Genomic DNA, 72,089 nt, shown 5'->3' on the forward strand with positions numbered 1-72,089 from the left:
ACAAACACGTGACCCATCTAGGCGTGAAACTGCAGTGGCAGACAGGATGGCAGTTTGAAAAACTAGGCCCCAAACTGTACATAATGCAAAGAAAAAAAAGAGGTGCAAGATGGAATGTCCTTGGGCCCTCCCACCCACTTATGTTGTATAAACAGGACATGCACACTTTAACAAACCAATCATTTCAGCGCCAGGGTCTGCCACACAACTGTGGCTGAAATGATTGGTTCGTTTGGGCCCCCACAAAACAAGCTGGCAATTAATCTGTCCCTGCACAAACTGGCTCTACGGAGGCAAGATGTCATCCTCATCCTCCTCATCCACCGATTCCTCACCCTTTTCAGTGTTGTGTACATCCTCATCCTCACAGAGTATTAATTCGTCCCCGCTGGAACCACAGGTCCCTCTGTACGTTCTGGAGGCTGGTCTCCCTGGAAGAGTTGATAATTCATTTTATGAACATCATCTTCTCCACATTTTGTGGAAGCAACCTCCTACGCCTTTCGCTGACAAGGTTCCCGGCTGCACTAAACACTCTTTCGGAGTACACACTGGAGGGGGGGCAACTCAGGTAAAATAGAGCCAGTTTGTACAGGGCCCTCCAAATTGCTTCTTTTTCCTGCCAGTACAGGTACGGACTGTCTGACATGCCTACTTGGATGCTGTCACCGATGTAATCCTTTAACAGACAGACGCACGCTTGTCGCTGCTGCTTTGAGGATGCAAGTGCGGCTACAGCCCACACAATTCACAAAGACAGAAAAAAAAAAAGAATATTTTTATTGTTTGTGGAGCGCACTTTGAGGGTTACACCACCCTTTAACAGACAGACGCACGCTTGTCGCTGCTGCTTTGAGGATGCAAGTGCGGCTACAGCCCACACAATTCACAAAGACAGAAAAAAGAAGAAGAATATTCTTATTGTTTGTGTAGCACACTTTGAGGGTGTCACCACCCTTTAACAGACAGACGCACGCTTGTCGCTGCTGCTTTAAGGATGCAGGTGCGGCTACAGCCCACACATTTCACAAAGACCAAAAAAAAAAGAACAATATTTGAATTGTTTGTGTAGCACACTTTGAGGGTGTCACCACCCTTTAACAGACAGATGCACGCTTGTCGCTGCTGCTTTAAGGATGCAGGTGCGGCTACAACCCACACAATTCACAAAGACAGAAAAAAGAAGAAGAATATTTTTATTGTTTGTGTAGCACACTTTGAGGATGTCACCACCCTTTAACAGACAGACGCACGCTTGTCGCTGCTGCTTTGAGGATGCAAGTGCGGCTACATCGCACACAAGTCACAAACACATTAAAAAAATAGTTTTTTATTTTTTGGAGCACTTTGAGAGTTACACCACCCTTTAACAGACAGACGCACGCTTGTCGCTGCTGCTTTGAGGATGCAAGTGCGGCTACAGCCCACACAATTCACAAAGACAGAAAAAAAAAGAACAATATTTTTATTGTTTGTGTAGCACACTTTGAGGGTGTCACCACCCTTTAACAGACAGACGCACGCTTGTCGCTGCTGCTTTAAGGATGCAGGTGCGGCTACAGCCCACACATTTCACAAAGACCGAAAAAAAAAGAACAATATTTTTATTGTTTGTGTAGCACACTTTGAGGGTGTCACCACCCTTTAACAGACAGACGCACGCTTGTCGCTGCTGCTTTGAGGACAGTATCATATGCAGTGACAGTAGACTTGTCAGAAATTGTTGGCACGTCCTTCAGTCCGGACTAGATGTCCAAACCAGCCCTTGACTTATGACACAGGCGCATGCTTGGCGCTGCTACTATGTTGATGCACGTGAGGCTACATCGCACACAAGTCACAAACACATTAAAAAAATAGTTTTTTTTTTTTTGGAGCACTTTGAGGGTTACACCACCCTTTAACAGACAGACGCACGCTTGTCGCTGCTGCTTTAAGGATGCAGGTGCGGCTACAGCCCACACATTTCACAAAGACCAAAAAAAAAAGAACAATATTTTTATTGTTTGTGTAGCACACTTTGAGGGTGTCACCACCCTTTAACAGACAGACGCATGCTTGTCGCTGCTGCTTTGAGGATGCAGGTGGAATCTAGACGGGATTTGGAACCGGGGACACACTACCTCCATCAATTGTCTAAATCCCACTGCACTAATGGCGGATACCGGACGCACGTCTAACACCAACATAGCAGTCAAGGCCTCAGTTATACGTTTTGCTTCAGGATGACTGCTGTCGTACTTCATCCTCATCGCTAGGGACTGTTGGAGGGTCAATTGTTTAGTAAAAGTAGTGATGTTCCTACTTCCTCTCTGGGATGATGAACAACTCCCAGCAGCAGCAATAGCACTAGGAGGAAGTGGTTCTTGATCTTTCCCTATTTTATTTTTATCGGAGAAAGTTTGGTCCTCCATTTATGTTATATTGATATATACGTGCGGCTAAAGCGCACACAAAAACAGAAAATATTTTTTTATTTTTGCAGGAGAATAGTGCACTTTGTGGGTTACACCACCCTTTAAGAAATGAGCCAGCCGGCTCTTTACTTATGGGACACAGGCGCACGCTTGGCGTTGCTCCTTTGTTGATGCACGTGCAGCCACAGTGCACACAAGTCACAAACACAGAAAATATTTTTTTTTTTGGTTTGGAGTGTACTTTGGGGGTTACAGCACCCTTTAACGGTCAAGCCAGCCGGCCCTTTACTTATGACACAGGCACACGCTTGGCACTACTTTGTTGATGCACGTGCGGCTACTGCGCACACAATTCACAAACACAGAAAATAATTTTTTTTTTGGTTTGGACTGGAGTGTACTTTGGGGGTTACAGCACCCTTTAACGGTCAAGCCAGCCGGCCCTTTACTTATGACACAGGCGCACGCTTGGCACTACTTTGTTGATGCACGTGCGGCTACTGCGCACACAATTCACAAACACAGAAAATAATTTTTTTTTGGGTTTGGACTGGAGTGTACTTTGGGGGTTACAGCACCCTTTAACGGTCAAGCCAGCCGGCCCTTTACTTATGACACAGGCGCACGCTTGGCACTACTTTGTTGATGCACGTGCGGCTACTGCGCACACAATTCACAAACACAGAAAATAATTTTTTTTTTGGTTTGGACTGCAGTGTACTTTGGGGGTTACAGCACCCTTTAACGGTCAAGCCAGCTGGCCCTTTACTTATGACACAGGCGCACGCTTGGCACTACTTTGTTGATGCACGTGCGGCTACTGCGGACACAATTCACAAACCCAGAAAATAATTTTTTTTCTGGTTTGGACTGGAGTGTACTTTGGGGGTTACAGCACCCTTTAACGGTCAAGCCAGCCGGCCCTTTACTTATGACACAGGCGCACACTTGGCACTACTTTGTTGATGCACGTGCGGCTACTGCGCACACCATTCACAAACACAGAAAATTATTTTTTTTTTGGTTTGGACTGGAGTGTACTTTGGGGGTTACAGCACCCTTTAATGGTCAAGCCAGCCGGCCCTTTACTTATGACACAGGCGCACGCTTGGCACTACTTTGTTGATACACGTGCGGCTACTGCGCACACAATTCACAAACACAGAAAATATATTATTTTTTTAGCACTTGGGGGAGCACCCCTGATGGACAGAGCACCCCCTGGACAACACTACAGCATCCCTTTAGGACTGGGACACTGCACAGGACTTTGGAGAACTGACTGCACAACACAGTCCAGCCAGCCCCTATGGACTTTGAAGTAGTGGACACAGCCCCTATTAACAACAGCAGCACAGCACAACACAGCCAGCCCCTATGGACTTTGAAGTAGTGGACAACAGCAGCACAGCGCAGCACACCACAGCACAACACTACTCTGCACTACACTACACTACACTACACATCCCAGCCAGCCCTAACTCCCACCCTCCCTCTTCACTGTCCACAGCCGAGTGAGAAAATGGCGCCGACGCGGGTACCTTATATAGGATCCAAAACCCGCGAGACTCGGAAGGCGGGATGATGACGTTTTGTCTCGATTTCAGATCCGAGTCAGGCGGGAAAAGTCGAGCCTGACTCGGATCTGCCTCGGATCGGGAGGCTCGGGGGGGTTCGGATTTCAGAAATCCGAACCCGCTCACCCTTAGTGCTTATGTGTGTGTATATATATATATATGTGTGTGTGTACATGTGGCCCATCATGCATGGACTTATGTGTATAATATCACACACAGACTTATATTTGAAAAGTAGCAAAATTCCCTGCAACTCATACACACAATGTTATACAGAACACAGTTAGTGATCCTTCCCAAAATCATACTGGCATGGCCACACACACACATAGATGCCCTTCCAGCTTAGTGCTGCTCGCTGAGTGCCCCACCGACCCTCAGATGCACAACGCAATTCAGTGCTGTTTTCCCCGCATACATACATTTAAAAGCAATGGTCCCGTAATGCAAAAAAGGATAATTATTACTTGGTTTAAACGTAATGTCAGTATATAAAGAAATGAATGTTTTCTGTAACTATGGCTTAGTAAATGACAATTGGACTGTGTGTGGAGCCGTACTGATCTACTCTGTTTCCACAGCGTTCCGGTGACATCAATATGTAGATCAGAACATGCGGCTATGAAATATGAATGTTAGAGAGAATAACTATCTGAAATGTTGTTTGCCATAGCAGCTTAGATTTGCATGTGGGGGATACAAAAGGAGGTTGGAGACCTTTTGTATCCATTTGGAATTGTCCAACAAATGCCCTGTAACAGATTTCTAACCTTTACCAAAAGACAATAACATGGTGTAGGCTTGTTTACATTTTTGTCCAAAGGACTGGTTATTCCAGTCTAATCAATAGAGTTAGCTAACTGGGAACAGTAGTTCAGGTAACCAAAAGGATACTCCCTTTCTGATGACCTCACAGGTAAAAGGGGGCGTGAACATAGCATGCACATCCTGAGAACACACAGCCAGCAGACACACTTGCAGATCTTTGGAAGAGAGAGGTTCGCTCCCTCACAAGACAACGGAAAAATGGGTCTCAGTTCCTCTGGGTTATAGCTAAGTATAAAATGTGCAATATTTAGCCTGTTTGGGTGTCTGTAGCTATGTTTGGTGTTAATCTGTTATTAGCTTAGCATGGTATGTGGTTTGTAGTTTTCTAAGGATATTCATGAGTCTGTGTTAGCATACAGTGGATGATATGTTATCTAATCTGTACTCTTCATCTACACTGTAGGGTACAATAGTCTGTTATCAGCATGCAGGAAAGGGATTGATTATGTAGTTTTTGTAATATTTGTAAATGATTGATGCTGGTTGATTGAGATCCCATGTGTTCTGTGTTAGGGCCTTCCCATGTGTTCTGTGTTAGGGCCTTCCCATGTGCTTGAACAATATCTCTGCTTGGGAGAGATAGGCTTGGTATGTGTTGAATACTCATGAATGTAATCATAGGGTGGTATCAGTTATATATTATGGAAGTTGAATTAATAACAGCTTTGAATGGTCATAAGTAATTGCCGTGTGGGTCAGATAGGTATATTGTCTGCAGTTTATTAGAGATGGCTACTTCCATGTGGGGTGAACAAAGGAAATTATAATTCTACCCAGTTATGGTGTTGTATGGGTCAGATAGGTATATTGTCTTTATTATAATTGTGATCATCGATGGATGGATGATTTACAGAGTTACAACTTAATGTGAGTTTTCAAATTGGAGTTTGCCTAGGGATCATGAGGCTTGCAAACAAAGGAAGAGCATGTGCTTCAGCCCTTCCCCCTCCCCACGGTCTAGTGGGTACTGGATGAGGTCTGTTGTAGGATGGTATTGTTGTATATTGGAATCAGCTTGTGTTGTACATGTTGGAATATTAAATGGTGCAGTGTTTGCCTGATGTGTTGGCATATGATATCCAGCTTGCATATTTAATTAACTATGGCATTATGGGAGATTTCAATGAGGTAGCTTCATAATGGAGTTTGTTTGTAGACCATGCGGTTTGGACAATAAGGCAGGAAGCATTCCTAAACCCCCCCCTCACACACAAACACAAACACACACACACACACACACCATCACCAGCCATCTTGAACATGTGCTCCCAGCAGACATTGATATCTCTCTCATTGTATTTTGATGTGTATCTTTTTCTCTCTCTCTGTCTCTCTGTCTCATATTGCTCATTGTATTTTGATCTTTAATAACCGTTTCATGTATTTTAACTGTACCTTATGACCTAATGTTTGTACAATTTATTTGCGCTCATTATTAGATCATAGCGTTGTAACATCTGTACTTTTACCTGAATAATAATCTTTAGCGCTTTGGACCGCTATTCAACTGTCTCAGTATTCCATTAATGGTATAATCAAACACAGCGCTAATTAGCGACATCTTGTGGTTTCAGAAGGTATAGGCAGGTTTTGTCTTAGAGGTTTTAGGCAGGTGAATCTTAGAGGTTTATAGGCAGGAATGTATTAAAAGGTTTATTGACAAATTCAACACAATGTACATCCTCTTCTACACACAATATTAATTCGTCCCCACTGGAATCCACTATAGGCGCCTCTGTAATTTTTTTATGCAATTGTTGGTAGAGGTCTTCCTCGTGGAATTTGTAATTCATTTTAATGAACATCACCTTTTTTCCACATTTTGAGGAAGTAACCTCCTACGCCGATCACTGACAAGGTTGCCAGCTGCACTGAAAACTCTTTCGGAGTAAATACTGGAGGGTGGGCAACTTAAGTAATGCAAAGCCAGTTTGTGTATGGGACTCCAAATTGCCTCTTTTTCCTGCCAGTACTGAAAGGGACTGTCTGACATGCCTATTAGGATGTTATCTCTGAAATAGTCCTCCACCATTCTGTGAATGGAGACCGTATCACACATAGTCATGGTAGAAGACATATCACTAGTAGGCAGTTCTCTCAGGACCGACCAGATGTAATTTTTTGGTGAACAATCTACATGACCAACAGGCATTCTGTAAGGAAAATTGAGTTTTTTCCTGGCAGCTGCAGAAACTGGAGGAGATGATGGCGTTTCACGTGCGGCTGCAGCTGACAATTTTTTTACCAACAGCTCTTTTGCATAGTTGGAAATAAACTAACAAGGTAGGACTTAACGATAGGATACAGAATGGTCACCAAAATACAGTATATTTTTCAGATCTCAATAGATTGATGACTCTTGGATCCTGGTGAAGTGAATCAAGGGTATGATCCACCAGTCCCACATACCTTGCGCAATCGCTCTGTTTCAGTTCCTCCTTCAGTTTCTCCAGCTGGTTTTGCAAAAGTCTGATGAAGGGAATGACCTGACTCAAGCTGTCAGTGTCTGAACTAACTTCACGTGTGGCAAGTTCAAAGGGTTTGAGAACCTTGCACAACACGGAAATTATTCTCCACTGCGCTTGAGTAAGGTGCATTCCCTCTCCACGGCCTATGTCATAGGCCATTGCAGAGCCCTGGATGGCCTTTTGCTGTTCCTCCATCTGCTGAAGCATATAGAGGGTAGAATTCCACCGAGTTACTACCTCTTACTTTAGCTGATGGCAGGGCAAATTTAAGAGTACCTGCTGGTCATGCAATCTTTGACAAGCGGTTGCCGAATGTCTAAAATGTCCGGATATTTTGCGGGCCACCGAGAGAATCTCCTGCACGCCCCTGTCATTTTTTTAAAAATGTTGCACCACCAAATTAATTGTGTGAGCAAAACATGGGACGTGATGGAATTGGCCCACATGTAATGCTCTCACAATATTGGTGGCATTGTCCAAAATCACAAATCCTGAGGAGAGTCCAAGTGAGGTAAGTCATTTAGCAATGACAGTGGACAGTGGGTACAACGGCATTTCTGAGGACATTAATAAAGTTTTTATTAATGTCCTTGTACAGACTTGGAATTGCTGTTCTAGCGAAGTGGAATCTAGAAGGGATCTGGTAGTGAGGACACAGGACCTCAATTAACTGTTGAAAACCCACTGCAGTAATGGTGGATACTGGACGCACGTTTAATACCAGCATAGCTGTTATGGCATCAGTAATCCGCTGTGCAACTGGGTGATTGCTGTCATACTTGTTTACCCTTGCAAAAGATTGTTTGACAGTTAAATGTTTTTTGGTAGGATACACTACAAGTAGTCTTCCTCCTGGTCCCTTTCTGGAATGAAGATCCACTCACAGCAACAGCAGCAGCAACAGGCATATTCATCAAGGATCCTTCTGAGGAATCACGGATAGTAGAGGAGTCATTCATGCTTTGAATAACAACATTGGATGCAGCAGGACTACTCCCGATGACGAATTAGGATATTGATGATGCAGGTGTTGGTGGTGGAGATCGAAGGCGCATGGATCCCACAGAGAGGGAGCAGGTAGATGACACTGGACTTGTTACATTTTGAGTTTTGGAACTTGGCGACATACACTTTGATATTTGATGAATGCGCTCCAAGTGACGTAACAAGGAGGAGGTTCCTAGGTGGTTTAGGTCCCTCCCTCTACTCACACTTGCTTGCAATGGTTACATATGACTTGACAACTGTTGTCCGGATTGGGGTGGAAATAATTCCACACGTGAGAAGTGGAAATTTTTGTCTTTTGCCCCGGCATGACTACAATGGGCTTTGGCTTTTTCAATCCATGGGCAACAGCTGTTGCATTACTTACACAAAGGACATCCTCTGCATCAACATCCTCATCACCAACATCTTCATCATCAACATCCTCATCATCCTTAGCGCCTTCAACTATCAAAATATCCTCCTCCTCCATGTGCAATTCCACAGAAGCATCCTCAATGACTACGTGTGCAAGATGTTGACTGCCCTTCCCCACATTTACAGAGGGCACACAAATGTTGGAACTCGGAGGATCCTCCAGTACTATAGTATTTAGGTCTGGCTCACACATGGCAACCGCGGGCACACTTGCACTCTCCTCGGGGATTTGTGATTTCGATTTCTCAGGGCACACAGTTGGTTTTTCCGGAGCTGTTTTACTCTTCTTAACAACTTTAAATTTTTTAATGGTACCACCACTACTACTACTACAAGCAGAAGGGCTATCAGAACCAGCAGTCAACATAAATAAAGGCCAAGGCCTTATCCTTTCCTTGCTACTTTGTGTAGTGAATGGCATATTGCCAATTTTTTGTTTATCTAAAGGCAACTTGCCGTTTTTTTTTTCTTTACTACAGTTAAAGTAGCTTTACCATATACATGACGTGACTTAATCCCTGGGGCATGGGCCTTCATAGAGGACAAGGAATTTGACGGCCTTGCATTATCATGATGACTGCTGGCGGCAGCTACAACATGTGGTTCTTGGCCTTGCTGTCCTGTCATGTGACAGCCCTCCATATTTTCTGTGGTCTTGTCACAAGTACCAATAGTGTAGCCAAGGTGCGGTTACAAAATTCACACACGTACAGTCATGCGCATACAGAAAACAAATATACAAAAGACACTATTTTTTTTGGGGGGGGGGTCCAGAACTTGGGCCCAGAGCACAGATTGATGACGACTGGAGTCGGGCAGCACTAGGTTGCAACTTGCGTTGCTGGTGTATCTTGCACTGCTAAGCCTAACATGTACACACACACAGAAAATAAATAGACAAAAGACATTATTTTTTTGTGGGTTTTTTTCGGGTCCAGAACTTGGGCCCAGAGCACAGATTGATGATGACTGGAGTCGGGCAGCACTAGGTTGCATTGCTGTATCTTGTACGGCTAAGCCTAACACGCACACACAGAAAAAAAATAGACAAAAGACACTATTATTATTATTTTTTTTTTTCCGGGTCCAGAACTTGGGCCCAGAGCACAGATTGATGACGACTGGAGTTGGGCAGCACTAGGTTGCGTTGCTGTATCTAGTGCGGCTAAGCCTAATACGCACACACAGGATAAAAATAAAAAAGACAATATATATAAATATATATTTTTTTTCTGGTCCAGATCTTGGGCCCAGATGGACGCAGCAGACAGCACAGCACCAGCCCTGATGGATCAGCAACAACACCAGCCCAGATGGACACAGCAGACAGCACAGCACCAGCACCTCTCCCAGCCCTACACTACCCACCTTTCCTGTTCAGTCTCCACAGCCGGAGTGAAATGGCGGCCACCACGTGGTCCCTTATATACATAGAGACGAAAGCTCGCGAGCCGCGGGATTTAGTCTCTATGGTTTTGCCTCAGTTTGAGATCCGTGGCCGGCGGGGGAACCGAACGCACGTTCGGGTCTCGCCCCGGATCTCAAAATTCGGGTGCGTTCGGATCTCTGAGATCCGAACCCGCTCATCTCTAATTTCTACTAATCACCCTCATGTAAATAGGCCAAACATATAATACACTTTAAGTATTGTTATTGAGAACCTGCAGTCGGAAAACACTGCAGAGTATATTGAGAATTTCGGGAAAGTTACGGCAAATATGGCAAATGCTTAAATGTACAATTTCTTATTTAATATTAATTATAATGTGGTCAGACTTCAATCAATGTAAAACATTGTTTGACGTTGGCTGATTAGCTAGAGGAATTAAAACTTGGAATTTTCAACAAACTGTATATTGTAAATTAACATTAACATTAATTTTTTTTCAGTTCAGAATTAATGGCTCTGATTAAATGCTTTACAAATAATTTATTATTGCCACTTAAAAAAAACCCCAAAACATATCTCTTCATCAGGTTTTTAAAGTGGGCCGGGATGGGGCAAAACTGTGTTCCGTCACCTCTAATGGTAGGCGGAACTAATTCTGCCTCCACCACATCCCTGCTGAGAAGTCCCACTGTGTCTCTCCCTCCTCGGTTTCTGGCTCCATGTTCCTACTCCTCCTCTGCTTGCAGCCCGCCTCTCCAGTCACTCACTTTGTGGTGCCGACCTGCATCTCGGTGGCTGCTTTTGCGGTATGGCGAATGTGACTTCACGGCTGCTGCATAGTGCACAAAGGAGCCACGAGGAGGAGCAGTGGCCAAGGCAGGCTTGAAGATGCAGGCACAAAGGTGAGCTGTTGCTAGAAGGACACTGGGGAGATAATCTGCTGGTAGGAAAGGAGACACAGGGGCAGGGAGCTGCTGCTAGAGGGACACAGGGGGGATAACCTGCTGGTGGGAGAGGAGACACAGAGGCAGGGAACTGCTGGTTTGGGTCACAGGGGCAGGGAGCTGATGGTGGGGATGCAGGGGCAGGGATCTGCTGGAAGGACACAAGGGGGTAGGGAATGGTTCTTGTGAGATGCAGGGGAGCTGATGCTTGTGAAACACAGCAAGATGGTGCTGAAGAGATGGAGGGAGGATGGCATTGGAGAGATGCCTTGGCGATGAAGCTGATGAGATGCAGAGCAAATGGTACTGATAAGTATATTATTCATGCCAAACAGGTGGCTACAATACCACTTGATCTCTTATGTGTATACTGAATACTGTCTCAAAACACTGGACCTCATTCAGAATCGGTCGTAAGCGCCGCTCAGTCGTACGCCTAACGATCGAGAATCAGAAAAAAAACAATCGCACGGCCGGGCGATTGCAACCAAAGTGACGCCAATACATGAACAAAGCACCTCCTCTAGCTAGTGAGTGATAGCAGCTAGAGATCGAGTCAATCATTGTCAGTCATTGTCAGTCGCTGTATGTTAATTTTCTTCTTATGGTTGCGGCTGCTTGTGTTGTGTGCAGATTACACCAAAAATTTACAAAAAAACGCATAGAATAAGCCATCCCCATGAAATGTATTTATTCTTATTATTCACTAATGCTAACGCAACTGAATCAATTACAAGCCAATTAGCAGTGTTATTAGCTTCAACAATCGATTATTAGCTGCTTGCATTGTTTGGCACAAAATAGAAACATCAAACATAACATCAGTCACATTCGATAGTATCGATTGTACTCTGGGGCTTGAGAGAGAACATACCCAAACTCAAGCTGTACGATCAGCCAGGCCTCTCACCTGCTCGCAGAGTGACGTTTTACTACTTCCGGCCTTCTATGTTGGTAGTAGCAGTAAATATATGTACGCACCTGAAACGCTCTGAAAACATTGAGAAACGCCTGCGTTTTTAGACCACCACCACCGTCAACACCCACAAACTGCCTTTCATGTCAATCAACTCTCGGAAGCCACTTCCTGCTCGTAAGCCATACGATCTACAGCATTTTGGATCGCAAGGTCTCGTATGCACATGTGCACAACTAACCGTACGCATGCATGGTTTGGAAACATTGGATGCGTACGTCCGAGCGGCCGCTTACGACCGACTCTGAATGAGGTCCACTGTCTGCCTAGGGAGGCTCAATTTCTTCAGAGGTCCCTCATTGCAGAGAAACCAGCATATACTGTAGGTAAGAAAAGTCTCAAGTGCAGGTGATACATAGGGGTTGCAAAAAAACATGGGGCACCCAAGTGACATAGACTTGTTTGTGGGGACCCTGTAAAAAAACCTCAGAGGCACGGCAGAAAAATAATTAAGAGTTACATCGATGATATAGATTTTTTTTCTTTTTAAGTGATCTAACATTGTAGTCTCAGGTGATGGCAGGAATGCTAAAAAACATGTAAAATGTATTTCCTACTGTCATAGCCACCAAATCTTCCAAAGCCCCCAGCCTTTCACTTTGAAGTTTCCTATACACAACAGTGTGTGTGTGTGTAAAGAACAGTGGGCCTGATTCAGAGCCGGATGCTCTGAACGAGCGCCCGCTCTGAATCAGGGCATTTTTTTTTTATTACTGCAGCCTCTTGGCCGCTCGCATAGCTGTGGGTTACCACCCACAGCTTATGTGAGCGGCCATGATGATGGTTGTGATGGTCAAGACCATCGTGACCATCGGGTTTGTGATGAGACCTTGTGGTAGGGTCTTGTTGCCGCAAGCCCAAGAGTGCTTTTGGCTCTAACAGAGCCAAAAGCACTCCCACTGACATCACCTGTGATGTCAGTGGGGCTGGCCCCAGACGGTAGGCATTCCCATGGGAGCGCCTCCGTCTGGGCAGCCACGCCCCCGGCCCACCCACCAAAGGGGGCGTGCTGTCACTCAACATCGACAGCATGCCCCCTTTAGCTTGGCCGTCGCTATCTGGGTCTCGCACATGCGCATGACAGAGCCGGCTCCGTCGTGCACATGTGAACTGGGCCACCATCGACCCACTTGCGAGCGCTTAGCACTCGCGAGCGGGTCTGAATCAGGCCCAGTTTTCACAGTTGTTTTGGCCTCTCAGAGTAGCTCCACCTAATGTGGGAGGAAGGGGGGAGTAGGCGGTGGGGGAGATGAATTCCACCACCTCTCTAGGACCACTTTAAGCCCTGCTCTTCACCTTTCCCTGACATGCAGAAGGCCACTGTAACATGTGTCTTTGCTTTTTGTTTGCATGTCCTTTAAATCTAAGGCTACATAAATAAACACAACCTTGATTTTTCACTTGTTTTTACTATTTTTACACACGTATAGTGCAAACTCTTGTATTAGATTCCTCATATCCATATAGCAGGAAAGCCAGGACCCACCGCGGCTCAACAGGAGGTCTTACCTCCAACATACACTAATGCACATGCGTGCCCTGTTGGCTGGTCTTTCCTCCTCAGTATTCCAGGTGCCTGGATGTGCCTTCTGAGACTCCCGGAAATAAGACCCATACAGAGCTCTACAGTACTGAAAGTACCAGGGGCATATAACACCCAAAGGGGCACATGTTCCGCGAACTCCCTCATCTGAGCAGCAGGCCGTCCCCCACCAGACATCTTAAGTTCCTCCTCCTCTGCAGTGCCATCTTTCTAGTGTTTTTTAGGAAGATGGCATATGAATCTTTGCTGTCACTGCACAGAGCCACCATCCTGAAGATGTCACGGGGAAGATGGCGCCGCAGACTGAGTAAAGTATACTTTGGGTCCAGGGTGTGTGGTGAGGGGCACCCCTGATCCATGTGCACCACACACCCTGCAGCCATTATAAATACACCTATGGCACGTACACTATACCACCACTGCTATTACTAAGTGGCATAGCACCACTAACCACTGGGGCAACCACCATTCTGCTGCCCAGCTCACTACATCACCCAGCAATACCCTCATGTTCCAGACTACTCCAGCATTATTATTGTACCTGTTCATCCCTGTGTCTCTATGCCACCTTGTTGTTCTATGTGGTTAAATAAACCTGAAAGCTAGTTAAGCTGTACCACATGTGGGCTAACCGCCACCTGCACCTCTGCTGCGCTACTCACTTATCATCCTGTACACCTTGGGCCCAGTGTATTCACAGTGTACTGTCTGTGGTTATATACATATATTTACATCATACCATCTATCAAGTTATGGACCCCATTCTCCTTCCCTGACCACTCAGCCAATAGATCACGTGCACAGGCGCACTCCACTATACTCTGTTAATACAAACATCTTTCGAGAAGACCGGACACATTGCTGATGCTATCATCATACAATTTTAAACTGCATTGTACATTAGACTTCAAGATAGAGGGGGAGATGTACTGTATCAAACCTTCTAAAGAGAGAAGTAGTGGAAAAAAAGTCACACGTAAAACATCTAGGTGTTCATTTACATATAGTAAAACATGCTTCAAAATTGTCTACGCACAAGTCTGCATAGTCCACAGTTCAATTGACATGCACTCATTTAACTTAGTCTATGTTGCCACCCACTTACACCCCATCACCCACAAATGGATAATGCAAGTGAGTTTGCATCCCCCATTGTTGCATATACTCAGCTTCGGAATATACAAGGCAAAAACATGCAAGACTCTGCACTGCATCAGTCCCTTTAATTTCAATTCACATTATTCCAACAACAGAATATAATGACTAATTATACCCACATTCACATTTGAACAAACACTTCAAAGAACAAAAACGTCTGATCAGATAGAATTTCTGCTGCTTCTGATTATTATACATCCTATCAGCAGAGTGGAGACATTTAGGAAACAATATAGCAAAAACTATAGAGAAAAAATATTTTACTTAATTTGCTCTGCATTTGATTCCCCTACTCCTGCCTCCCACTTCTAACACCAAGTTACTGTGGTGGGGTAACACCAATTCTATTTTTTTTAAATGATCAGAACAAGTTGTTTATTTATATAGAAGCATAACATAAAAAGTTAACAAAATAAATATATTGATTTTGTGACTATCAGAGTAAGTCATTACGGACCTGATTCAGAGACACACGCAATTCCAATGTTCACCTAGTTGAGTGATTTTTTGCAATTACGAATGCATGAACATTTCTAAAAACTCATACAGTGCATGGGTTACACAGAGTGTTTGCACAAAGGCTCTGTTGCGATCAAGACTGGCAATATCAAAAATGTTGTGAAAAAGTGCTGGACGTTCCAGGGCGGTGACTGGGAGGTGCCTAAAAACGCACGCAAAAATGGCCCTTTCAGTGGGCATGTTATGGGAGTGTTGCGGACATGTCAGTGAATGTAGGTGCATTCCCAGGCACACAGCCACAGGCATAGGAGGCCATAGTCAGATGGGAAACTGCACCTGCCATAGGTCTGGTGCAAGTTTATATGGTGCAACCGATGGTGGCATCCATGGACAAACCAATTGGCCTTACTGCATGTATGGATGCAAAAAGTGGGCGTCCCAGTCCTTGCACATTCGGCCGCATGGATGTACTGCAGGGAAAGTGTTTGTAGTGGCTTTCGCATAAAGTCATAGACGAGCAACAGCCAATAAACACTGCCTGCGCTTCTGCGTCTGATGCAAAATCAGGCCCTACAGTTCTGTATGTCTTTGAGATTTCTTTTCTCGGTAAAACAGTTATGTACAGAACGTATAAGTTTTACATACAATATACATAAACCAAAGCCAATCAAAACATGTACTGTATGTTATAAGTATAGTTACAGTTGAAAACATACTGTAACTAGTGTATATCTAATAAAAATAGTTGGCAAATATTTTCCTATAACACCAGCTTGTCTCTGTGAATCAAGATTCATTTTCCAACCTTATAGGATGTTCAAGAGAGATCTCTATATACACATGGCTTCAAATAAATTGACATATATGGTTACAGTCTTCATTATGCAGGCATGCAGGTGAATCAATTGCAGTACCATCAGATTAAGTGATGCATTTCTGGGCAACGGGAAACATCACTCAAGTGCATGCCTGGCGGGTGTCTTTGGAGAGATGAGGGTCAGTAATAGTAACCATAACCCTTGACGTATTTCTCTTTCACCTGGAAAGTTTCTTCAGAATGATTTTCTGAAAAAAACGTTATAGGTAAAAGAGAAACGCGTCACGCGCTCCTCATTTTCCCTGCGTATCTCTGCAAGTCTTGGAATGTTTCTAATGAGCACCACAGCTAAAGTATAGAGGTATATTCCTCATCTCTACAGACTTCCAATAGCACCTGTACATCAGTACTATATTGAGGCGTGCGACCCAGCATATGCCTGGTGTAATACTGATACTAATGCTGTTGGCTGTGGATAGAAAACATAGGGGGGTGCGACCATACACATGAAGCTGTTTGGATATTTGCATTAGAATAATGTAGTGAATCCGGATGCCCTGGTTGTCTGCACTTGCGGGCTACCTGCATGTCACTAAGAATCTGGCCCACTGTGTGCCTTTGCTTTATTCATGATGTTTCTTATATCATCTTGAGATAACTCAGTGACATTAGGTGTAATGGCTACTCAAAGATGGAATACTGGGCCTGATTCAGACCCACTCGCGAGTGCTAAGCGCTCGCAAGCGGGTCGATGGTGGCCCAGTTCGCATGCGCACGATGGAGCCGGCTCCGTTGTGCGCATGCGCAAGACCCAGATAGCATCAGCCAAGCCGTCGCTGCGGGTCTCGTACCGAAGGGGATGTGCTGTCGATGTTGAGTGACAGCACGGCCCCTTTGGTGGGCAGGCCAGGGGCATGGCTGCCCAGATGGAGGCGTTCCCATGGGAACGCCTACCGTCTGGGGCCGGCCCCACTGACATCACAGGTGATGTCAGTGGGAGTGCTTATGACTCTGTTACAGCCAAAAGCACTCTTGGGCTTGCGGCAACGAGACCCTACTGCAAGGGTCTCGTCGCAAGCCCGATGGTCACGATGGTCTTGACCATCGCGACCATCATCATGGCCGCTCGTATAAGCTGTGCGTTGTAACCCACAGCTATGCGAGCGGCCAAGAGGCCGCAACAATAAAAAAAAAAAATGCCCTGATTCAGAGCAGGCGCTCGTTCAGAGCGTCTGGCTCTGAATCAGGCCCACAGTTATAACACTCCACCTTTTTGAGGAAAGTTTTAGTTTCCAGAGAAGGTGTTTTCCACATAAGATTCTAAGTCCAGAAACTCATCTCTTCTTTGGCTGATGTTAGACAAAAACCTGAAGTTCAGGTTATTCATGTTCATGCAAAAGATCAAACGCTTTAGATCTTCTTAAGTCCTCGTGGAGACACATAGGGCATCATCAATGTATCTGACCAAATTGAGCATGTATTTCCCATATTTTGTATTGAATTGCTGAGATAAAACATCAGACTTATTGTTATAATTGCAGCACTACAAGTCTCAGCATGTAACACCTCACATTGTGCTTAGGGTGTGCAATCTAGGCCCCCCTATGTATTCTGTACTGTGTGTATGTATGTACACTGGAAGGATGAGACTCCTTCCACCTTGATTAGCACCCCACTTACCTGTTCCTGGGTGTTTTTAATTAGCAAGGAGTCCTTGCACTCCAAGACTGCACATCTAATGAGGCACACTGAGGGTAAGACCTATTATATATATGCTGTGTGTCAGTTTTGGGACTGGTATTGGGGTGCGGGGCTCTCTGGGCTGGTGTGGCTGGACTGCTTCATGGCATCATAATGTACACTTTTTCACTTCTTTAGTTTGTTTTTATATATGTAGCACTTTATACACTTTCTATTATAACCTCCTACTTATGTAGGACTTAACACATAGGCTTTCTTCTTTATTATTCTTTAACCCTCACTTTAAATCTCACACTAGTGTGATGCCATGGGGTGGTTCTGCTGGGTTGGCCTGGGGGGTCCTGTGCCCTGTATTTGTTCCATTTGAGTGTTAGGGACCTGCCTGATAGAGGTCACCTGGATATGGTGGGCAGGCCCATAATTATGGCCATTATTATGCTAAGAACCTCTTGGATGCAATTTAGCAGTTTTATTATTAGATTAAGCATGGTTAGAGTGTGCACTTGCACTTGTCTCTCTTTTTCTGCTTGCAGCACTACAAGTCTCAGCAGGTAGCACCTCACATTGTGCTTAGGGTGTGCAATCTAGGGCCCCTCCCCTATTTATTGTTATAATTGATAAGCTCTGATGACTGAGATATTCTTGTAATACATTCTCTTAGTAGCTTATTATGTTCTTGTTTTCTACTTGTATATATTCTGTGTGTTCTGTTTTCTGTATTTTGTTAACTATGTATTTATTGTTTGTTAATCTGGATATTATGTATTTACTGTTTGTTAATCTGGATACTATGTATTTACTGTATGTTAATCTGGATGTGTATCATCCAAATTAATGACATATAAAGTACCATATTTCCATTCCACACTCGCATATCAAGAGGCTCCTCTATTGTTTACATTTTCTTGTTGTATCAGGTTTACTGGGAATACATTTTTTAGTTTTTTTTTTTCCCTAGACCGGAGGCTCCCAAACTCCGCCATTACAGTCCAGGTTTTCAGAATATCCATGCTAGAGCCCAGATTTTAAATCAAAATTTCTGAGGTACTAATTAAGTCACATGTGCTCAAGCATGGATAGCCTGAAAACCTGGACTATAATGGCAGAGTTTGGGAACCTCTGCTCTAGTCCACCAGTTCATCAAAGCATACCCTTCCACCACATAACCTTGTCACCAGGTCGCTCAGCCCCAACCTCCTACCCCATTTACATGCTCACGCCTCATGTCATCTGTCTGTCTCCCCTCTCCCCTAGATTGCAAGCTCCTAGGAGCAGGGTCTTCCTCCCTTCTTCTCTAGCACTTCAATGACAGCCTTCACCTACTCTTTGGCCATGTAGCCCATTATTTCTATCGCTCATAGCCATTTGTCTCTTCCAGCTAGTCGTGCCATCAGTATTGGAGACAGATTTCACCCTTCACCGATTACTGCCTCGCTCACCTTGCTTCCCAGCTGTATTGTGTACTGAGAATTGTGGTGCTAACTGTTATTTGTGCTCAGTTTATGTTTCGTTTACTACAGTACATTGTAATTTAATGTACTGTGTACCCTGTACTGTCCTACTGTTGCCATGTGTACGGCACTGTGGTCCACTTGTGGCACCTTAGAAATAAAATGTAATAATAATAATAATAGCAAATAATTTTTCCTCCGTGGGATAGAGAGAGCTTTATCTTACACAGAAGTATTTGTGCATCAGGCATACATCAGGTATACAAAAGCGTATACGTACACCCTATGACAGTGTAGAAATGAGACTTGACAGTGTCAATAGTAATTGTGAAAGATGTATTACCCTATTTGTACATAACATAATGTAATGAAGTGTCATATATATTTTCTGTTCAATCTGTGATCTCTATGGGCACGATTCAATTGAGCGCGATGTAAATAGCGCTGGGAGATAGCTCCCGGAGCTATTCAATTCATCGCAATGTTAGGTTGGGGAAGGCTCATTCTCGCGCCTTAAACAGAGTGTTTAGGCGCGAGAACGGGCATTCCCCGAACTAACTTCCAGCGCGATGCTGTTTTCCCGGCGCTAAGGGCAAAAAACAGCCTCGTGCCGGGACTTTTGCTGGATTTCTGCTCGCATCCCCAGAGGGGTGCGAGAAGAGATCCTTAGTCATGCTTAGCAGTGCGGTGTATTGAATAGCTCCAGGAGCTCACTCCCGGTGCTATTTACATCGCGTAGAACAGAATCGTGCCCTATGTGCATTTTGTGATCCCCTGTTGTATCCATCTTTCCACTCTATGATGGCCCCATCTGTGTCTCACAATTCTGTGACCACTGCCAATTCTATTTTCACATTTTAGACATATCTAACTGCTATCCCTTTCCCTTACCTACTGTAATTAGAAGCGGAGAAATGCGTTAGTATGTTCCATCTGGATTTTCATTTTCGGTTGGATTCATTTTTGTTCTATAGTAGCAGTTATTTAACCTTTCTTGGAGCCACCACTTAGCACAATCCAGCAATACTGCACTTATGGTAAAACAACTTCTATCTCCGGATGTTAGTAGTCACTCTTATTATCTGTGACAGTGGATGTAACAATTTAGAATTTCCCTGATGGGGACTGTATATTTGTGTCTGTTCATTATATGTAAGGATGTATAATAGGTTGTCCAGCAGCCATTAACAGTCTGATGTGCGCTATACTGAATCTGAAGCTTCCTACTAATAAGCTGACTGAGTGCAAAGTTACAGTATTTACTAACAATCTGATTATGAAGCTATATACTAACAGCTGATACAGTACCTTAAAACAGTGGTTCTCAATCTTGGTCCTCAGGACCCCAAACAGGTCACGTTTTCCAGGTTACTTGGCAGGAGCACAGGTGTAGTCATTGCTCACTGACACATTTTAAAAGATCCACAGGTGGAGCTAATTATTTCACTTGTGATTCTGAGCGGAGACCTGGAAAATATGAACTTTGACTTTATTTTCCAATACTGGACAATTGTCCAAAGTTACCAATACAGATGTGTACTCGTACACCTAGCCTCAATACGCCCTGTGCCGCTACACACCTGGTGTGAGGGAAATGTGCTGAGCAGTGTAGCACCCTCTTCATGTCTTTTTCACTGGAATTTGTGTAATCTGTATACAAAGCACAGCTGAACTGGGCATGAAAAGCCGCGGCTGCTGCATCGTAGCACTTTGTATAAAGATTCAGACTCAGTCGCACACAGATATACAAGTGTCCCATAAACAAATCACCTCCGCCTGCGACCAGGGGCGGACCGACCCAAGTACAGCTGGTGAGCAGAACATCACCCAATCGCCTTTCCCCCCTGCTCCACGCCCTCCTCCGCATGCTCACCCCAATTCACAGTGATCCGTAGGGAAGGGTGGGTGGGAAAAGCTTTCAGTGCAGGGAGCACGGTGTGTATTGCTGACCGGGCGGCAGTATGGTGCATGGCGTTCTGTGCATCAGCGTATTGTATGTAATGGTCAGGCCGGGCTTGACTGCGACTAAGATGCACATTCGAGTGAAAAAGATGCAAATAAGATGCTCGGCGCAAGCTAAGTCGCACGGAACCTGGCGTGCCAAGAAGGGGTGTTCAGTGCCACTATAGCGTACGAGAACACATCTGTATGGATCTTTCTCTTTTATTAAAGTGGCTGCAACATCACTCTATGAATGTATTTTTCCAGATTTAATGAGACTATTATACATATATTTCTCCGTGGCTTTTTTTTTTGCTGCTACCTTAAGCTGGGTGCACACTGTCTGTCACTGTCCATCTATCAGACCATCGGAGTAATTGAGGATCTGACTGAGGATTGTTTAATGAGTACAATGTCCTTTTGATTGCATCTTCTAGGAAGCTCATAGGATACAGTAAATCTGGTCATGGTATTGTAATTATTTTGCAGCATGTACACGTCGACAGGTCTTCAGATAGGATGCGGTTAAGATGCCGGCGGACGGGATGCCGGACGTCGGTATACCAACGCCGAAATCCCGATGCCCGCCAGGAAGCTGACGCTGCGATTCCGAAAGGATCAAGATACCGATTTCGGCATCCTGAACGCCAGTATCCTGAAGGTAAGTATACCAGGGTTAGCATGGTGTTGGGGGGGTTAGGATTAGGGACCTCCCAGGGTGGGTTAGGGGAGAGTTAGGGTTAGACTGAGGGTAGAGGGGGTTAGGGTTAGGTACCAGCGGTGGGAGGTTAGGGTTAGGCACCACCCCGGGAGGGTTAGGTTTAGGGTGCGGGAAGGGGGTTTAAGGTAGGCACCACCGGGGGGAGGTTAGAATTAGGCACCACCAAAGGGAGGTTAGGGTTAGGCACCACCGGAGGAGGGGTAGGGGTACTTACAGGCTCCTGTCGGGACATTGAAGATTGGGATGCTGCTATCTGTCTTCTGACTGCCGGCATCCCATCCAGTGGTATATCATGCCGATTCCCTTCAGATAGTTCTGCGCATGCTTATGTAAATCTGTGCAGTGTGTTCAATGGGCCTGATTCAGACCCGCTTGCTAGAAGCGCTCGCTCACGTCCAAAAAGGGGCTGGCCATGTAAAATCCCTGATCGCAATGCAAGGCTCAAGGACGCCCTTTTTTTCTCTGCGAGCGGCGACGAAGCGACCGCAAACTAGCTTAATACCGCCCCCTCTACTCTCACAGCACACGTCATCTCCAGGAAGTGTATAAGACCATCGGTAACATCGAGAGCCATCGGAAGCCCTCGCAAGGCTTAAAGTAGCCCTAGGGGGCTGCAAGTTCTGCGAGTACTTCAGTCAAAAATCAAGCTAGGTGACGTGTACTATGACGCGTCCTTGTAATTATGGACGCCCATTAAATGCCGTTTTGATGGTCAGACACGCCTGCGTCCACACCACCACTCCCCCCATGTACAAGCACCTTCCCCTGTTACCACCCACAAACGGCACATTCTGTCAATCAAATTTCAGAAGTTACTTCCTGTTCGCAGTCCGTTCGAGCGATCGAAAAGTGATCGCAAATCTACGGAAGCACATGCAAATAACGGCCCGGTAGCAAAACATCGACAGCATACGAGCGAACGGATGCTGACGTCCGGGTCTGAATCAGGCCCAATGTGCACAGGGACACAATCTTTCTTTCCGGCTGAGAGAAGAGATAAATCAGAGGATCAGAAGAGACAATTGTATAGTGTGTACGTTTCATTATCGGAACTTTTCCTCGTAAGAACAAATAGAGAGTTTGTGGATCTGAAGAAAAAACTGTAGTGTATACCCAGCTGTAGTGCTTGTAATACCAATTGATATCAATACTATATATTGCTGTGGTGAATTGTGTTGACGGTGGCCACAGGATTATTGCACTGTATTGGTCTCAGCTTCTAAATGTCACGTTACAGGCTGTGTTTGAAAATTGACAGTTAAGCCGCGTACACACTAGACGGTAAATTGAACGATATGAATGATAACGATATCGTTACGTTCATCGTGTTCAATATCGTTAAGTGTGTATGCAAGATATCGTTAACGATGCGGGCTCCCGTGGATCGTTAATGATGTCTTTTATTGCCCGTACTTGCAGGGCAACCTGACGATATCGTCAGGTTCTGCAAGTACGGGGAGGGTGCCGACACTGAACGATATTATTAACGATATCGTTCAGTTTGTATGCTCAATGTCGTTAATGACCTTGAGCCCGACAATGCAGGGGAAACAATTAACGATATCGCTCATGGAGCATATCGTTAAGTGTGTTTGAGCCTTTAGACGCTGATTGGTTGGTACTTTATCTCTCTCCATTTTATCATTTTTTAATGTTTGATACATCTCCCCCTTAGTGTTTCCAACTTTAGAATAATACATGTATTTTATATAGTTATAGTATTAAATTGTTATTACATTTATTATCTGCTTGCTTGCCAGTACTTTTCATATTCCTATTTTTTCACAATTAGGGCAGTGCTAAGTGTAGATGATAGCGGGGAGGGTTAGGTTTAGGGACCCCCAGGGGAGATAGGCACCCCCAGGGAAGGTTAGGGTAGGGGAATGAGGGGGGTTAGGGTTAGGCACCACTGGAGGGAGGTTAGGGTTAGGCACAACCCCCGGAGGATTAGGTTTAGGGTGCAGGAAGGGGGGGGGGTTAGGGTTAGGAACCACCTCAGGAGTTTTAGAGATAGGCACCAGTAAGGGGAGGTTAGGGTAGGGGAATGGGGGGGTTAGGGTTAGGCACCACAGGAGGTGAGGTTAGGGTTAGGCACCCCCCCCGGAGGCTTAGGTTTAGGGTGTGGGAAGGGGGGTTAGGGTTAGGAACCACCTCAGGAGTTTTAGGGATAGGCACCACTAAGGGAAGGTTAGGGTAGGGGAATGGGGGGGTTAGGGTTAGGAACCACCTCAGGAGTTTTAGGGATAGGCACCACTAAGGGAAGGTTAGAGTTAGGAGAGGGAGAGGGGATGGTTAGGGTACTTACCTGCCCCAGTCGGGATCTCCATACTTTGGTCTTTCAGCGTCTGTATTTCATCTGGCGGCTATTCAGCCGCCGCCATTACATACCGATTCCTTGAGTGGACATGAGGGGAGGGTACTCGGGAGTGGGAGAAGATAATGATTTCAACTTAAGGCATGTTAAGTTCACAAATATTTGGTATATCCAGGATTAGATATCCAAATCACAACTGGAAACACGAGACATTAGGGAGACAGGCGGGAGGGAGGAGGGGAGTAGATAAACTTGTTTATCATCAGCGTACAGGTGATATTGGAGAAGAAACTGATGAGTTCACCAAGAGAGGATGTGTAGCGGGAAAAGAGTAGAGGGACAAGAACTGTTCTTTGGGGGACTCTTATAGGTAAGGGAAGAGGGGAGGGGCGGAGTCAGCAGTAGAGATGGAAAAGGAGTAGCTGGTGAGGCTGGAGATAGACCAGGAGCGGACAGTGGGCCTGATTCAGAGCCGCTCGCTCATGCTGTGCGTTCGCAAGCGGCCCGATGTTCTGCATACACGCATGCACACGCTTCGCTCTGCGCGTACGCGAACTACACACTACGTTCGCAGCCCACTCGCTCGCCCAGCAAAGGCAGCCCAGGGTAATGAGTGACAGGAGAGGCCGTTTGTGGGTGGTAACAGGGGAAGGACACTAATAACAGGGGGGTTGGAGATGCGGACAATTCCAGGAGATGACATGTGTTGGTGGGCGGCTCTGCCTGTGCGATTGGGCGTACGTTCACACAAAGCGCCCGCTCGCTAAGACATGGTGGGCGTGCTTATGCCTTGGCGAGCGATCGCTTCCCGTGGTGTCACTTTGAAAAATTTGCATACGCATCTAGCGAGCGTACGAGGATAGCGACCGGGTCTAAATCAGGCCCAGTGTCATAGAGAATGATGGATTTATGGTTTGCAAGAGAAGAGGGTGAGTAACTGTATCAAAGGAAGCAGAGAGTTGAAGACGGATAAGAACAGAGAAGTGACCCTTAGTCTTAGCAATGTGAAGATTGTTGGTTACTTTGGGCCTGTTTCAGACCCGGTCGCAAGCGCTGAGCGCTCGCAACCGGGTCGATGGTGGCCCACGGCGCATGCGCACGACGGAGCCGGCTCCATCGTGCGCATGCGCGAGACCCGGCTAGCGACGGGCACTCCGTCGCTCCGGGTCTCGCACCAAAGGGGGCGAGCTGTCGATGTTGAGTGACAGCTCACCCCTTTTGGTGGGCGGGCCAGGGGGGTGGCTGCCCAAACGGAGGCGTTCCCATGAGAACGCCTAATGTTTGGTGCGGCCCCACTGACATCACAAGTGATGTCAGTGGGAGAGCTTCCGGCTCAATTTGAGCCAGAAGCTCTCTGGGGCTTGCGGCCACGAGACCCTACCACAAGCCCGATGGTCGCGATAGTCTTGACCATTGCGACCATCATCATGGCCGCTCACTATAGCTGTGGGTGGTCACCCACAGCTATGCAAGCGGCCAAGAGGCCGCTCCAAAAAAAAAAAAACGCCCTGATTCAGAGCGAGCGCTCTTTCAGAGCGTCCGGCTCTGAATCAGGGCCTTTGTAAGCACTGATTCAGAGGAGTGGAGAGAGCATAAGACTGGCTGAAGTGGGTGAAGGATGGTATGAGAAAAGAGGAAGGAGATGAGATGGTTATAATAGCAGGGTACCTTGTACAGTAGGTGCACTCTCATCAATGTACCACAAAATCAGTATTGCAAAATCACATTAAATGCATTTAATTGGCTGAACAACAATGACATTGATAGATTTGCTAAACACACTAATAGAGGTATATTCAATTGGGGGTGAGAATAGCAAAAATCCCGCACCCGCGGGGTTTGCCTGCAGGTTCAGGATTTTTGCTATTCAATTAGGAGCAGGGTTTTTCGATTTTTTGAGCGCCGTGAGGTTTATTTTTGCGCACCTCCAGAGCACGACCAATTTTTGCTAAAATCCACAATTTTAGGTAAAATGGTCAGGAAATGCTCTAGGACCCGGCGGCACCCCCTCCCACTGACTAATTAAGCAATTGGAAGTTAATACATTGGTAACATCGCACTCATTTATTTCAATTTTTAACTATTTTTAATAAATAAATGTCCCAAATAGTTGGATCCATGTACAGTATGTTTCTGAGAGCTGAAAATGAAAATAAGAATAAACACAGCAGAGTACTGTACTGGATATAAAATGCACTAACACAGAGCTTCTCAAACAGTCTAGGTCAGTGATTCCCAACCTCGGTCCTCAAGGCACACTAACAGTCCTGGTTTTAGTGATATCCATGATTGTGCACAGATGGTTAAATCAAAATAACTGAGGCACTAATTAAGTCACTTGTGCTCAAGTATAGCTATCCCTAAAACCTGGACTGTTAAGCTGGCCACACACTAGACCAACTTACATCCAACCAGCCAATTTGTTGATTGGTTGGAATGAAAATCTGGTAAGGGATGAAAGCAAATGACAATCAGCAATTTGCTCCCAAACGCCGGAAAATGGACAAAAACTGTTTGAACAAATTGTTTAGATCAAACATTTAACAAACTTGTCTGAACAACCATTTTCACCTGTTTTCTGGCATTTAGAAGCAAATTGCTGATCATCATTTACTCCCATACGTTACCAGATTTTCATTCCAACCAATCAACTAGTTGCCTGGTTGGACAGATAACCTTTAGATGTGTGGCCAGCTTTAGTGTGCCTTGAGCACAGGTGACTTAATTAGTACCTCAGTCAATTTGATTTAACCATCTGGATCCAAGCATGGATATCATTAAAACCTGGACTATAATGGCGAAGTTTGTGAAACTCTGCAATAATATGTTCTACGCGTTCACAGATTACCCACCAGAAAAATGGTGGTCCATGTGATAGGTGTCCATTAGATATGTGCGATTCGGTACTCCAGAAATCTGAATCCACTGGAATTTCGCGAACCTGGACAGATCTGAGTCGCGGTTCTAATCTCTTGAGGAGATTAGGATAAATTTGAGTCGCGGTCTAGATCTTCCAGCGGTTCGGAATTCTGATTTCAAATTTTACATGATTTTAGCAGTATTTTAAAAAAGTTTTTATAATAATTAAAAAAAAAAAAAAAAAAACCAGATCCAAAACCAAAACACTTGAGGGTGGTTTTACAAAACCAAAACAAAAACATGAAAATGAATCCAGAGCCAAAACCAAAACACGAGGGTCAGCACACATCTCTAGTGTCCGTATGAAGTTTAGAGTGGATAACATCTGATTGATATGATTGCTCTACAGTAGCATACAGTGTACAGTATGGACATTTTCAGTGGCAGTAGCATCTAAAAAATAAAAATAGGGCATATATCAGTGGCATAACTAGAGTATTTGTGGCCCAGGGAAAATTGAAGAGTGGAGCATCCACCCTATGTGTGCGCGCCACAGGCGCATGTCGGAAAATGGGCGTGGTCACTGAGAAATGGGGCGTGTCAACATGACACACATCCCTTTCACTCTGGGAACATTCCTTTCCATTCCATATGCACCTTAATGCAGTGCCCCTTATACAGTAATCCCTATGCAGTGCCCCCAGGAGTGGTACCCCTTATGCAGGCCCCCAGTAGTGCCCCTTATACGGTACCCCCAGTAGTGGTCCCCCTTATGCATGCCCCCAGTAGTGATCCCCCCTATGCAGTGCCCCTTATACAGTGCCCCCTGTAGTGGTCCCCCTTATGCAGGCCCCCAGTAGTGCCCCTTATACAGTGCCCCCAGTAGTGGTCCCCCTTATACAGTGCTCCCAGTAGTGATACCCCCCCTATGCAATGCCCCTTATACAGTGCCCCCAGGAGTGTTCCCCCTTATGCAGGCCACCAGTAGTGCTCCTTATACAGTGCCCCCAGTAGTGGTCCCCCTTATGCAGGCCCCCAGTAGTGATCCCCCCTATGCAGTACCCCTTATACAATGCCCCCTGTAGTGGTCCTCCCTATTCAGTGCCCCCAGTAGTGGTCCCCCCGTGCAGTGCCCCTTGTGCCCCAGTAGTAAGCCCCTTATATAGTGCCCCCAGTAGTAATCCCCCCTATGCAGTGCTCCCCAGTAGTAGTCACCCCCTATGCAGTGCCCCCAGTAATGGTCCCCCCTATGCAGTGCCCCCAGTAGTGGTCTCCCTATGCAGTGCCCCCAGTAGTCCCCTTTATATAGTGCCCCCAGTAGTAGTCCCCTCCTATGCAGTGCACCCAGTAGTGGTCCCCCGATGCAGTGCCCCCAGTAGTAGTTTCCCCCCAGTAGTGGTCCTGCCCCCAGTAGTGGTCCCCCCCGATACAGTGCCCCCAGTAGTAGTCCCCACCAATACAGTGCCCCCAGTAGTAGTCCCCACCAATACAGTGCCCCCAGTAGTAGACCCCCTGATGCAGTGCCTCCAGTAGTGGTCCCCCCCAGCAGTGCAGACAAAGACACACACGTAAAAAAAAGGAAAAAAACACTTACCTGAATCCCCACTCCGGCTCCTGCTCCCGCCGCCATCCGCTCCTCCGTCCTCCCGGGCCGGCCCGCTCTGCATTATAGGAGAAACGTCATGATGTCTCTCCCATCACCCACTGTGGGAGCCAGAAGTTGGAGCTCATGAGTGAGTTCCAGCCCGGCTCCGGCAGTGGGCGCAGCAGTCAATGAGAGTCTTTCTGCCCCCCGTGCCACCGGTCCGCCTAGTTATGCCACTGGAATATATACAGTAAAACAAGAAATTACAAGGTAAATGTAATCAATGTAGTCATGGAAACAGAGGAAATGGAGGATCCTTCTCATGGGATAACTTAAAACTATTGAGAAAAGCGCAGCTGAGACAAGAGTGGAGACTGGGACAGCTGTGAGGGTGTAACCATACAAGTAGTATTGGTGGGAGTATGGTAAATTAATAGATGGGCCTCCAGAGAGTATTTAAAGATTGGAAGCTAGGGCAGAGTCTAATCATGCATTGTATGGATTCTACAAATGGCTACGTCACAGGAGAAGTCTTGTAGGCTGGAGTAAAAGATGGTTGTGAGAGAAGCAGTGAGACGTAAGTCAGAAATATTTCTAATGTGGCTTGAGGTAGAGAATTTTGAGGTGGAATGTGAGATTTATGAAGAGGTGGCACCGAGGCCTTCAGATGAGGATGAGTCATTTAAATTGGGATTTTGGTGGAAATGTGGAGCCAGTGTAAGAATTAACTTGTGTGAGTGAGGACAATCAGTATGGAGTGAAACAGGGTTAGCTGGGTCAGGTATAAGAGGCTGCAGTAGTACTGTAGATGATGCAATAATGCATAAGAGTTTTGGTGGCTTCCTGGGTAAGTAAAGTGCTTATTCTGCACAATGTTATATATCATTTAACAGCACTGCAAAATTTGAAACATAAAATTTATAACATCTAAATGATAGGAACAAAAATCTCACCTTTTAGTCTAATCCACGGTGCCTTTAGAAATAACAAGTGAATCAGAGGCAGTTTAAGTGAGGAGAGAGCCCGTGCAGACTCTGGCCCTCATCCAGAGGCGGTCGCAAGAAGCGATCACTCTCTCTGAATGAGGGCGGCCGCTTGATTTTTTAAGTGCGGCCTCCTGGTCGCTAGCTAAGCTGTGGGTTACCACCCACAGCTTTAGCGACCGACCAGGGTGATGGTCGCGATGGTCAAGACAATCGCGACCAACGGGGCTTGCGACGAGACCCTAAGGTTGGGTCTCGGCAACCGCAAGCCCCAGGATCGAGCAGGAAGCTCCCCACTGATATCACTGCTGATGTCAGTGCGGCCGCCCACAAAACAGCAAGTGTTCCTTAAGGTACGCCTCTGTTTGTGTAGCCACCCCCCCGCCCCACCTACAAAATGGGGCGAGCTGTCGATCAACATCAACAGCCGCCCCCTTCTTAGTGAGCTCCGGAGCGAGAGAGTTTCTCTCTCGCTCCGGGGCTTGCGCACGTGCAGTGCGGCCGCTGCGCATGCGCAGGGCCTAAACATCGACCCGGTTGCGAGCGCTCAGCGCTTGCGACCGGGTCTGAATGAGACCCTCTGTGTGCGCCCTCTACTCTCTGACAGTGCAGTAGACTTGTGAAATAATCTATTGCAGGTCTTCGGGAACATGGCACCCGCACCATGCTCTCAGTGATTTCTCTACTGCGCATGTGCAAATCTCCAGGAAAATGTCAGCTATACCATTTTCATCGTGATTTCTGCTGCTCTGCTGTGCCCGCCGATGCGAGACTCCAGAGAGCTATAATTATATGGGTACAGGGTGTGTTGTGTGAGGCCCCCTGAACCCAAGAGCCCATGTGCACCCTGCACACATAGATAAGCCAATAAAGAGACTCTAAACATCATAGCCTAAATCCTTACATTTTGTGTTACAATGTATCCATTATGGGTCAAATGTATCTAGCTCTTTTTTGGGTGAAAAATGTGTAAAAATTGCATTTCGCAGTTAAAATGAGAAGTTGTAGAATCGGCTATATGTAAGAATACAGTTTTTTGTGAATTTAATTTGTGATAAATATTTTTTTAATTTATTAATATTGCAAAATCTGCTGCCCTTAATAGAAAATTACCGGAAATGCAATATTTTGGAATGCATCAAGAACTAAACCCGATAAATTCAGCAAAAAACTTCCTTTGTTTATAGGCAGCTTCAGATGGCATAGATACTGTAGGGGTATTTTAGATACATAATATTGAGAGGGATAATTTCTGACCCATTATTGATGTCCCACTTTTCCCTGTGTATGCATGTTTTAAGTAGTGCTCCTTCAATTGCAAAATTTTTATCCAAATTTATTTAAAAAATATAATATGGGTTTTTTCCAATTGTCCCTAATTTTTTTCTACGATTTTTAATTGCGTAATCAGCACCATAGGTTTCATTGTAGGGTTGCTCATTTATAGGGTTGCTGTATCAATCTGTGCATGCTCCAATTCTTTACGGCATTTGCGCAATGTGCTAAATTACATGGTATGGTATAGACATTTGTGATAACTTAAAATGAAAATCCTCAGATTGGTAAACTACAACCGCATTCAACAGTGTTTTTTTACATTGCGATTTAAAGTTTGATACATTCAACTGTTAAAATTTTTACCGCCATAAGAGAAGGATTTAATCGAAAAAATTTGTGTAAATTGATACTTCGGCCACTAAATTCAAATCTTTTATTTTAGTTTGATCTAAGAGCAGGACTATCGGAGTGGGTGGACATGTCACCAAGTCCCAGCAGAATTTTCCTATACATTTTTTGCAAATTTTTGTTAAGTTAAGAATTGTATACTGGCTCATGAATCCCTTTAGGCATATCCATTTATTACCCCGTGTTAACATCTTCATACAAAATTGAAAATAACACTTACTGTAGAAGAGGCACATATGCTTTTGCCAAACGTACCACATACTAGTATTCCTAAAATTGAATTGGGGAAGATTGGTGACAACATTGAGGTCCAGCAATGTCCCTAGGAACATTTTATAATATACTGTATATATATATATAATATATATAAATATATATATATAATGTGTTGCAGAAATAATTCAACCACAGAATAAAGAAATGTCTTTATTTCTTTCACAGGACAACATAATAATACCAGAGCATAGTGTATTACAAGGGAGTAGATACATTATAGTCGCTAATTTGGATTTCTTTAAAGAATTGCAGGAGAATGCAGATGAATACTCTAAATGACACAAAGACAATTATATTTTACACATTCACACGTAAATAATATCCCTCATTTACTCACAGTGGAGGCAGCCATTTTGTGGACTGAATCAATATGCAGCCTCTCAGTTCCCTAAGATCTAGAGACGTCACTGAGGCTACATTTTCTTGAATAATGGTTTAGTGCACAAAATGGCTGCCTCTACTTGGAGTAGTTGACAGGTACACTATAAACGATGGTAAAAACTAAGCAGGCAGAATATCTGGAAGAAGGTTCATGATGAACTAAGCAGGCAGAATATCTGGGAGAAGGTTCATGATGATTCTTATTGTCATGTTTGTCAGAAGAGCCTGGCCACCCACCATGAAAGTAGGACAGCGATGCCCGTTACAATAGATGCGGAGGGCATGGCAGCTGAATTGCAGAGGTCAGTAGAACAGCAGGATGGAGTTTCTGTAACTTTCACACCGAGATATGTGCTTTCAATTGGCTGCATACAATTTGTGGGGGAAGAACATGACTTCTTGTGTAAAGTCAGTGGGCCTGCAACAAAGACACAAGATATATCAATATATTTTATTTATCTGTTAAACTACATAGGATTTGATAGACCATTGGAAAGGGTAAAAGCAAACTATTGTTCTGGCCACAGAAACACAGCTTAGGTGTCCTTATAAGGGGCCATTATCAATACATATATCAAAATATCCCAGCATATAAAAAACTCAGACAGCAGGGGGTATATTTACTACCAGCCGATTTTCAGTCTATTTTCTGTCCATTATAAAAATCATCAGGTATTCACTAAAAGGCAAAATGGACTGAAAATCACCAGAAAAATAGACTTTAAACTGAAATAGAACATCGATCATAACATCAGTACTTTAATATAGAGTTTTATACAAATCTCTTAATTACTAACAGTCTGTTTGAAAACCAACTCAATGAACCCAAAATCACTAAAATGAATAGACACATCTGAAACAGGTCTACAGTATTTAACTTCTAAATCGTGCAATTGGCTGAAACATTATGGTGCCTATAACAGTGGAGACAAGCATGTGGGACATTCTGGGTGTCCCTATCATGGCATGAAAGGCTCAGCAATGCTATTCCATTTTTGGGAATATGCAAATTAGCACTTGAATAAAGGTGTTTGTGGGTAATAGAGTGCCGCAGCATGTGACCTGTTTTTTGGCCAATAGGGATGTATTTGTATATTTAAGTGGATATTGAGTACATTTTCAGTCCAATTTTGGTTCTATTTGAGCGTGATTGGAACAAAACTTCAAACAGAAATCAATGCACCATCGAAATCAGAATGGACCAAAAAAAATAAAAAATCAACTGTTAGTAAATAATCAATTTTGATTAGAAACACAGGGGTCGGTTTTGTAGGGATGTTGGTTCTATTATGGTCGATTTTAAATAAGACCCAAATTCAACGTTTACTAAATTTTCCCACAGGTGTCCACTGAAGGCTTCCGTACATGGAAAATAAAGACAGACAGGTTATATTTCCTACTCACACTAACCACATACAGGTCACACCTGTTTCGTGTGGAGCCACTCCCTTTTTCTGACAGACCACTACTTGTATATCTTATTATTTCATTTTACTGATATGCACTCTAGGAACCTGGAGTTTCACAGTTAAGCAGTCGGGAAGCCGACGGACGGAATCCCGACCATCGGCTTCCCGACTGTCTAATCTCGGACAAGGGTTAAATGACAGGCGTCGAAATCCCAACACCTGTCATTTTACCTACGCCGGGAGCCTGACGCCTGGCATCCCGATTGGAGGTAAGCCGGGCGCCGGGCCCAGACAGCCGCGGGGGGTGGGGGGAGGGTTAGGTTAGGGGCTCCTGGGGGGGACTTAGGTTTAGGCACCCCCCCCGGGAAGGTTAGGTTTAGGCCACGAGAAGAGGGGGTTAGGGTTAGACACCCCTGGGGGGAGATTAGGGTTAGGCACTCCCCCAGGAGACTTAGGTTTAGGCAGCGGCGAAGGGGGGGTTAGGTTCAGGCCGGTGGTAAATTACACCGATCCAGTTTCACATGCATGTGCTGATTTCCATTCTACATTAATCCTAACAAAGGGGGAAAGGTGTTCAGTGATTCCAAACTTTTACCTTATATTGAATGTGTTTTTATCTCTTTAATGATCTGCACATTTATGAAAGGAACAGCAACCTACTATTCAATGTCACTGATTATAGTGAGTATTTCCTCTTATTTTGGTGTGTTTCCTATCCCTGCATTTTATTGTCTGTGTCACTTACTCTGTGCGACTTTCAGTATTCACAGTTAGCCAGATATTGCTGCACAAGTCGCACAAGTAGTGTTTAATCTAAACAGGCCTTTTTCTGTACTGACACCTGTACTGTATTTGAGTGATGATTTCATACAGCGCCCTTCAAACCCCACTGATCATTTGTAAAGCATGTCAGCGCTGTGTGAGCGCTACACATCACTGCCAAAATTGCAGCTAAGCACTTGCAGAACAATCCCCGTAGCACAAATAATCACATGGGCAGTCTTTCATAAAATAGCCTGACGTGCAGTATTACTAGTACCATACAAAGGCCCCCATTTAATAACGAGTTTTATCACCAAAACGAGTGATAAATGTCACTGTGTATGATAAATGGTGCTCCAGCCACTCACCTCCCAAATGTCACTGTGTATGATAAATGGTGCTCCAGCCACTCACCTCCCAACTGTCACTGTGTATGATAAATGGTGCTCCAGCCAATCAGCTCCCAACTGTCACTGTGTATGATAAATGGTGCTCCAGCCAATCACCTCCCAACTGTCACTGTGTATGATAAATGGTGCTCCAGCCACTCACCTCCCAACTGTCACTGTGTATGATAAATGGTGCTCCAGCCACTCACCTCCCAACTGTCACTGTGTATGATAAATGGTGCTCCAGCCAATCAGCTCCCACCTGTCACTGTGTATGATAAATGGTGCTCCAGCCAATCACCTCCCAACTGTCACTGTGTATGATAAATGGTGCTCCAGCCACTCACCTCCCAACTGTCACTGTGTATGATAAATGGTGCTCCAGCCAATCAGCTCCCAACTGTCACTGTGTATGATAAATGGTGCTCCAGCCACTCACCTCCCAACTGTCACTGTGTATGATAAATGGTGCTCCAGCCAATCACCTCCCAACTGTCACTGTGTATGATAAATGGTGCTCCAGCCAATCAGCTCCCAACTGTCACTGTGTATTATAAATGGTGCTCCAGCCAATCAGCTCCCAACTGTCACTGTGTATGATAAATGGTGCTCCAGCCAATCAGCTCCCAACTGTCACTGTGTATGATAAATGGTGCTCCAGCCACTCACCTCCCAACTGTCACTGTGTATGATAAATGGTGCTCCAGCCACTCACCTCCCAACTGTCACTGTGTATGATAAATGGTGCTCCAGCCAATCAGCTCCCACCTGTCACTGTGTATGATAAATGGTGCTCCAGCCAATCACCTCCCAACTGTCACTGTGTATGATAAATGGTGCTCCAGCCACTCACCTCCCAACTGTCACTGTGTATGATAAATGGTGCTCCAGCCAATCAGCTCCCACCTGTCACTGTGTATGATAAATGGTGCTCCAGCCAATCAGCTCCCAACTGTCACTGTGTATGATAAATGGTGCTCCAGCCAATCAGCTCCCAACTGTCACTGTGTATGATAAATGGTGCTCCAGCCAATCAGCTCCCAACTGTCACTGTGTATGATAAATGGTGCTCCAGCCACTCACCTCCCAACTGTCACTGTGTATGATAAATGGTGCTCCAGCCACTCACCTCCCAACTGTCACTGTGTATGATAAATGGTGCTCCAGCCAATCAGCTCCCAACTGTCACTGTGTATGATACATGGTGCTCCAGCCAATCAGCTCCCAACTGTCACTGTGTATGATAAATGGTGCTCCAGCCAATCAGCTCCCAACTGTCACTGTGTATGATAAATGGTGCTCCAGCCAATCAGCTCCCAACTGTCACTGTGTATGATAAATGGTGCTCCAGCCAATCAGCTCCCAACTGTCACTGTGTATGATAAATGGTGCTCCAGCCAATCAGCTCCCAACTGTCACTGTGTATGATAAATGGTGCTCCAGCCAATCAGCTCCCAACTGTCACTGTGTATGATAAATGGTGCTCCAGACAGTTGACAGTAGGGAGCTGATTGGCTGGAGCACCATTTATCATACAGTACACAGTGACACTTATCACTCGTTTTGGTGAAAAAACACATTATAAATTAGGCCTTAACTACTTTGTATTTAAATGACTGTTTACACTGTGCAGCACTGTACGTGACTGACCAGTCTGCCAGGGTTTACTATTGTACTCTGTAGTGCCATATCCATGCACTGCTGTATAATTCAGCCTTGTCATTTTCATTAGTGGACACAAGACCTTATAGATTTTTCCTTGCAGACTGTTCCACATAAAACATTATGCAAAGGAAAAGGGCTTTTAGCAGTGGCGTAACTAGGGTATTTGGAACCCAGGGCAAATTTGAAAAGGGAGCCCTCCCCTTAACATCCCGATATGTGCGCGTGCCTGAAAAAATGGGCGTGGTCACTTAAAAATGGGGCGTGTCAACATGACACACCCCTTTATTTTCACGCTGAACATTCCTATCCATATGCACCTTAACCCCAGTAGTACCCCTTATACAGTACCCCCAGTATGCAGTTGTGGTCCCTCTTATGCAGGCCCATAGTAGTGCCCCTTATACAGTATCCCCAGTAGTGGTCCCCCTTATACAGCCCCCAATTAGTTCCCCTTACTCAGTGCCCCCAGTAGTGGTCCCCCCAAATGCAGTGCCCTATGTAGTGTTCCCCCTTATGCAGTGCCTCCAGTAGCAGTCCCCACAATGCAGTGCGCCCAGTAGTGGTATCCCCTTATGCAGTGCCCTTTATATAGTGCCCCCAGTAGTAGTCCCCCCCCTATGCAGTGCCCTTTATATAGTGCCCCCAGCAGTAGTCCCCCCCATGCAGTTTTCCCAGTAGTGGCCCCCCTTATGCAGGCACCCAGTAGTGATCCCCCCCTATCTAGTGCCCCCTGTAGTGGACCCCCCAGTGCAGTGCCCCTAGCAGTAAGCCCCTTATATAGTGCCCCCAGCAGTAGCCCCCCCTCCCATGCAGTGCCCCCAGTAGTGGTCCCCCTGATGCAGGCCCCCAGTAGTGACCCCCCTATCCAGTGGTCCCTGTAGTGGTCCTTCCTGTTATTGCCCCCAGTTGTGGTCCCCCCAGTGCAGTGCCCCAAGTAGTAGGCCCATTTTATAATGTCCCCAGTAGTAGTCCCCCCCCCAAGTAGTGGTCCCCAGTTGCGGTTCCCCCTCCCGATTAAGTGCCCCCAGTAATAGCCCCCCCCTAGCAGAGGTCCTCCCAATAATGGTGCCCCCAGTAATAGCCCCCCCGAGTAGAGGTCCTCCCAATAATGGTGCCCCCAGTAGTTGCCACCCCCCCCGTTGTGCCCCCACCCCAGTAGAGGTCCCCCCAGTAGTAGCCACCCCCCTCCCCCGTTGTGCCCCCAGTAGTGCTGACAGGTTTTAAAAACATATATATAAAAATATACTTACCTGAATCAACGCTGCTGCTCCGGACCGTGACACCGCTTCCGCCGCCGCCCGCCAGTCCTCCCGGGCTGGCGCGTTCAGCATAATGGGAGGGACGTCATGATGTCATGACGTCTGTCCCATTACCCACTGCAGGAGCCGGACGGAAGTCCAGCTCTTGCAGTGGGTGCTGCAGCAGTCAATGAGAGTCTATCTGACTCTCATTGGCTGCTGTTTAACACACGCATCGCCACCAGCGCTGGCGGCGATGCGTGTGTTATGCACAGCCTGAGCCCGCCTCCTGGCGCTATTGGGCAAGCGCTCAGGGGGAGGGAACGGGCTCAGGTGTGCAGCACAGGACCGGCGCTGGAAGCCTAGCGTCGGTCCTGTGTAAATGTGTAGCGCTGACCGCAGTCACTGCGGTCGGCGCTACACTGGTGGCTAACTAGGGCATGCCGGACCGTGTCCGGCGGCGCCCCCCTGCACCACCGGTCCCACGGCGCCCAGGGCACGCACCCTGCCCGACCCCCCTTAGTTACGCCACTGGCTTTTAGACTCTGAGCACAAGCTGTATTATGTTGTCGATTTTAATGTATATACGTACTTACCTCAGTAAGTCGCCTGTTATTAAATATATGATATGATAAATCTAAATTATCATAGTGGAGGTCCAACTAAAAGCAAATACTAAGACTTGCAAAGAAAAGGGCCAAAGAGTGGCAAAGTACTCTGTATTAACAGTGGTAAAGTACTCTGTATTGGGGCACTCAATTTTATGTAAATGATTGCAATATTTAAAAATTAGCTTTCAATAACTTGCTTTTAAAATATGTATATCAATTCCAAAAGGAATATGCCAAACTTAACCTAAACTGTAACACACTTAAAAATCAGGATATAGGGACTTATTCATCATTACTAAAAATTCGATGAAGGTAATTAGGTTTGGAACTCACATGGAGTTCTACCTAATTACCGGAGTAATTCAGCATTTCTCCTCTCCATAAGTACCTATTCCGAAAAGCTGTCATTTTTGTGATGACAGTTTTTTGGGAAATGGATACTTCTCTCTCTCTGCTCTAACTTACCGCAGCTGCGCATGCGCCGTTACGTTCACAAAAGCGGCGCATGCGCAGCGCTGCCTACAGCTGCAGTAACTCTGGGCCTGATTCAGAGCCGGACGCTCTGACCAGAGCGCTCGCTCTGAATCAGTGCCCTCCTCCATGAAAATGGAGTGTCCTCCTGGACGCTCGTATAGCTGTGGGTCACCACCCACAGCATATACGAACGTCCAAAAAGATGGTCGCGATGGTCTTGACCATCGCGACCATCGGACTTGCGTCGGAGACTCTGCGGTAGGGTCTCCCAGCCACAAGCCCTGGAGTGATTTTGCCTCTATCAGAGTCAAAATCACTCCCACTGACATCACTAGTGATGTCAGTGGGGCCGGCTTCAGACGGTAGGCGTTCCCATGGGAACGCCTCCGTCTGGCAGGCACGCCCCCGGCATGCCCACCAAAGGGGGCGTGCTGTCAATCAACATCGACAGCACGCCCCCTTTGGTGCGAGACCCGGAGCGATGGGAAGCCCGTCGCTCACCGGGTCTCGCGCATGCGCACGACGGAGATCCCTCCGTCGTGCGCATGCGCAGTGGGAAACATCGACCCACTTGCGAGCGTACTGCCGCTCGCGAGTGGGTCTGAATGACCCCCTCTGTGTCCCCCACAATCCCCCTCCTTCCCTCCACTCACCTTCCTGTCCGCCAGCTACCTGGCCGCTGCTCTGACATGGTGTTCTCCCGGCAGTACACATATAAAGTTTAGAATACAAAAAAATATATATTTTTGTTTTTCTTTTTTAAACTTTACTGTGTTCTGCCGGGAGAACACGGTGTCAGAGCAGCAGCCGGAGGAGGGACTGGGGAGCGCCGGAGGAAGCCGGAGGAGGACCTGCCCAGCTGAAAGCAGGTAAGTGTAACCCGCTATTCACCACTTGAGAGTGGCGTATTGTAACACCATCAAATTCTGAAAATACATAATTTTCAGAATTTGCTGAATAGCCTAATTTCCATATCCCCATACTAATGTACTAATGTATGGGGAGTGTGGAAATTAACGCTGGGGAACTTAGCAAGGAGATATCAGTGATATCTCCTGTGTTAAGTGTGTTCATGAATACTAATAAAACGGTAAATAAGGAAAATGTCCTTAAAACCGTTATTTTAGTGTTTATGAATAGGCCCCATAGTCCTTAATTGAATTATAAAGTATCCTAAGTCAAAAAGAAAACAAATGTATAAAAGGTGTATACCAGGTGGTGGTGGTGGTGGCCCTTGTATAGATGTGTCCCTCTGCATACCTCCCAACATGACCCTCTCCAGGAGGGACACAATGCTCTTGTCCTGGACTTCCCTGGTAATGTATGATTGGTGGAGGCTCCAGAGGTCGGGCTGTAGTACAGTCCTAAATTCAAATAGGGGAGTCACACCAACTGCCAGTGAGTCCCAGCCAGTGATGTTGGGCAGTGTGTGAAATGACAGTTGGTGTGGCTCCCCTGTTTGAATTTTGAACTGCACTGCAGCCCCACCTCTTACCAGGGAAGTCCAGGACCAGAGCATTGTGTCCCTCCTGGAGAGGGTCATGTTGGGAGGTATGCCTCTGTATCTAGGAGGACCTGCAACTGAAAGCCAATGTCCTGGATTCCAAATCACTGGCCTGGCAAGCGGTAAAAATAATCTTACCTTGGCCAAACAGCTTCAAAAGAAATCCATCACCCCATTTGTTTGGGTTGTGAAAGACATCCTCTTCAAGGGACTCATACATTGAACTTTTTTGGGAACCAGCAGCGCCATAAAAGTCCAGACATCTTCTTATATATTGATATAGTGCAACACAACCTGTAATCTATGCTAACAGTTAACACTAATATATCTACCCTGCACAGAAACAATACAGAAATACTTACATCAGACAATAATAACACAGACTATCTCTAAGTGTTTACTAATTACCTGCCTACCGAGCAGGCCAGCTCCTATGTACTTCAGGGGTTATGACAGCTTTCATAGGAAAACGCAGGGGTGGGTTTCCGTCTGCCTGGAAACCCCTCTCCCCAGCACACACCATGACCACAATAGAAATAGTAATATAATAGAATGTTACTAGTGCTGCATGTTCTTCTCAGTATCACAAATGAAATGATTAGCACCAACTGTGGATCTTTTAAAATGTGTCAGCTAGTAATAGATATACTGTACCTGTGTACCAACTAGGAAATGTGGAAAACATGCACTGTTAGGGGGACACTGCTATAGACCATCAATAGGGTTAATTATTAATACTGGATAATAATACACTATCCAGGACATAAGGAGACCAATATGCACATATATATGTCCAGGGCAGTGCTAGGTTCTTCTGCCGCTCCCCCAGACTCCCGGACTTGCTCCAATGCTCTGGAATGATGCCCACATCTGAAGAAAAACATTCTGCTCAGACAGGATGGACCTTCTGCCGCATCTAATTGCTTACTGTGATCGCCGGTCCTGATATATGCTGGAATTATGTAACACAATATACTTTGTATTTAACATATTAAAGCTGGATAAGTATTAATTCTGCCCTCTTCATGGACTGGCCACACTCACTCTAAAATCAAGCATTTGGAAACCCCCCTTTAGAAATCCTGCGTTTGCCACTGGCTTTTGGTGGGAAAATGGCTATTTAAGTGTGGGCCTGACAGCCCTCCACTCAAAGGGAAAGGACTGTAAATAGAGTGTGGGAACAGCACTGCTCTACCACCTCAGCTAGAGTTTCCCATGCACTAGTCTATTACCTAGGCCTACTGCTCAAGTTTACCAAGTGGGGTACAGGCCTAATTTATACTAAGACCTAATGCCCAGATCACTTATCAGAGGGCTCAGGCCTATTGCCTATCTGTCACAAAGCAGTAACCTGGGCCTAATGCCCAGTCACTTTCTCTGACATGTACTGACTCTCATAGGCTTGTAACAGGTCTCTGGTCAGATAATCCGAATCAGCTGTTCACACTGCTAGGTAACCTGGGTCAACCCGGCTTGCTACCTAGGTTGAAATGCTGGGGCACTTGACTTGCGTTATTATCAAGGACTCTTTCACACCAACCTGGTTTGTCCCGGCAATAACCCGGATGAAAACGGCAGTGTGAAAGGGGGATTTCAGTGTTAAAACAACATTTACAATTATTTTCCGGATTCTTCAGCTTCAAAATTGTATTCATTTACCCATATGACCTTGCGTCTCCCGTGTGTCTCAATTGCAACTGCGATTCTGTCCACAAAGACTCTGGGCACATGCGCAGTGCGACAGGGCATGTGCAGAAGAAGAAAAAATATACCTGAACTGCATCTGACATCGGCAGTGCCTCCGACTCTGTACATCAGTACCACTACTTTGTCTTTGGAATGGCTTCAGCTCCGGCAATTTGGCAAAGAGCCATGGATCAAGTGTTATGAGAACAAGAACTACATTTCATGGTAATAATGAGGACGGAGTGTCACGATCCCTACTACAATAGGTTTCACCACAGGAAGCAAGAAAATATGTGACACTAGGTTACACCATAGGAAGCAAGAAAATATGTATCACCCTATTTTGGTGGAGCACCTTCCAATAATTAATGCTTTCATCAACCAGGAGACCAAAAATAATCCAGCCTTATCTAAGGACTACAGTATGATATTACAGTTAAAATTGATTGGAACATAGCAACTCATTACAGGGCCGGCTTCAGGGTTCAGAGCACCCTGTGCCAGAGCTTTAAAGTGCGCCCTCAAAAATGAGTGTGTGCCCTAATTACCATAGGCCATGCCCCCTATGTGATGTTATTTGGGGGCGTGCCCTGATGGCACGCCTCAAAATAATGTCAGGCTGGGGGGAGCCTCACTAGCTGAGCTTCCCCCAGCCCTCTCCCGTCACTGAATGGATGCCACGCGCATGCATGCAGCATCCATTTAGGCTCCGGGGTCCGGCACCACCGCACAGCTGTGGCGGTCCCCAACCTCCCGATTTCACCACCCACGGGCCACTTCGGCCTACGGGTGGAACAGCGGGACAGTACTGTATCGGGATGTTGGGGAGGGGTGCGCCCTCTATGGGTGGTGCCCCTGTTCGACCGCACTGGTCGAACACCCCTATAGCCGGCCCTGACTCATTGCATCTCAAATTCAAGAAGAGATATTTTGTCTATATGTCAAAGAAGGTTAATGTGATATTCTAGAGTACAGTAAATGTACCTGCCAAACTTCGTACTATATTTTAGGAAAACAATTACATGAAGACCATTTAGACGCAGTTAAAGTAAAAGCCGTAACTAGAAGTTATGTATGGTGGCCTGGAATAAACAGTCAGTCAATAACTAAAGAATGTGAATTATGGCAACTTCATCCTGCTCTGTTACACCCTTGGGAATGTCCCTCATCTCCATGGCATATTGGGTTGCCCAGGCCTATTCATGGATCATATGTTTTTGGTTATGGTGATTGCACATTCCAAGTCCACAAGGATCTACATTGTCTGAGATAACTACTGCTGTTTTGAGAACTATCCAGAAGTGGGTTAACCAAAAATATTTGTAGTTATAATGGACGTCAATTAATTTAGAAAGAATTCCAGAAAGGTAATGGCACAAACACTACCTGAAAATGTTGATGTTGGTCAAGAAATGGTAGCATGGGATTATGGAGATGGCATATGGCAACCAGGAAAAACAGTTTAATGGTCTGGTCTTTTGATGTATACTGTTAAAGTTGGAGGAAGCTCATGGAGTCATTGTGTAGATCATATCCTTAAGGTATGAGGGAGAAAGACAGCAAGCACAAATATAGAATCAACTCAACAGTGCTGAAATGTTGAATAAATTCATGATTCAAATGTAGGGTGAAATGTAATAGGGTACGAGTTTTTTGTATGAGACAAACTTGGACCTTCTCATACATTTAAAGGTCCGAGTTTGTCCCACAACTCGCCAAATGTAATAGCCTGCGAGTTCGAGGCTATTACACTGTGCGAGTCTATGTGAGTTTTCTCCTATGAAAACTTGGACATTGTAATGTGACTTTCATTATAAGATCTGAGTAGTACAGAAGCCTCCACAGATCAGTGAGATCCATGAATCCTTCTGTGTTACAAGAATTGTAAACCATAAAAAAAAGACATAACCCCCCCCCCCACCCCCCACAAGCCTATCCTGGTTCTTAAAAAACAGTGAAAAAAATGTGCATAGTTCCCCTGTATTTTAAGAACCAGCACCAGGCTCAGTTGAGCCAGCTCTGGTTGTCTCAATACAGAAGACAAAAAGGGTAGGGATCCCCTTTATTTTCCATAACTAGCACCGGACTCTTTCTAGTGGGGGTGTAATGCCACAGCCAGGGGAACCCTTTCACCAGGTCTCACGGCCAAAGCATTATACCTGACCTCTATTCAGACCAGGCCGAGGATCCTTGGGGCAGTGGGGACTCCCCAAAAAAAGGTTCCCCCTCTCCAGGGCTCCCAGGCCTGGGATGATAGCCTGGGGCTATGCTCAGCACCTCTGCCCAGTGGGTACCGGGTTGATTGTGTAAGAAATAGAATTAATAATATTGTCATTTACTGGAGAACTAGAGGACCCAGCAAGCTTTCCCTGCATGCTGGTACTTGGAGATTCACAAGTACAGCATACTGGGCATTAAGGTCCCGCTGGTACCTCTAGTTCACCTGCAACCCTCAGCCAATGAATGCTCAGCCAAAGCAAGGAAATAGGAGATGCAGTGGCTGAGCCCCTCATTCGCGAGATGCCATCCTTAGAGGACGGTACCTGTCTGTGGATTCGGCTAATGGCATTTTTTTTATTTTCCGAAGACAGTTTGATGCCTATAGGGACAGAAGAGGCCTGAAACAAGGGGTAGGTGAATATGGATTTTTTTTTACAGGTTAGGTGGATGCAACAGGACAAGTGGATGTGATTGGCTACAGGGATCTATGCATGTTTCTGTGTACTGTAACTCAGACCTACTCAGTCTAGACTCACTAGCCTGAAGCAGGTCTATTGTTAAGGTTTTAGACAGTAATAGTGTGCGAGTTAAACACTGCACTCTATTACACTGCCCCACTTGTATCCGCTTCTGGATGCGTATTTTGCCATTGCAGGTTGCAGGGGTGTGAGAAACATGCGAGTTTGCATCTTCTTGCACCAAATTACATAGGGTGAGTTCTAAAAATGTGCGAGTATAGGTCTATACTCGCACATTTTACAAACTCGGACCCTATTACATCTCGCCTGTAGTGTTAGTTATGCAATGCCAGGTTTCTTCTATAAAGATGTTGATTCAACAAGATGTAACGCCAGAGGCTCTAGTTATTGCATAATTTAACAAACAAGGAGCAGGATTCATTACGGAACACTATTGTGATCGCAACTGCGATTACGCACGCAGACCCACTGCGTAAATATGCTAATGTTTGAAATCGCAATGCCATCGCAGCCTAACATAAGGATGCCCACTTCCCCTTACTCACATTCGTAATACTTTGCAAGTCTGCAAATACATTGGTACCAACAAGCAACATCGGAGCCTGACACACAATTACACAGGTCTGACCTTACTGAGAACTTGCTAACCCCATCGCACTCAAGCTGCGTATGGCATCGCAGTGGCTAATTTATGCACGCCCCTGTAACAGCGTTCAAATGCACTGATACGCCTGCATTTCGCTGACCGCCCCCCTTCACCATCCCCAAATGGTCGCTTCCTGTCAATTACTCTGCAGTGGGTCTACCTGGTCACTGCAATCGTGCACTGCGATACATATGCAGTACGCAACAATCGGCCATCTGCGTGCATAATCGCAGTTGCGATCTGTAATGAATCAGGCCCAAGAATGTGAATCTTCGACCACAATTGAGAAAGTCCCTGAGTCCGCAAAGGAAGTACAACTTACCAAGCAAAAATGTTTGTGTGCATGGATTTCTATTTCACTCTTAGGGGTATATTAGTTGCCCATAGCAACCAGTCAGATTCTACAGTACTTATCAGTTATCTAGCTAAAATCTGATTGGTTTTTATGGGCAACATCTCCACTTCTAAAAACCCTCATTTTAGTAAATATACCCCTTATTCTCTGCTTTTCTCCTCACTTGTCTCTTCTATTTTCTTTAACTGGGTTCTTATACTGACATTTAGCTTCATATAGTTAGAATTCACAGGCTTCCTGTACAGGAGCACATAGCTCCATTTGTAAGGTGTCTGACTGCAAAGTGTGAGGTGATGGGGTGTAGCTTGGTGGTTCCGGTGGAGCATAAGAATGGACAGGGGTTGCCATCCAGGATATCGGAATTCATAACCTCCCCTCTGTAAACCTTCTCTATACTGTCAGATTGATTACATTCACCTCTTTGATTCCCTCCCCTCTCTACCCTGGGATAGGCTCTTTGCCCCTCCCCTCTACTTTTTTATTGGCCTCTGTCACCTCCCCTCTGTAATGGCACTTTCCTCTCCCCTCTCCTCTTTTATCCCCTCCCTCCTTCTCTCCTCATTCATTCATTGTGCTTCAATAGACTTAGAAGTGACACATCTGAGGTAAACTCCTAAACTATATGAAAACTTCAATTATTATTATTATTTTTTTATTTATATGGCAACACAAGGGTTCAGCAGCACCTCACAAAGTACCTAAACAAATGAGCAAACACACAGACAGCGACTTACAGTACAAAACAATGTAGGACAAGGACATAGTTTATAAACATTGCAATAGCGATCATAACACACAGAAAAAGCAGCAGGACGTCAGCTACCAAGTGTTAGGTGCCCTTTTGGGGAGTTTGGAGTATATGATCGTATGAGTAAGGGAAGGAGAAGCACATGAGGGAAGAGGGCCCTGCTCATGAGAGCTTACATTCTAAAGGGGAGCGGATATTATAAGGTACAGGGCATCCGGAAAGTATTCACAACGCTTCACTTTTTCCACATTTTGTTATGTTACAGCCTTATTCCAAAATGGAATAAATTAATTTTTGTCCTCAAAATTCTACACACAATATCCCATAATGACATTGTGTAAAATGTTTTTTTGGGATTTTTGCAAATTGAATTAAAAAAAAACTAAGAGATCACATGTACATAAGTATTCACAGTCTTTGCTCAGAAACTTTGTTGATGCACCTTTGGCAGCAATTACAGCCTCAAGTCTCTTTGAATATGATGCCACAAGCTTGGCACACCTATCTTTGGGCAGTTTTGCCCATTCTTCTTTGCAGCACCTCTCATGCTCCATCAGGTTGGATGGGAAGCGTTGGTGCACAGACATTTTCAGATCTCTCCAGAGATGTTCAATCGGATTCGAGTCTGGGCTCTGGCTGGGCCACTCAAGGACATTCACAGAGTTGTCCTGAAGCCACTCCTTTGATATCTTGGCTGTGTGCTTAGGGTCGTTGTCCTGCTGAAAGTTGAACCGTCACCCCAGTCTGAGGTCAAGAGCAGGTTTTCATCCAGGATGTCTCTGTACATTGCTGCATTCATCTTTCCCTCTATCCTGACTAGTCTCCCAGTTCCTGCCGCTGAAAAACATCCCCACAGCATGATGCTGCCACCACCATGCTTCACTGTAGGGATGGTATTGGCCTGGTGATGAGCGGTGCCTGGTTTCCTCCAAAAATAATGCCTGGAATTCACGCCAAAGAGTTCAAACTTTGTCTCTCATGGTCTGAGAGTCCTTTAGGTGCATTTTGGCAAACTCCAGGCAGGCTGCCATGTGCTTTTTACTAAGGAGTGGCTTCCTTCTGGCCATTCTACCATACAGCCCTGATTGATGGATTGCTGCAGAGATGGTTGTCCTTCTGGAAGGTTCTCCTCTCTCCACAGAGGAATGCTGTAGCTCTGGCGGAGTGACCATCGGGTTCTTGGTCACCTCCCTGACTAGGGCCCTTCTCCCCCGATCGCTCAGTTGAGACGGCCGGCCAACTCTAGGTAGAGTCCTGGTGGTTCCGAACTTCTTCCATTTACCATTCTTCCATAGGCCACTGTGCTCATTGGGACCTTCAAAGCAGCAGATATTTTTCTGTACCCTTCCCCAGATTTGTGCCTTGAGACAATCCTGTCTCGGAGGTCTACAGACAATTCCTTGGACTTCATGCTTGGTTTGTGCTCTGACATGCACTGTCAAGTGTGGGACCTTATATAGACAGATGTATGCCTTTCAAAATCATGTCCATTCAACTGAATTTACCACAGATGGATTCCACTTAAGCTGTAGAAACATCTCAGGGATGATCAGTGGAAACAGGATGCACCTGAGCTCGATTTTGAACTTCATGGCAAAGGCAGTGAATACTTATGTACATGTGATTTCTTAGTGTTTTTTTTTAAATTAAATTTGCAAAAATCTGAAAAAACTTTTTAGACGTTGTCATTATGGGGTATTGTGTGTAGAATTTTGAGGACAAAAATTAATTTATTCCATTTTGGAATAAGGCTGTAACATAACAAAATGTGGAAAAAGTGAAGCATTGTGAATACTTTCAGGATGCACTGTATGAGATTTAAAAAAGAGTCACTGCTTTGCTATGTAAATTAATGTCCCCAGGCATGACCACACAATGTTATTTGAAAAGTATTTTAAAAAAAATATTAGGAGACCTGAAATAATAATAATGGTGGCAGACATGACATGATTAGTAGCACTCACATTAATAGAGGTGCAATGTATATTTATGAAGTAGGAGCATAGCTGAGAATGAAGCTTCCATAAGTGTCCCCACTCCAGTGATAGCTGCTTGGGGCAGTGAGTGCAGTAATAAGCTGTGCACCCTGTGTAATCTCACTCTAGCACATGTACTCTGTCAATTTAAGTTAAATGCTCAGAATATTCAGTAATGTATATTACAATCTCCTCTATTGACTAATAAAAATGATTCAAAGGAGATAAAGGTCAGATCCTAGGTGCTATATATAAATAAAGCACTGGAATAGTTCAGTACAGGGAGTGTGTGTGTGGCGCTATGACATGCACTTTCTCTGGGCGCCAAGATTTCACGATACTCTTTTGGTCCTACAATGACAGTATTTGAAAGGTGCTTAGGTTCGGAATGGGAGGTGGCCCTGGTTATAGGGCCTCAGTGTTTAGCATAATTTAAATCTGTTATTGTCTTCTGAACAAATTGTCAACAGTGTGTGTGTCTGTGGTAAGGCGGACATTCACTATTCCTGTACCCTGGGGGCATCAGGCTGTGTTATTAGTGGGCATTGCAATTATGATTATCAGAATGCCTTGTCACTGGGTGGATAATTAATCATAACATGGGTACTGTATTATAGATTTACTACTTTCACTTACCTGGTTTTATTGTGTATGTAATGCAAGTTTGCAATGGTTCACAGGTTGTTTTTGACTGTGTAAGACATAAAGCATAATCACATTTGTAGCATTCCAGAGCATGACCTGTTGGAAATGTTAAAAAACTGAGAGTTAGCAAAAGCTTCCTCCTCACACATTACTAATCCATGACATGTATACAGTACAGCATACTTGCCTATTATTGTAAAAGCATTTCAGGGAGACTGTGAAAGGAGCACCTGCGAGCTCTGCATTGAAATGGACATGAACTGTTCTGCCTTAGAGATGTGTCATAAAGTTGACTTACATCCAAATGTAATTGAGCCCCAAATCAGCAGTTGTTGCTCAGTAAGATCCACTTGTTGATGAGGACACACTGATACATCATTTTACCTTATAACTAAATACAGGGAAATGGTACTGATTATCCCATTTGAGAATATAAATATGTATGATATCTATCTATCTATCTATCTATCTATCTATCTATCTATCTATATAAATACACACACACATATATATATATATATACACACACACACACACATTATATATATATATATATGTATATATATATACACATATATACACACATATATAGAGACGGGCGTCCAGCGGGGCGGTCAATTTATAATTTATGAATTCCCGCAGCAGATGCATTTTTTGCCCCTGACCCCTCAGAACCTCAGGGAACAAAGAAGTAACCGCGCTTCAACCTGTATAATTATATTTGTGTTCTATATGCTATATAAAACAAATGTATATAATATATAATAATAAGTACAATCAACCCAGGTGTGCAATAAAAAATTTCATAATTTAACGATCAGTAGCTAGTCATAAAAGCTCAAAAGCTCCCAGCAATGGCGATATACATGAGATAACGCGCATATAAAAGATGAAACATTGTTTCTTTTATTGAGTAGCAATCCTGGACAGATCAGTTGAAACTGAATAACTAAAAGTCTCGTAGCTGTGTGCTCTAACAGAGCCAAGTGCTCCTTATTAGAAGATATAAATGTGTGTAAATCTCAGCCGCGTCCAGCTGAAGAAATGTGCAATAAAAATAAAATAAAATAAAACTATTCCAAATTCCTCTACAATAGAGCCGGTTTGGATATATATTCTAATAAAAATACCCAAGCACAAATATACCAGTGATATCATAGGATGCCTCCGTGGAAATCCTTAAAACCTGCTGTTTATTATACACACTGCGTTAGGGCTTTTACACTGCCGACACCAGACCGCTTGTTGCTAGCGGGTAAAGAAACTCCTGTGGATTTCCTGCCACTGCTGTACACACGGATTCCAGTGCAAGTGTGGACCAATACTTACATTGCTCCTAGGGCAGAGAAACAGCTGAGCTGTCTGCCGGCATCCTGCTCACGGTAGCCTGCAGACACAGGGGTCTATTTACTAAGCAGTGTCAGGAGACAAAGTGAATTGAGATAAGGTACCAGCCAATCAGTTCCTAACTGCCATGTCACAGACTGTGTTTGAAAAAGGACAGTTAGGAGCTGATTGGCTGGTACCGTATCTCCTTTCACTTTGTCTCCTAACACTGCTTAATAAATAGACCCCATAATGTGTAAATTAGCAGCCCCATGCACAGACTTTCCGCATGGCCCACTAACATACTGACCGGCCATTATATAGGAGCTGCACGTACGAATCAAGGTACAGTGAAATTCCACCTTTGCTTGAAACCTGCAACATAGGAAAGTGACTATCCCCTATTCTCATAGTTCTAAGTGGTGCAGTGTTATACAAAGTTTTATGGGATTAATTCCCGCACAGCGTGGGATTTCCACGAAGGCATCCTATGATATCACTGGTATATTTGTGCTTGGGTATTTTTTTCAGATTATATACAGTATCCAAACTGGCTCCATTGAAGAGAAATTTGGATTGCGTTAATTTTATTATTGTCTTGTTGCATATTTCTTCAGCCAGACGCAGCTGAAATTTACACATTATATATATATATATATATATTGATACAATAGTACTGACAAGCGCTCCACCCTATAGGAATCTGTACTGACGTGACAAATACAAAGTCAATAATGAACACTATAGTCCTGTCGTCACAGGGGCCGCTGTCTGCTCTCCAAGCGTACCGTTGTTGTATGGTCCCAAGAAATTATGAAAGACAAAAGGGTGAGAACAAGCGCCTTATAGTGTAGTAGATAGTAATATAAATCTCTGTCCTGCTTGTAATAAATATAAGCGTACCGTATTAACCCAATAAGTTGTACATTGCGTTTATATGTCTTTTCCGGACAATCGACTGTGGTCCTTTGCTTACTTCATCAACGAGTTTTGTCTCGTACACAAATTGGTAGGACTTCCTCCTGAAGAAGTCCTGCCAATTTGCGTAAGAGACGAAACGCGTTGAGGGAACAGCGACCTCCGTTTTCACAACCAGCTACTTTGAGCAGATAAGCTCATTTGAATATTTTTTTATGTAATTCTCCATTTTTTTGTGTGTCAGTGTTTTGTGTATGTGATTAAATACTTTTAATACTACACCATGAGAGTGCTTTTTCTTTCTTTTCTGTTTTTAATTGGGACCGTGACATCTCATATTATGAAGTAAGCAAAGGACCACAGTCGATTGTCCGGAAAAGACATAGAAACCCAATGTGCCAGCCTTTCCCAAAAAGACTTGATACTACCTCGCAGATAAGCACTTTTATTTTAATTTATTCCTTGTGTTAACTTGTTCCAATATTGTGTTTGTAATCCCGTTCATGTAATAAAGCCCCCCTGTTTTAAGTACACCATCGCTGATGATGGGTATTTGTTTCATTTGAAGCCCATCACCGCTATATGTGGGTATCTCTGGGGCAGGAAGAAAAGGGACTTTGGATGATTAACCAAGGATACAACTATATACCTTCATACAAGAATATATTGGGTATGCATAATCATTAATACCAGGTTCCCTGTACTGGAAATGCTACACTATATTGTCTTTCTCTCCCATCTGGCTCTGCCAAGAGCCTCTTCTCATTAAGGTCCTCTCTGGCACTAGAATCCTGGGTCCAGCATTGCTCATTCCTCTCCGACAGGATTTTCAGATATATATTCCCATAAGGGGCACTTGGCTCTGTTAGAGCACACAGCTAGGGGACTTTTAGTTATTCAGTTTCAACTGATCTTTTCAGGATTGCTGCACAACAAAAGAAACAATGTTTCCTCTTTTATATGCTTGACTCAATGTGTGTTATCTGTGAGCTTTTGAGCTGTTATGACTAACTGCTGATAATTCAATTATTATATTTCTTATTGCACACCTAGGTTGATTGTACTTATTATTATATACATTTGTTTTATATGGCATATAGAACACAAATGTAATTATACTGGATACAGGTTTAAGTGCGGTTACTTCTTTGCTTCTTTTAGATATATATTGTCTTGCAACCATTTAACTGCTGCTAAGAAGTATCCAACTTTTTAATTTTTTATAATATACCACAGCTTACATTCAATTTATGTCCTGTTTCAAGTGCCTGGGGCTATACATATTTCTATTTTGTGTTCTTCTCAGAACCTCAGGGCCTGGCACGGGTGTACCCCTTGTACCCACCTGTTGCCGGGCCTGCATGACAAGTATATTATTTTGGAGAAAAATGCTGATGCAAAAAGTAACAGGTTCAATTCAGAAATAATGAAAATAATGTAGTTAGTGAAAAAAATCCAATAAAAACTATTGTTTAACAAAAATAAAATAAAGTAGTTATCAGTTACCATCCTCCATAACTCCCACCCATCCCTGCAGGTACACAATCATATTCCTTTTAAAAGAATACAACACCCGTCGATTGAAGGTTTAGATGTTTATCACGTTATTAGAATAAAAATTCTTTAAACATTTTTAAATCAAACACCTCATACAGTATTTTTCAACATTCCCAAACTCATTGCTGATCAATTCCGGTATCTATCAATGTATTGTCACCCACGCGTGTTTTCATTTTCTTACAACTAAAGTAAAAACAATCCTCATACACATAGCGTCCATACGCCGTATGGCACGAAAAGCCAGCTGCGACTGCGCCGTTCTGAGAGGGGTAGCGCATCGTATCTTTCTTTACATTTTGCATCTCATTGGAATTGCAGATGCAGTGAAACACCACCCCAAGGGGTCTATGTACCGAGCCTTAGAGAGATATAAGGTGGACGGGGATAAAGTACCAACCAATCAGCTCCTAACTGCCCTTTTTCAAACACAGCCTGTAAAGTGACAGGAGCTGATCGGTTGGCACTTTATCTCCGTCCACTTGATCCCTCTCCAAGGCATAGACCCTACAGTGTCTACAGATGCTGCACTGCACAGGAATTTGCAGATAAAGCCAAACAGTATTTGGAGTGAGAAATAGCTGCGGCTGCTTCATCGTAGCACTTCGCATACAGAACCAGACTCAGTCGCATGTATACTCATTTCGTGCATCAAATTGATCAGTGCAAGCGAGCAATGTCGTTTGTCCGCTCCCGGTTATCTGGTTTATGTGAATGTGTATGAGAACATATCTGTAAGATCGCTTTTTTATCGTCTATGACCAGCTTCACTTTCATAAAATCCATGCTAACTTACCCATATGGCATGTCAGAAGGGCACAGAGGGCACCTACAATCCACTTGTTCATTCTCTGGCTGTCCCTGTATCACTATCAGACTCCTGGCTGCTGTGTTCTCTCTCCCTCTCCTGTGCTGGCTCTTATAAACTAAAGGCTGGGAAAGGAAGGACTCCGCCCAGATGGTGCTCACCCAAAGCATCATATATTTTCCATGTCTGTAATACCACATTGTATCACAGGGACTCCAATTTAACCCAGGGGGGTAAAATAATGTGTAAAATGAGAGTCTAAAATAATCCTTTATATATTACAATGTAACATCTGTTGAGAATGGAGTGCGCTATGGTGCAGACTCCATGTTGGTTCCTGCAGGGAGGCTTCATACCTTTACCAAGATGGACACCGACCTAACTAGTGCACATGTGCCACACCATCTTGCCACTGTGTAAGAGTGACATGGTGGGGGCACAGACATCTCCATCTTAGCTCTGTGAGACATTACATGCAATATCAATGTTCCAGCCTCCTACAACGCTAATGCATAGCTATATACAGTATACTCACCGACTGGTGAGCTGTATATCACCCCAACTCCGCTCAAGCTCTACTCCATCCACCAGTGTGTAAGGGCGCTTATCCACTACACGATTCGCTTCATGAGCGATATCGTGTAGTGTGTCCCCGGCAGTGGTGTGTGCAATGTCCTTAACGATATTGAGCACACACACTGAATGTTATATTGTTCAGTGCCAGCTCCCTCCCTCATCCCTGAACCTTCACAACCTGATGCTATCGTCAGGTTGGACAGCAGGTTCAGGCAATGAGCGGAGTCATCAACGACCAGCGGGAGCGCACATCGCTGGCCATTGATGACATATCCACTGGACGATATAATGAATCTTTGAACGATAACGATATTGTTGCAATGTAAGTAGATGGAGTAACTGGGAAACTGTTCTGCAGGAATATTCATTGTATGAAATGGAAAAAGCTCTTTATCTGTCAAAAAAAATACTGTTTTTGCCAGAGACAGGTTCTTCTCCCTATTTATCACGAGTGGCCACTGTGCCATCACCGATGGTAGTTACCACCAGCAGAGGGCATGGGGAAGCCTGTTTAAGAAGGATCACAGCGGTACATGTACTGCCACAATCCTCCTATCGCTAGCTGATATTTATTCCCAGTCCGGGCTTCCTCATACTTGAAGACATTTTCACAGCCTCCTCCGTGAGAGACCAGGAGGGGCCAGCCATGTCCCACGGGTGGGGTTGTGTGGGGGGTAGCGTCATTGTGGTTTTGCCTTTTACATTATTGCCTCTTTAAAAAATACAGAATAACTTTCCAGAACTGCACCCATGCCTACATTTTGAAGATTATTACATTCTTTTTTAACAAATATGGAACTGGAGACTCAAGTCCAGGTAAACATGGCCTCTTAGGTGGCATAGAGACAAGCTGGCAGTGCCAACAGAGAACCCACCTCAAATGCATATCTATAATGGGTTTATAATGCTTATGGGCCCAGGAGTCATGGAGACCCCACAGGGGTCACACTGCACTGAGAGATCACTTTAGAAGCGGTAAGTAGACTCAGACGAATCAATGCCACCGATTGATCTGAGTCCTCTGACCAAATCTACATATTAAGCTGAAAACATGTCACCGGTGCCTGTGCAGAAGTAAGAAGCAATGGCAACAGTCACATGCTGTATTTCCAGTAAAGGGGGTGGTAGGTAACAAGAAACTTTTATACCGCTGATGACCCAGCTGGTGACATTTAGGAATATTTAAGCACCTCTTATGAAAATTCATAATTGCAAGTCATAACTAGAAATGAGCGAACTTAGAGGATCCGAGTCAGATCCGAGCCGGCTCAGGTTTTCCCGCCTAACTCGGATCTCAAAAAGAGGCAAAACGTCATCATCCCACTGTCCGATTCTCGTGGGTTTTGGATTCTATAAAGGTCCCGAGATCGCTGCCATTTTTCATTCCGGCGGTGGAGAGTGAAGAGGGAGCTGTGCTGCGCTGCTGTTGTGCATTGTGACTTGTGAGGTTGTGCTGGGAGCTGTGCTGCGCTGCCGTTGTGCATAATTGAGGTTGTCCTGTCCATAGGGGCTGGCTGGCTTTTATCCATAGGGGCTGGCTGTTGCTGGCTGTTGTCCTGTCCATAGGGGCTGGCTGCCTGTAGTCCATAGGGGCTGGCTGACTGTAGTCCATAGGGGCTGACTGTTGCTGGCTGTTGTCCTGTCCATAGGAGCTGGCTGGCTGTTGTCCATATTAATCCATATAGGGGCTGGCTGTTGTCCTGTCAATAGGGACTGGCTGGCTGTAGTCCATAGAGGCTGGCTGGCTGTTGTTCATAGGGGCTGGCTGGCTGTTCTGCTGTGTTGTCCAGGGGGTGCTCTGTCCATCAGGGGTGCTCTTTTTCACCCCCTGTGTAAAAAAAATAAAAACAATTTTTTCGTGTGTGCTTGTTAGCCAGTGTGAAAATAAAAACATTTTTTTGTGTGTGCGTGTCAGCCTGCCACACCACCAGTGTGAAAATAAAAACAATTTTTTGTGTGTCTGGCTGGTTGTGTGCGTAAGCCACAACTTACCTGCGCTATAATTACTTGGTGACACTGCTGCAAGATCGCAGTGAGTATGGAGAACAGTCACATGACAGAAGAGCAGGATCCACATACCAGTCTTGTAGTTGCCAGCAGCAGTCATGATGATGATGCAAAGCCGTCAACGTCATCTACGAAGGCCGATGTACCAGGGCTTAAATCTGGCCAAAAAGTCAGGCTAAAAAAAAAAATCTACTTTTACCCTGTTCAAAGAAAAAAAAAAAGCTAAAGCTAAGTCAGCTTTAGAGAAACAAAAATTGTCAATATGCCATTCACTACACAAAGTGGCAAGGAAAGGAAAAGGCCTTGGCCATTATTATTTATGACTGGTGATTCTAGTGATGATTTAAGCCCCTCTGCTTGTAGGAGAGGTTAAAAAAAAAAAATTGTTAAGATGAGTAAGATATCAGAATCAACTGTGTGCTCCGAAAAAATCACAAATCCCTGAGGAGAGTCCAAGTGTGTCCGTGGTTGCCATGTCTGAGCCTGACCTTTCTAATACTGTACTTGAAGAGGATCCTCCTTCCACCATTTGTGTGCCTTCTGCAAATGTGGGGATGAGCAGCACAAGTCAACATGTTGACATAGAAATCGAGGATGCTCCTGTGGAATTGCACCAGGAGGATGAGGAGGATATTTATGTAGTTAGCGATAACAACAAGGATGATGAGGATGTTGATGCCGAGGATGTTTGTGTAAAAACTGTAAATCAGGCAACAGTTGTTACGAATGGTGGGAAAAATCCCATCGTTGCCATGCCTGGGCAAAGGACCAAAAAATCCACTTCCATTGTGTGGAATTATTTCCACCCAAATCCAGACAACCTTTGCAAAGCCATTTGTAACCATTGCCAAGTAACAGTGTGTAGAGGTAAGGACCTTAACCATCTTGGCATCTCCTCCCTGTTATGTCACTTGCAGCGCATTCATCAAATTGGAAAGGGTGTTTCAAATTCTAAACTTTGGGGACAAAAAACCGAACAACAATCAGTCCAGTGTCACCTAGCTGCTCCCTTCTATCTGGATCCAAGCACCTGCAATCTCCACCACCAACACCTGCATCATCATCAACATCCTCATTCATGATTGGAAGCAGTCCTGCATCCAATTTCATAAGCATGACTGACTCCTCTCCTATCCATGATTCCTTATAAGGTTCCTTAAGAGCTACGCCTGTTGCTGCTGCTGGGGGTGGATATTCATCCCAGAAAGGGACCAAGAAGACTACTACTAGTAGCAATTTTAAAAAACAATTGACTATTAAGCAGTCCTTTGATAGAGGAAGCAAGTATAACAGCTGTCACCCAGTTTCACAACGGATCACTGATGCCATGACGGATGTGCTAGTATTAGATGGTAAAATAATAAAAAATGAGGATGATAGTGTGGAGGAGGATGAGGGGAAAATTTGTGTCCTATCTAATGCTAATGAGGATGTTGATGATGAGGATGTGGTTTGTGTAAATCAGCTGCCAGTGGCAGCAGTTCTTGCTCATGATAAAAAGAAAACCAGAAAAGCCACATCTTGGGTGTGGAATTATTTTAATCCAAATTCTGACAACAGTTGTGAAGGCATCTTTTCCATTTGTAAAGCCAAAGTTAGCAGAGGAAGGGACGTTAACCATCTAGGCACCTCCTCCCTGTTACATCATTTGCAGCGAGTTCATGCAATTTGATTAACAAAATTATAATAATTTGTAAATTAATAACAAGCAGTCCAGTATCAGCTACCAGCAGTTTGGACCAGCACATGCAATCTCCACCACTAATTGAAGGTAGTCCTTCCAATAAATGTTTTGTGGGGACCCAAACAAACCAAGGCGTTCAGCCACGAAAGTGTCATCAGTCCTAGTCGCTAAAGTGCTTGGTTTGTTAAACTGTGTTTGTCCTTTTTAATATCCCACATAAGAGTGGGTGGGAGGGACAATTCCATCTTGCACCTCTTTTCTTTACATTTTGCACAATTTGGGGCATTGCCAACTGACATTATTATAGTTTATTAAATTGCAACCTGTCTGCTACTGCTGTGTGGCAATGTTTCATAGATGTCCTATATTTTTTTAAACAGCCGTGTGTTTGTGCCTCTGCTTGTCGCTTACTTTAGCCAGCCAGCTCGCTGCAGCCTTTGGCCTATATTGGTGAAAAATAGTGAAATCAATATTGTGAGCTGTGAGGTGGTTACAAATGCATGGAAATGCCTAAAAATGATTGTTATTAAGGTTAATAATACTGTAGGAACAAAAATAAGCCCAAATTATGTGGTTTTAGCTGTTTATATCATTCTTTGGAAAAAATACTGATCCAAAACAAAAATCTTAAAACAAAACACCAATGAAAAAGATCCAAAACCAGATCCAGATCCAAAACCAGGGGAGATACAGATCCAAAACCAAAACAGGGGTACGCACATCTCTAGTCATAACCCACAGCAAGTGTTACATAACTGGGTGAGGGGATGTCGGATGAGCCAAACTTTTATGCCAAATCTGTTAGAAGGTCTGGGAAAGTCATGAATATAAGGGGCTCCCGTGGCTCCCTGGCTGATTTGACCAGTCTCTCAACTGAAGTAGAAAGCCTGCAAGCTGGATGATGCCATTTGCATGATACTCGTCATCCTAGCCCCCTACTGTAAAATGCTGCACATTGTGACTTTGAACAGCGGCCATGATGGAATGTAGCTCCGTCCCCCTCTGTAATATGCTTTAAACATGAGTTTGTTGTAGTTGTAGATCTATGAATATTTTTGGGAATAAATATCTTAATATACCTAAGACACTTGAGACCCGCATTTTATTTCCTGCAAAATCAGTAACAAATCCTTTTTTGCACATGAATCTTGTTTTAACTTTCATATTTCAGAGTTCAATGCGATTTAGTATATATTTCATATATATATATATATATATATATATATATATACGTATTAATGTTTTTAATGCAGCTTTTCTTACACTTGAGCTTTTCGCAACACTTCGGTCTGAGTGCTGTACCTTAATATTTGGGTGTGGCAGGGTGGGGTGTTTCTATAATAAGGGATAGATAATATTTAATTATGCACCCTGAGGGGGTGTCTAAATCATTACAGTTTCTCACGCTTTAAGATACAGTCAAGGCAATAGCACTTCTGGGAACAGTACATCCTGAGTCATATGTACCTTCACTACAGGTAACAACAGGCAGGTATCTTAGGATAAACATGTTCTTACTGATAACCTATGAAGTTGGTTTACATATTTGTGTGTGTGTATATATATTGGGAAATCCTACATTAAATCTCTCTACGGCTGTTGACGCCACGTGGACGCACCTTGCATATGGCGATACGCAAAAGTGAATGCACAGTGTATGCAACGTGTGATGCATATGCAATACCTTCCCTGATTGTAACACCAACAGTATGCATAATAGTTGCTATCAATATATCAAAATACAATGTGAATTACAGCGCAATATATGTCACAGTATAATAATCTTATGTGAAAGCAAGTGAACACACACACACACCAGTTTCTGTGGTCCAACGCACAAAAGTAAATATTGTATTTAAAGAATATATAACATTATTTTTACAAGTTATACAGTGGTACAATACAGTTCAAGAAAACAGGTCAGAGTTACAAACCAGTATACATACGTACACATGCGCTCCTTGGATCTAGAGTGCAGTCGTCACCAGATGACTGGTAGAATACAGCTACTGGTCTCTGGATCAGGGGAGCCCATTCTTATAAAGATAAATTATGGGTGTGTATAATGGCAAGTTGTGTCTCCTTTCATTGGTCCAGGGGCAGGACGTCTCCAGTTCACTGGGGGTCATTGGCTGGTTCAAACAGTGGGTGATGCCTAAGCTCAGGTTGCTATTACAGGAGTTTTCCTCTGAGGTCCCTTCAAAAAACTAGCTCAAAACTATCATTGTTATATGCTATTATTAAACATAAATCCGACATTGCTAATATCTGCAATCTATTAGCAACCATCGGATTACTGCTAACACAATTCTGTACAGTATGATCCAAAACACGATGTTAATATGTGGTTCCATCCCTGGACTATATGTATTGTGTGAGCCACGAAATACATCACTAATTGATATCCCAGACACACTGCACACACACACACACACATATATATATATATATATTTCAAAGAATCAGAGCGTTTATAAAGAAAACACTGGCACAATCAATGATTTGAAATTATTGATTGTGCCAGTGATTTCATTATAAATGCTTTAACTGCTGTACCTCTGGAGTGGTATATATATATATATATATATATATATATATATAGGCTGTATCAGCACTGTGAGGGTACCAAGCTGAGCTATTTGGTTATGTGAGTGCAAAATAACAAAGATAAACACCTTGCCGTCCAGCACTAACAAAACACAGTTTGGTCCTTGCTCACTAATAAAATACAAGCAGTTTTACCAGGCACAGTTCACTTGGTTTCAGCAGCATGTTTTCTCTCACAGAGACACTATAGACTCTCCTTTCCCCAGGCAGTGTGTCTCTCAATGATCAACTGACAATCCTTAAAAACACACCCATACAACTGAAAAGCCCTAATTAACCTGTGAGATTACCAGCCCAACACAATACACCTGTTTTTTTTTTTATAAGTAAGAAACCTAGGAGAAATGTATCGGCCTTCCACCACTATACTAGTGACCTTGTCACACAATCAAGCTTAGTCATGTTACACAAACATTCAAATAACTTGGGTTAGTTACATAAAAATGCATCAACATATCATGTTACTTCCGGTCCACTTTTCCTCAGAAATATCATAAGTGAATGCGATATGGCCATTTTCATTAGTATATCTGCAGGATTCTCATCGCTGGTGATGTGGACGACATCAACAGATCTCTTTTCCACAATCTCACCAATGAAGTAACATCTTATCTCAATATGCTTGGCCCATTTGTGATGATTGGTGCTGTGTGACAAATCAGTGGCACCTCTATTGTTGCATTCAATGTTTATGGTATCTTGTATGTTTATGACATTTGATTCACCCTTAATAAGTATACATTAAAACAGTCATACATTAAATAACCTCAGAAAGCATCACAAATACAGTATATGTCAACCTGTTCCTCAGATGGAGGGAGAGGGAGTACTGTATGTGTTCAGGGAGAACAATTCCTACACCAACCAGATCACAAGGTGGTATAGGGACATCGATGATTCCTTCACCAACCAGATCACAAGGTGGTACAGGGACATTGATGATTCCGTCACCAACCAGATCACAAGATGGTACAGGAACATCAATGATTCCTTCACCATCCAGATCACAAGGTGTTACAGGGACATCGATGATTCCTTCACCAACCAGATCACAAGGTGGTACAGGGACATTGATGATTCCGTCACCAACCAGATCACAAGATGGTACAGGAACATCAATGATTCCTTCACCATCCAGATAACAAGGTGTTACAGGGACATCGATGATTCCTTCAACAACCAGATCACAAGGTGGTACAGGGACATCGATGATTCCTTCACCAACCAGATCACAAGGTGGTACAGGGACATCGATGATTCCTTCACCAACCAGATAACAAGGTGGTACACGGACATCACTGATTATCTGGCATGGAAATAAAGCTGAACTCTTGAAATTTGTTGAGATTCTGGACACTAACAATTTGAACATCAAACTTACCTTTGAATACAACAACAAACAAGAGGCCAATTTCTTGGATCTACAACTTTACACAGGTAAGGACTCCCCATAACTAAACTATTCAGAATGGAGACAGCCATCAATAATCTGCTACATCAGGAAAGTGCTAATTTTCCACCAACCATTAAAAAACATTCCCAATGGGCAGTTTTTGAAACTGCGCAGAAATTGCTCTGATGACAATCTGTATGATGAGAAGAGTGCAGCATTGACAATAAGGGGTAAATATACTAAAGTGAGAGTTTTTAGAAGTGGAGATGTTGCCCATAGCAACCAATCAGATTCTACTTAACATTTAAGTAGCACCTTCTAGATGATAATAGCTAGAATCTGATTGGTTGCTTGGGGCAACATCTCCACTTCTAAAAACACTCACTTTAGTAAATTCTCCCCTAAGGCTCATAAATAGAGGTTACAGCAAAAAAATCCAGTGACAGATATCCATCAACTGTGACGCCATGAGGGTAATATATTGCCTTGAGTGCAGTTGCAACCTGAAGTATGTTGGGGTGATCACACAAAACCTTAAACAAAGCATTTTGAAGTATGCTGGAAACATCAAAAATGTGCCTTCTGGCTGAATGAAGAAACTCACCTTGGTGGCACAACACTTCCTGAAATTCCATGAAGGGACAACTCGAGGCCTTAAGGCTTGTGGATTAGATCACATTAGAATGGACATAAGAGGAGGCAATCTCACCAAAGAGCTCATTTGGAAGGAAAGCAAGTGGACTTATCAATTAAACTCCATACCTCCACATGGTCTTAATGTGATGATAAACTATAGTGCTTCCTCTGACCATATTCCTCTCCTCACATTATTAAGTTTCCCTTCTCCATACTGACATTCTATGTCTATTTATCTCATAGATGCCAATCATTAGTCTCAAACTCAACTACACAACAATCCAGGAAGCTTTCTGGTATTTATCAAAGCTTGAAGAGAGATACAATTGTGAGAGATAAAGTACTGACCAACCAATCATCTCTGAACAGTCATTTTTAAAACACAGCCTGTAACATGTAAGTTAGAAGTTGATCGGTCAGTACTTTATCTCTCACAAATTTACAGAAGTGTCCACATAAATATTACCTCCGTGTGCTACAACCGCTTTAAACATAACGCGTGAGCGCCGTGCGGCTCGTAGTGCCGAGTGTCTTTTTGTGTGACTTTTTACCTTCAAATGCGTCTTATTCGCAAAGCAATGCAAATAGGATGCACAAGCAGGTGCTGCTGAATGATATGCGGAATGCCTATATTCTGTGTACACTGGAGCTCATTCAGACCCGCTCGCTAGGATGCGAACGCTCGTAGCTGGCTGATATTTGCAATCTGCGCATGCGAAAGCATCGCAATGCGCATGCGCGAACCACACCGAAAGTTCGGGAAGCTTTCACTTGCCCGGTATAGAAAGCGCAGCTGAATGAGTGACAGGAGAGGCTGTTTGTGGGTGGTAACGGACAGGCCACTAGAAACGGGGGGAGTGGAGGTATGAACGCAGGCGTGTCTGAGTGTTACAATGCCGTTTCAGAGGCGTGCAAAATTACCAGGCAGTGTCATAGTACACGTCACTTGGTTGTATTTCACACTGAAGTGATCGCAGTGCTTGTGGCAGGGTATAGTCAACGTCAAGCGCTGCGATCGCATCCGATGGTGCTCGATGTACCAATGTTTTCATGCACTTCCAGGAGATGACGTGCGCAAGTGGGCGTCTTATGAATGGCTGGTGGGCGTCTGCATACACATAGTGATCGCACGGCAAGACATAGTGGGCATGCTAATGCCTTGCTGTGCAATCGCCTGCCTTGCTGGGTGTGCGCTGGATTTGCATACGCAGGGTGCGAGCGAACGCATCTAGCGAGTGGGTCTGAATGAGTTCCACTATTCACTGCAATAAAACACATAGTAATCAGCAGCTGTCGGGTGGTTACGCTGTTTGAGGGTTCTTTCTCAATACTGCACTATTACTTGCTTTCTGTCCTAATCAAATGTACCGCTACTATTTTGCATATAAATTGAAGTTATTGAGATGAGAATATTTTATTGTTTTCACAAATGCTAATTTTGTAATATACCTTTGTGGACATGTGGACTTCAATGTACTTATTTATTGTACTAATGAGCACATTAAACACAAATTACCGGCTGTTAACACATTGAGGTTGAATTACCCACTCACCCACCACAATTGCACCAGGTTGGACAGACTTGCTGTCTGTGACTTGTGTTAAAACCGAACATCAAAAGAAAAAGGTAGTGATAAGGTGATTAGGTAAATTAATAAAATATACCTTTTATTGATTCTATTTAAAATAATATTTGCACAATATACAAATATGGTGAAATATTATAAAATATAAAATTTGTGTCGGTAACTGTTTAATAGGCAAAACAGAAGGGTGAGAAAATATACTTAAATGATGGCCTATGCCAGTATTTGTATGTACTCTACTAATGCACACCTTATCTCTGCTCTGTGTTCTAGTCACACCATATTATGTACATTTTCCCAAACACTGCAAGATAATTATACAATGTTGCAAAATCTTTCTGCTATTTTAATGCGTCCTTTGTAAGATGACATTGAGCTAGTGTTAATCACAGTGTTTCAACACCTCTATTAATGAATTTATTTGGCTTTTCTTGTTCCTGTGTTATTATTTAAACTCCAAAGGCTATGTGCACTTTATTTCCTATACCATTTAAATAAAACTATATATTAATCAATATATGTATAAGTAGTCTGTGTCATTAATTTGACATGTCTTTGTGTGGAGACAATTGTTAAGGTGATCACCTCTAGATCGTTTATTTCGATATCCTGCTAAAATTCTATTCGTGCTGAAAAGTGTTGATTAATGACTGCTTGGAATGACTGCTGGACAGGTTGAAATCCCGACACCAGAAGGCCGACAGATGAAAATCCCAACAGGGTAGGTAAGTAGGCTATCCCTACCCCTCTCCCCCTCTAACCCTCCCTTACTGGTGCCTAACCCTAACCTCCCCCCTAGTGCCTAACCCTAACCTCCTCCCAGGGGTGCCTAAACCTAACCCCCCTCCCCGCACCCTAAACCTAGTCCTCCCTGGGGTGGGGTGGGGGGGTGTCTTGCCCTAACCTCCCCCGCCCCCCCCCCCGGTGGTGCCTAACTCTAACCTTCCTTTCTCCTAGCCTAACCCTCCCGGGGGGGGGTGCCTAACCCTAAGTCCCCCCAAGAGTCCCCAAATCTAACCCTCCCCAACGCGACTTAGGGCTCCAAACGCCCGGCTTACCTATGTTCGGGATGCCAGGCATCGGGATTTCGGCGTGGGGCTAACGAAAGGCGTCGGTATTTAGACGCCTATCTTTAGTCCCATGCCGGGCTTTCAGTTTCGGGAAATTGGTGGTCGGCATTTCGACTACATCCCCTGCTGGCCTATTTGTAGCCTAAAAGTAAGCAGTCTCAGATGTCCATTAATCATGTGTTGTTTAAAGCTGTATTAAGAGCATTCACTAAACACTGACTGGGGGCATATATGTGGCCCAGAATAAGCAGTCTCAGATATACATTAGGTATGTATCATGATAGCTCATTTTAATTTGCAGCATGGAAACTCATTCGTCCATTTTGTATATTCAAACTCCTTGTGGATGTGTATTTATTCCTAGAATAGTGTGAGATGGCTGCAGACAAATGATTGTGTAAGAGTAAACATCTCTAAAAAGAGTTTGTAATATTTAGAACTGCTGCTGGCTGATAATCAGTATTTAGTGGTGTAAGTATGTTATTCAGAGTTATATTATGGACATTACACTAGATAACCGCGGGTATATACTTTAACCCAGTATGGGGCAGTCTCAGATGTCAAATAGCAGGGAAAGATATTCGCCCGTTGTGTAGACTCACAATCCTCGTGGATGTGCTTTTATCCCTAAAATAATCTGAGATGGCTGCAGGCAGATAATTGTCCAAGAATAAGCGTTTTTAAATATAGATTTTAATATATTTAAATCGCCGAAGACTCATAATCAGTCACTATTGAACGGTGTTCATTGATTAAATAATAAAGGTGCATACACACACAACAATTTTTTGAACGATTATCGATAACGATATCGTTTATCGTTCAATCGTTGAAAAAATCGTTCACTTTCTGAGTTAAAACGATGAACGATTATCGTTCATGCATGTTCACGTTTGTAGTTTGTAGTTTGTAGTTCAGTCAGACTGACCAACTCAACGATTTTCAGTAAGGGAATATGCAAAAATCGTCTGTAGTTCAAAAAAATCGTTCATTACATTTAGTTAATGAACGATTTTAGTAAACGATTTTCGTTCATTTTTCCCTTGAAAAAATGAACGAAAATCGTTTACTAAAATCGTTCATGTACTAAAATGTTGTGTGTGTATGCAGCTTTAGAGATGTCTACCTGAGTAAGTCAACACATGATAGTTGATGAAGTTTCATAAATGATGCTTGAGCTGCGAGTATATAATTAGCTCAGGAATAAGCAGCTTGTTTAGTTATCACTATGTATATTATTAACTAGCTCTGATTGTTTCAGGTTTCTTGCAGTCCCAAAATTGTATTTCGACTTTTTTATAGTATGTTGATTGTGACCGGACGCCTTTCATCTAGGCCGGCCCTGGTCATGGGTTAGTGCTTTTGGACTCCCACTCACCGTCAGTGACCGCCTGTCACTGACTCCACCCACTGTGCCGTGGGCATTTACTGAAGCTTCCACCACCAAGCTCCTTTCAGCGGCGCTTGGAACCGCTTTTTACGTACAATCAGGCTCCTACCTCGGCACCTGGAACCGCTTCTGCTGCGTATGCGTTTGATCAGCTGCGGCCACACCCCCTGATTGGTGTCGGCTGATTCCTCCTGATCTCTCGCAATGGACCAGGTCTGCACGGTAGCTTGGCAAAGGGCTAGAACTTGGAGATGCTGAGCTCTTACCCAGAACAGCCGGAGAACGGAATAGTGTTTGGCGCAATTCTGTTGGTCGCAGGGTACAGATGTAATCGAAGTAAAGGCAAAAAGGTGTTTATTGCTCAATGTCTTAAAAAAGACTCAACCTCACAGGCCCTCTTTTTATATCATTCTTACACACAATATCACAGGGGTGAAATCCGCCCTGGGTTCCACTCAACCAATCACGATTCCTCACATAATATAATCTAACAACATATTACATTTCAAAGGAGTCACCCAATTTCCTCCTTTCTAATCTACCACCTAAAAGCAGTTGCTTCCTAAACATAAACTGATTTAGCATACAGTATTGCTGTCTCCTAACATGTTGATATAACATTTCTCAGGAAATGGTAAATGACATTCATCCTTTGATACATTTATCATACAGTGACAACATATCTATGTAGAATAACCAGCAATAGTATTAGCTTTCGTCTTCTTGCAATATTCAGGAAATCAGGAAAAACAAATACTTTTTCCCCAGAAGTGCAGACACAAAAGAGACAGTCTCAGGGACATATCAAAGGATGATTTGGCCATTTGACTCTCTTCACACCTTCCCACAGAAATCTTTGTTACACAAAGGGTTTGACCACTATCATAGGTCAGGATAATTAAAATATCACTTGCTATGTCAGGAGGACAATCCCCATTACTCTAATATACTCTTGAACCATATTCCTATAAGTGCATAGCATATTAAATATACTCTGCTTCATGCACTAATGCATTGCAGATCAGCTGCAGTGCATTACAGCAATATATATATATATACTTTAATACAGTTTATTATAAACCATGTGCAGTGTGCTTTCACACTGTGTCCTGTGACTTTAACTGTTTCAGCGCTGGTCGCAGTGGGAGATGGCTCTCCCTGTTTCCCAGCATGCAGCCACACTCTACCCACACTCCTGCAGTGCAGCAGGTCCAGGCCACGGCATATAAAACATTAAAAGCACACTTATTAACACTCAGCAACTAGCACAGAGTACACATTTACAATGGGCGCCTGGCGCCTTTTGTCCTTTTAAAAATGGATGCCTCAGCATGGGGGTTAACCCCTTCAGTGCCATGGCTGCCATTATACATGTGGGGCCGGCCTCCATGTCTACAGTCTACAGGGGGATATGGGTTGGGATCGCTAGGGTCAGTCAAAGGGAAGTCAGTGTGGTGACTCATACTCACTGCTGGAGTTGGCAAACCACTAGGGACAGGAGCATCACTGGGCACCCTCACGGGATCCAATGAGCCGGAACCAACATCCTCTGCATTGCTAGGGGATGTAGGCATATTAGAGGCAAAAGGCATGCTGGGTAGTCGTGCTGATCTAGCCGCTGTAATCTTTTCCTCTGGGCTGGTTGATGCTGTGGTAGGCTGTGCTGGCAGTTGTCTAGCCGCTGTTGTCTTTTCCTCTGGGCTGGGCTGTTCTGGTGTAGTTGATGTAGACTGTGACCTGGAAACTTGACTCCAGACGATGGCGTCAGCAAACGTGGTAATGATTCCACCATGAAGGTCATTTCCCAGGACCACATTGGTTGGAATGCCATCCATGAAGGCAACTTCCCTCAACTCTGGGCCAGCTCCCCAGTCCAGGTAGACTCAACCTTCCGAATGAAGGGGAATAATCAGCATACAGGATTCTTATCAAGTCAGCAGTTCTTCTCCACAAAGGATTTTCAAAGATGTACAACATACAGGGCTCACAGGCCCTCTTTTTATATCATTCTTACACACAATATCACAGGGGGGAAATCCGCCCTGGGTTCCACTCAACCAATCACGATTCCTCACATAATATAATTTTACAACATATTACATTTCAAAGGAGTCACACAATTTCCTCCTTTCTAATCTACCACCTAAATGCAGTTGCTTCCTAAACATAAACTGATTTAGCACACAGTATAGCTGTCTCCAAACATGTTGATATAATATTTCACAGGAAATGGTAAATGACATTCATCCTTTGATACATTTATCATACAGTGACAACATATCTATGTAGAATAACCAGCAATAGCATTCACTTTCGTCTTCTTGCAATATTCAGGAAATCAGGAAAAATAAATACTTTTTCCCCAGAAGTGCAGATACACAAGAGACAGTCTCAGGGACATATCAAAGGAGGATTTGGCCATTTGACTCTCTTCACACCTTCCCACAGAAAGCTTTGTTACACAAAGGGTTTGGCCACTATCATAGGTCAGGATAATTAACATATCACTTGCTATGTGGACAGGTGGACAATCCCCATTACTCTAATATACTCTTGAACTATATTCTTATAAGTGCATAGCATATTAAATATACTCTGCTTCATGCACTAATGCATTGCAGATCAGCTGCAGTGCATTACAGCAATATACTGTACTTTAATACAGTTTATTATAAACCACGTGCAGTGTGCTTTCACACTGTGTCCTGGGACTTTAACTGTTTCAGTGCTGGTCGCAGTGGGAGATGGCTCTCCCTGTCTCCCAGCATGCAGCCACACTCTACCCACACTCCCGCAGTGGAGCAGGTCCAGGCCACGGCATATAAAACATTAAAAGCACACTTATTAACACTCAGCACCTAGCGCAGAATACACATTTACAATGGGCGCCTGGCGCCTTTTGTCCTTTTGAAAATGGTGCCGCAGCACGGGGTTAACCCCTTCAGTGCCACGGCCGCCATAATGCACGTCGGGCTGGCCTCCGGCCACAGTGATGATTCTAGATCAGCACTATAGTTTAATAGCAGGTTAAGGGGTCGATGTACTAATAATCATGGATCAACCATGATTATTATCTTTCCATATTGCCGGGGATATTTTCATTTTAATGAAAACATCCCCGCTATGTACAGAGGGGAAATCGCAGGGACAGCAGTTCTGGTAACTGCTGTCTCTGCAAATTATATGCCTGGCAAATTGGAAAAGTCTTTCACAGTGAGAAACATCTCCGGGGAAGCTTTAGGGGTCTATTCATTGAAGGAATAGTATCCCCTGTGATACTGGAGTATTGGAGGCATTCATCATGCCTCTTACACTTAATTATCACTTCCGAAAAGCTGCTCTTTTTGTGGAAACAGCTTTTCAAAATAAGGGGGCTTTTCTCCTGCTTTACTGTATCTTCGCAGAAAGACTGCGAAGAGAAAGTGAAGCAGCAGGAGAGAAGATGGAGGAGTTGAGTCCCCCTCCCTCGCCAGTCCACTCGTCGACTCGCTTCCCCCCCCGCTTGCTCCCGGGCCAACCCCGCTGCCTGTCCCCTGCCCCCCCTGCCCCCCACCAAGCGCCATGGGAGTATGAGACCATGCAACCCTGCAGTGCCAGTCCCCCACCGCCACTGCTGTGCCCTCTTCTTTGGCCCCAGCTCACAGGAGGACTGCCCAGAGAGCTGTGAGGCAGCTTCAATAAGGTAAGAGGACATAGCAGGGAGGGATCTTTTCAGATCCCTCTGCTGTGTCTGATGCTGTACGCCATCTCAGGATGGCGTGCAGTATAATTGTCATGTTCTGAAAAACAATGCTTTTTCCAAACTTGATCAATTACATAATTTCCACATCCCCATACCATAGTATAGGGACTGTGGAAATTATCGGGGGACAGTTGTAACCAGGAGATATCAGTGATATCTCCTGTGTTACATGAATGATGAATTATCCTGGCACTGAATTTCCTAAAAATAGGTGAAAATTTTAATTTTCACCTACTTTTGTAGAAATTAAGTCATGATGAATAGAATCCTAAATTTCTTATGATTGTTAATATGGCTACATTATAACCATGTAATTGAACCTGAATTACAGTTCCCGCTTATGTTATGAATCCCAATATTCATAAGTTGTGAGTATGCAAAAATTATGTGACTTATAACTTTTATTTATTTATTATTTTTATTGCCACTAATGATATAAACGTCATTAGGTGGCACCAAGAGAGAACATACAACATACGAGTCACGCACCTGCGAATGGGTATGCCTGCTGCGTTCGCACCCGCGACTCCATAGGATTGCATGGTGCGAATGCGTTGCATGGTATGGCGTACCATGGCGCGCAGACGCAGCTAATCACATGGTGCGATGCGTGCGTAAGTTTGCAGCACGAGCAGCAAAGATGCAAGAGGACATATCTGTAAATGTCCTTATTTAGTACTTAGACAAATGGTTAGGAACTACTGATGATCTTTTGTATAATAATGGTATAAATATAGTGCGGGCATACAGGGCTGCCATACAGAAATTGTGGGGCCCGGGACTGACACAATAGGCAGGAATCCCCCCCAATCTTACAAAAAATATTCTATAAGAGCTGCGCTGATATATCCATGTAATGAAGTGCAAATACTATAAAGAGTAATACAATTTATTAAAATAATAATAAGTTAAATGACATTGAATGCATGGGTCCCAGCATAAAAAATATATAAAATAACATAAACAATATGTGAATATAAACAATAAATACGTAATAGTAGTCACAAAAGAGACCCTTATTAAAAGTGCAATCAATATAGTGAGGTATTGGTGTATAGATGTCCTTTATGTCCACAAAAGCTACTGATCCTGCGTCACCACAGTTCCCAGCAATAAGTACTAGTGTGCAATCAATTTATAGATGTTGATACATATAAAAAGGGAACACTTTGTCGAAGCCGGATAATTGGCTGAGACAGAATCTGTTTAAAATTAAATCTGCACAACGCCATTTTGCAAATGGCAACAAGACGCCATTTTGCGACTGGCCGCTCAGCGCCATTTTAGTGAATCTCACACATAAGTACATACGGCGATGCTATTATTTAGCGTTGTGCGATTCCCACGCAATAGAAAGATGTTAAAAGTCCCCATTATATAAATACTGACAGTTACTAAAACATATAATATGATCAACCCTGCAAAACACGTACCACGGTGTACTCCACAAAACACGTAGCCGCACAACGCTAACTAGCGTCTTTTCTCAATACCCCAATACTTACACACTGCACACTTACATAAAAAGGTTCCCTAGCATAAAGGTTTATATTTAAGGTTATATTCATTATTAGCAAGGTTGTGGAATACATGTTTTTTGATATCTGAGGTTTAGTACATAATAAGCAGACAGTGTTTGGTGTTATTCTAAACTACTGTGTCTTTGCAGATTTCCGGTTTCACCGGTGAGGAGATCGCAACACGTGTCTGCAAGTTATGGAACATAGATAGTTAGGGATTGAAATGTTTCCTGCAATGCAGTCAGTCTAATTTATTATGCAGCGGGAAAATGGACACAAAGGGCTGTTGGAGGCTGGAATGTAACCATACAAATTGACCTATGAACTGTACTGTAACAGAAGAACCAGGAAGAAGAACCAATGGAATCATGCCAAACTGTTCTATTGTATTGCCTATCTCTGCTAGAGTATATATGTGGGCTCTCTAAACCTGGATGCCAGTCTTCTTGCTTTGCTGTTGACGGATCTGGGGATCTTTGATGCCAGGATCTGGGTCCAGAGCACCTGCATATGTAACAACTGTACCTTGTGTGTCTGTATAATTTGTTTGCGCTAATTGTATTTA

The 72,089-nt window shown here is 44.1% G+C and overlaps 1 protein-coding gene across 1 annotated transcript; it reads right to left on the bottom strand.

Annotated features, from left to right (window-relative positions):
* Window positions 1-31,653: 31,653 nt before the first annotated feature.
* LOC148513677 (uncharacterized) lies at window positions 31,654-53,412 on the bottom strand. Its single transcript, XM_088481512.1, has 3 exons — window positions 53,302-53,412; window positions 48,696-48,800; window positions 31,654-32,315 (listed from the first exon to the last, which is right to left on the bottom strand). Exons 1-3 carry the CDS (start codon window positions 53,351-53,353, stop codon window positions 32,113-32,115), a joined length of 360 nt encoding a protein of 119 aa, XP_088337638.1. The 5' UTR covers window positions 53,354-53,412; the 3' UTR covers window positions 31,654-32,112.
* Between the last annotated feature and the right edge of the window lie 18,677 nt (window positions 53,413-72,089).

This window comes from Taudactylus pleione, unplaced genomic scaffold, assembly GCF_031769625.1.
Source record: "Taudactylus pleione unplaced genomic scaffold, aTauple2 ptg000274l, whole genome shotgun sequence".
NCBI classification, from domain to species: Eukaryota; Metazoa; Chordata; class Amphibia; order Anura; family Myobatrachidae; genus Taudactylus; species Taudactylus pleione.

Excerpts from the sequence above, each read along its gene's own strand:
- LOC148513677 (XM_088481512.1), bottom strand. The coding sequence starts at position 53,353 with ATGAACAAGTGGATTGTAGGTGCCCTCTGTGCCCTTCTGACATGCCAT. Across the intron at positions 48,801-53,301 it reads CCTTCTGACATGCCATATGG|GTCATGCTCTGGAATGCTAC; the intron begins GTAAGTTAGCAT and ends CATTTCCAACAG. Across the intron at positions 32,316-48,695 it reads TACATACACAATAAAACCAG|GCCCACTGACTTTACACAAG; the intron begins GTAAGTGAAAGT and ends TCTTTGTTGCAG.